The 72,089-nt window shown below is 36.5% G+C and overlaps 5 protein-coding genes across 19 annotated transcripts in view; 1 reads left to right on the top strand and 4 right to left on the bottom strand.

The window, feature by feature from the left end:
• LOC114264883 (uncharacterized) overlaps positions 1-5,837 on the bottom strand; it is a 14,807-nt gene extending 8,970 nt beyond the window's left edge. For 3 of the 11 annotated variants that reach the window (XM_028205610.2, XM_082881618.1, XM_082881621.1), the window contains exons 1-2: positions 5,479-5,704; positions 5,194-5,289 (exon numbers count right to left, since the gene is read on the bottom strand). In XM_028205610.2, the coding sequence (XP_028061411.2) occupies positions 5,194-5,278 (85 nt within the window). In that variant the 5' untranslated portion in view covers positions 5,279-5,289; positions 5,479-5,704. Of the gene's footprint in view, positions 1-5,193 lie in introns of all 11 variants that reach the window. The other 8 variants (XM_028205608.2, XM_082881622.1, XM_082881617.1 and 5 more) reach the window with 6 other exon arrangements.
• A 25,322-nt stretch (positions 5,838-31,159) lies between these two features.
• LOC114264882 (uncharacterized) lies at positions 31,160-41,861 on the bottom strand. Of its 3 annotated transcripts, none has more exons than XM_028205606.2 (3): positions 39,833-41,861; positions 37,741-37,827; positions 31,160-34,816 (listed from the first exon to the last, which is right to left on the bottom strand). In XM_028205606.2, exon 3 carries the CDS (start codon positions 34,673-34,675, stop codon positions 31,718-31,720), a length of 2,958 nt encoding a protein of 985 aa, XP_028061407.2. In that variant the 5' UTR covers positions 34,676-34,816; positions 37,741-37,827; positions 39,833-41,861; the 3' UTR covers positions 31,160-31,717. The 3 variants fall into 3 exon arrangements, with proteins under 3 accessions (XP_028061407.2, XP_028061408.2, XP_028061405.2); XM_028205607.2 differs by having other exon boundaries at positions 37,741-37,915; positions 39,833-39,992; XM_028205604.2 differs by lacking the exon at positions 37,741-37,827 and having other exon boundaries at positions 39,833-40,198.
• Positions 41,861-54,361, bottom strand: LOC114264878 (Tetratricopeptide repeat (TPR)-like superfamily protein). Of its 2 annotated transcripts, XM_028205600.2 has the most exons (6): positions 51,207-54,361; positions 49,016-49,368; positions 42,802-42,866; positions 42,562-42,660; positions 42,359-42,477; positions 41,861-42,071 (listed from the first exon to the last, which is right to left on the bottom strand). In XM_028205600.2, exon 1 carries the CDS (start codon positions 53,165-53,167, stop codon positions 51,299-51,301), a length of 1,869 nt encoding a protein of 622 aa, XP_028061401.1. In that variant the 5' UTR covers positions 53,168-54,361; the 3' UTR covers positions 41,861-42,071; positions 42,359-42,477; positions 42,562-42,660; positions 42,802-42,866; positions 49,016-49,368; positions 51,207-51,298. The 2 variants fall into 2 exon arrangements, with proteins under 2 accessions (XP_028061401.1, XP_082737741.1); XM_082881615.1 differs by lacking the exon at positions 41,861-42,071 and having other exon boundaries at positions 42,260-42,477; positions 51,211-54,361.
• LOC145795600 (uncharacterized) lies at positions 44,229-45,176 on the top strand. Its single transcript, XM_082880432.1, has one exon. It carries the CDS (start codon positions 44,229-44,231, stop codon positions 45,174-45,176), a length of 948 nt encoding a protein of 315 aa, XP_082736558.1.
• An 873-nt stretch (positions 54,362-55,234) lies between the features above and the next one.
• LOC114264879 (bifunctional 3-dehydroquinate dehydratase/shikimate dehydrogenase, chloroplastic) lies at positions 55,235-60,871 on the bottom strand. Of its 2 annotated transcripts, none has more exons than XM_028205601.2 (11): positions 60,556-60,871; positions 60,101-60,348; positions 59,188-59,293; positions 58,094-58,321; positions 57,358-57,704; positions 57,060-57,123; positions 56,814-56,919; positions 56,593-56,736; positions 56,304-56,452; positions 55,597-55,759; positions 55,235-55,479 (listed from the first exon to the last, which is right to left on the bottom strand). In XM_028205601.2, exons 1-11 carry the CDS (start codon positions 60,562-60,564, stop codon positions 55,439-55,441), a joined length of 1,605 nt encoding a protein of 534 aa, XP_028061402.2. In that variant the 5' UTR covers positions 60,565-60,871; the 3' UTR covers positions 55,235-55,438. The 2 variants fall into 2 exon arrangements, with proteins under 2 accessions (XP_028061402.2, XP_028061403.2); XM_028205602.2 differs by having other exon boundaries at positions 58,103-58,321; positions 60,556-60,695.
• Between the last annotated feature and the right edge of the window lie 11,218 nt (positions 60,872-72,089).

Here is a 72,089-nt window from a genome sequence, read left to right as displayed (position 1 = left end):
TCTGTATCCCTTTGTTTTTTCGTCCATCTCTGAAATACAGTTTTCACCACACCAGAGCCTTCGTCTCCTCCGGACGATTCCAACGCCACCAAATTCAGTGCAATCCGACGTTACACGCGCTCTCACGCGCCACTTTTGTGACGGCGCGTCGCCTGCCTCCGCCTTCCGCCTCACACGCGCTCCACGCGTCCTCCACACTGTCCCGTGCTAACGTGCACCGCGCACTACCTTGCTAACGTGCGCCGCGTGTTTCTGACGTCAGCACACGTCAGCCTCTCTGCTACCGTGCACTGCCTGGCCTGTTTTGCTAACGTGCGCCGCGCACTACCTTGCTAACGTGCGCCGCGTGTTTCTGACGTCAGCACACGTCAGCCTCTCTGCTACCGTGCACTGCCTGGCCTGTTTGCTAACGTGCGCCGCGCCCTTTCTTGCTAACGTGCGCCGCGCCATTTGCCTTTCATTTCTGTGCCTCTGTGGTCATATTTTGGGTCATTTTACTCCTTTTCCCACTAATTTCGGCCTTCTGAATTCACTGGTAACCTCGGTTTTTTCAGATTCTATCTCCATTTTGCTATTTTTTCTCATGGATCGCCAGGATTCCTCTAATCACCCTATTTCCGTTATTCTTGACGGGACTAATTATGTCCTTTGGGCACAAGCCATGTCTGGCTTCCTCAAAGGCAAGAAACTTTGGCGTATCATTACTGGGGATGTGTGCAAACCAGTCCCAGCTACCACGGAATCCGCTGCCACAGACTCCGCTGCCAAATATATCGACCGACTAGAAGATTGGGATAGTAAAAACTATCAGATCATCACCTGGCTTCGCAATACTTCTATTACATCCATCAACCTTCAGTTTGGTAGGTTCCAACTTGAGTCTGCTTCCTCTCCAGCGAAGGCCATCTGGGATTTTTTGCAAGAACGCTATCAGACTACCGGTCTTGCTCACCAATATCAACTTCTGAGTCATCTTCACCGTATGCGCCAAGAAAGCACTCAGACCATTAATGATTTCCTCTCCCAACTGTATTATGTTTGGGATCAACTCGCTCTTTCTGAGCCTCCATGGCCTCATACTGAGGATGCTGCCTTGTTTACTACCTACCGTGACCAACAACGCTTGGTTCAGTTTCTCATGGCTCTCACTCCTCGTTTTGAGCCCGTTCGCGCATCTCTCCTACATCGCACTCCTTTACCCACTCTTGAGCAAGCCGTTTCTGAACTCCTGTCTGAGGAAACCAGGTTTGGTACTCTCCATCCACACCCTGTGGACTCTGTTCTTGCTACTCCCCAGATTCGGAGTTCTCCTTCACCACAGCGGTCCACTACCTGCAACTATTGTCACAACCGCAATCTTCCATCGACTCATCTTCTGGTTCATTGTCCCGTTCGTCTTTGTCGATTTTGCAACAAGACTGGCCCCGGTCATCTCCAACAAGATTGCTTCCGCAATCCTACCCGTGCCTCTCGCCATGGTCCTTCCACCGGGAATTTTTCCCGCAGCAACTCTCACCGTTCTGGGACTCCATTTAAAAACATGCCTGCTCCACGCACTGCTGCTGCCGCCTCCGAAGATTCACCTTCTTCTGTTCCTGTAGATCCTTCCACTCCGGTCTTCTCTCATACCGATGTTGAAGCCATGTTTCAACATTTTTGGCAGCATTCCGGTACTCCTCCATCTACTGCTTTGTCTACCACCGCAGGTAACACTTCCTGGTACTTTGACTCCGCTTGTTGTAATCACATGACCTTTGATCCTACTATTTTTACTCCTCTCTCTTCAACTCCTCATGTTCCTTCTATCCATACTGCTGATGGGTCTCTTCTGTCTGTAAGTCATGTTGGGTCTGTTTCCACCTCTTACTTATCTTTATCCCATGTATATCTTATGCCTGCTCTCACTTTAAATCTTATCTCCATTAGTCAATTATGTGAGCATGGTCTAACTGTTACCTTTTCCCATACTGGTGGTTTGGTGCAGGACCCTCGGCCTAGGCAAACTCTTGGGATAGGCCGTAAGCAAGGACGTCTCTACGAAGTTATCCATCTTCATGTTCCGGATTCCTCTCAAATCACTGCTCCTACCACTACTACCACTACTACCACTGCTCCTCCTTTATCTCATTTTCAGCTTTGGCACTATCGTTTAGGCCATCTTTCTGTTGGTCGTTTGAAGTCTTTAATTTCTAGTGGTCATTTGGGTACTGTAAGTTCTGATGCTTTCAATTGTGTGTCCTGTCAACTTGCAAAACAACCTGCTTTGTCGTTTAATAAAAGTAATTCTGTTTCTCTTGCGCCCTTTGATCTCATTCATTCTGATATTTGGGGACCCTCTCCTACTCCTACTATGGGAGGCGCACGTTATTTTGTTGTTTTTATAGATGATTTTTCTCGTTTTACATGGTTGTTTCTTATGAAAAATCGCTCTGAACTCAAACAAATTTATTACAATTTTGCTGCAATGGTTAAAACCCAATTTTCTAAAACTATCAAGATTTTTCGCTCCGACAATGCCATGGAATATAAAGATTTTGACTTTCTTTCCTTCCTTAGGAGTCATGGTACTCAACCTCATCGTTCCTGTCCAGGTACGTCCCAACAAAATGGACGTGCTGAACGAAAACATCGGCATCTACTTGACACTACTCGAGCCCTCCTTCTCTCTTCCTCTTGTCCAGAAAATTTTTGGGGAGAAGCCGCTCTCACTGCTGCTTACACTATCAATTGTATCCCTACACCGGTCATTCATAATCACACTCCATATGAGCGTTTACATGGCACCAGTCCCCCTTACGACACCCTTCGGGTTTTTGGCTCTGCCTGTTTTGTTCTTCTCCAACCTCATGAACGTACCAAACTTGAACCTCGTTCTCGCCTTTGTTGCTTCTTGGGGTATGGTATTGAACATAAAGGGTATCGCTGTTGGGATCCTCTCTCCCAGCGTCTCCGTATCTCTCGTCATGTGGTCTTTTGGGAACATACAATGTTTTCCTCCCTCTCTCAATTCCGTTTATCCGTTCCCTCACCCTCTCTGTGTTTTACTAACCCTTCTGCAGATCTGTTTTCTGATGAGCTTCCTCCACTGCCCATGCCTGACTCTCTTGAGACTGCCTTGCCTACTGGTCTTTCTCAAGCACCTGCCAGCTCTGATGGTCCTGCTCTTGCTCCCTCAGACTCCTCACCCCCTGTTGAGTCTCTTCCTCTGGCTCCTCCTCCTCCTGCTCGACCACACCGGGTAATCCAACCTTCTACTCGTCTTCGTGACTTTATTGTTGGCTCTACTGCTTTTTCTACTTATGAACCCACCTCCTATCGGGAGGCTCGTTCTAATCCTCTTTGGCAGCAAGCTATGACTGATGAATTACAGGCTTTAGACAAAACTCACACTTGGGACATTGTTGATCTTCCTCCTGGCAAGACTGCCATTGGCTGTAAATGGGTATACAAAATTAAAACCTGTTCTGATGGCTCTATTGAGCGCTATAAAGCTCGCCTTGTTGCTAAAGGCTTCAATCAAGAATATGGTATTGACTATGAGGAGACCTTTGCTCCTGTTGCTCGTCTCACCTCTGTTCGCAGCCTTATTGCAGTTGCTACTACCCGACACTGGGATCTTTATCAAATGGATGTGAAAAATGCCTTTCTTAATGGTGTTCTTCTTGAGGAGGTCTACATGCAACCTCCCCCTGGGTCTACTTATCCACCTCATAAAGTCTGCAAACTTCAACGTGCTTTATATGGTCTCAAACAAGCTCCCCGCGCTTGGTTTGCCAAGTTCAGCTCTACTATTCATGACTGTGGTTTCACCTCTAGCTCTTATGATACTGCACTTTTTATCCGCAAAACTGCTCATGGGACCACCTTGCTTCTTCTTTATGTGGATGATATGATTATCACCGGTGATGATGTCAATGGTATTCTTCATCTTAAACAATTTCTTAGCCATCATTTCGAGATGAAAGACCTTGGTCCTCTCAGCTATTTCTTGGGTCTTGAAATCTTCCATGATTCCACGGGTTCTTTTCTCTCTCAGGCTAAGTACACATCTGATCTTCTCACCCGTGCTGGTCTTACCGATTGCAAGACTGCCTCAACTCCCCTGGAACCTCAGAGTCGTCTTACACCTCTTGATGGCACTCTTCTCTCTGATGCTACTCTATATCGTCAGCTGGTTGGCAGTCTTGTCTATCTCACTGTTACTCGTCCTGATATTGCCTATGCCGTCCATATTGTCAGCCAGTTTATGTCAGCTCCTCGTACCACACATTATGCTGCATTACTTCGTATCATTCGCTATCTCAAAGGCACCATGTTTCATGGTCTTCATTATTCCGCCCGCTCCTCTCTTCAGCTTCGTGCTTTCTCTGATGCTGATTGGGCTGGCGATCCTACTGACCGCCGCTCTACTACTGGGTTTTGCTTTTTTCTGGGTGATTCTCTTATTTCTTGGCGCAGTAAGAAACAATCTCTTACTGCTCGTTCTAGTACCGAAGCCGAATACCGTGCCCTTGCTGATACTACTCAGGAGCTTCTCTGGCTTCGTTGGCTTCTTGCTGACATGGGTGTTACTCCCTCTGGCGCTACTGCCCTCTTTTGTGACAATCACAGTGCTCTTCAAATTGCTCACAATGATGTTTTTCATGATCGCACCAAGCACATTGAGATTGACTGCCATTTTATTCGGCAACATGTTACTCATGGTACTGTCCATCTCCATCCGATCTCTTCTGTTGATCAACCTGCTGATATCTTCACCAAAGCTCATTCTCCTGGCCGCTTCGTTGACCTTGTCTCCAAACTCAAGTTGGTTGATGTTTGTCCTCCTTGAGTTTGAGGGGGGCTGTTAATAATGTTAATATGTTATACTATGCCTATAAACTATACCTATAATTTAATACTATTGATCTGTAATTGATAGTTGTTGCTAGTTGTTGCTAGCCTAGCAGATAGTTCTTTACACCTTCACACCTTCTTTACACCTTCTTTTCCTTTTGCTTTCATTTGTATATTTCCTTTGTTCATCATTTTGTCTTGTAAATCATCTCCTATATAATGGAGGTTCCATTTGGTTGCAAATACATCAAACACACAGAGCTAATATTTGCTCTCTCAATCTCTCTCAATTTCTTATAAAACCCATCTTGAACCCATCACAATTTGACTCAGGCACATAAAGTGAACAACACTGACTGTCAAATGGCTGAGTCTCAGTATCGAGAATTGAATTCCTCTTAGTATGTTGAATCTCATCATCGTGATCTCCAAGCGAACACATTTTTGACTCATCTGCGATCAAAATTCAAATTCAAATTCAAACCCTAGCAAAGAAACGATATTTAACACATCACAATTTGATTCATCGCGACCTGAAGCAAGAAATCGTATCGTCAAGACAATACACAGAGAGAGAACTAACAAATTTATTGAAAAATAAATAAATAAATTAGGAGATGAGGCAAACACAAAGAGTCTTACATAGGGAAAAACCGCATCAGGTAAAGAGGGTTTTGGCAGTGAGGAAATTGAATTGAAGAGAGAGAGAGACAGAGACAGAGACAGAGAGAGAGAGAGAGAGAGAGAGGTGGTTAGGGTTTGAGAAGTGGAGGGAAAATTGGGAGAGGTGCGAAATTAAGGTCGTAATTTGGAGGGAAAATTGATCCCAAAAAATTTAGGGAAATTTTACGACGAAAGTGCACAAAGTGTCCTATTAACAAATAATTAGCATATATATATATTTTTTTTATAACAAATACTCATCTGAAATGATATAATAGTAGTGTTTTTAAATTTATCTACAAAAATATAAGCAAAAATTTATTGAAGAACATATAAGTGAAAAAAATTATTGTGCCATGTTTGTGGTAAGAATTTATTGGGAGAAATATGGAATCCTATGTAGGTTTGAGCAAAAGCATAAAAATTGGGTCTAAAAATAGCATATTTTTTATCTTTTTTTAGTCCTATTATTTTTTACTTTTCCATACATATTTTTATATAAATTATAAATGTATATTTATTTAAATTATCCAAAACAATTCAACTTGCTTGATTAGGTTTTTCAAAAAATACTTTTCAGAAAATTCTACTTTCTTATTTTTTGTATTTTTTTGTTTTTACTGATTTTTTTAAATATTTTAAGCAATTTTTTTTTTACTTTTTAGACATGCCCAGCATAAATATACCTAAAAGTTAAAAAAAATTGTGAAAAAAACCTTTTAAAAATTCACTAAATATCAAAAATGCAAAAAAAAAATAATAATTCAGTACATTTTTTGTATTTTTATGTATTTATTAATTTTTTCATAAATTTTTTACTTTTAGATACATCTAAATAAGGTGCATTTAAAAAAGTAAAAAAATGTTTAAAATTTAAAAAATATTTACTAAAAACAAAAAAAACACGAAAATCAAAAACTTAATTTTTAAAAAACTTAATTCAAAAAATTCAAACCAAGCACACTAATTGATATTTACACTATACTAGTCTTGTTTAGTAATCTAACCACTTTTTTTTAAAAAAGTTGAAACAAAACTGTTTTCTAGGTGTATGGTTTTAATATCATTTTATTTCCATTTTAATTAGAATTCAAATCAATAATTTAGTAACGTGCAGTGATAATAAGAAAATTTTAAAATGGAAAGAAAAAAAACACAATAAGATTATTGCAAGACAATTGTGATAGAAATTTTAAAAATAAGTAATGATTTGTGTATCATTGCTCTTATTTTTTTTGCGAGTACAACTCCCAATTTGTATTATAGTCTAGCTCTATCTATTTATTTTTTTTTAGGAATTAAATCTTATTTTTGACATCCGATGAATTTTTCATATTGTTTCTTCTTTTGAGATAAATGAGTTTAATTGTAATTTTCTACTATGAGTTATTTAAGGGAGGAACTTCCATGTGGTTAAAAGTTGGATTTGCATTTTGAAATGTATAATTGTTAGCTACATATTTTGTATAAGCCAGTTACACTTCAACACATGGCAGGATAAGGGCAATATGGGAAGATAATTCAAATCTTCAATCGTAATCACACACGTGGCAGTTAGTATTGGTTATTGTGGATCTACATAAATACTAGATCAGCAAAGAGATGCAAAATGACGTGGCTTCAATGGTTTTTCATATTTAAATTCAAAATCAAGAAGGAAGCCTAACTGCAGATATGGCATAGTGGAGCTAACTATAAGGTAACATGATCAGCGACTGTGAAAGCGTGGTTCGACGGTTAGAAATGCAGTTCGACGGTTGTCATTGAGAAGTATAAATAGCAGAGCAGGTCTCAGAAAGTTGCCCCAGACTCAGATCCAAAAAACCGGTTTTATCTACTTTATTTTCTTTCCAGTTTTTATATTTTCTTGTTCTTTACATTTCTATACTTTAAATTCCTGTACTGCACTTTGTTCACAAGAGTAGTTTCAAGTAGTTTGTTCCTGTAACCATCTACGAGGCTGATTTGGATCTTTGTAAGTCTTTCATTTTACTTAATGAAATGTTACAATTGTTCTTCATTTAATCATTGTTTGCTTAATTCTCCTAATCAAAGTCACCAGTAAAAGTCTTCTTCATTGAGGCTGAAAGAAGTAAAACACAATCGTCTGATAATTGGTTGGCAATTAATATTCTGTAAGGATTGATTGATCATTGCTGGCACACTCACAATTACAATAATAACCTTCGAAAGCCAAAAAAGCCAACATATATTTTTGGCATGCCTAGTGGGACTAATTGAAATGGCTAGATATAGGAGACAAAGAGAAAATGAACGCTTGGAAAAAGGCGTGGAATGAGAGGTAGAAATACCTAATCCAGAGGATAATATGATAACACATGCTGTGGAAGCACCTATTTTATCAAAACCTATAGTCGAACAAACCAGCACTTTGGAACAAGTACCACATGTTCAGAACATTAGACGAGGCCAAGGAATTGGACCATCCACTGTTCCATCTATTTAGCCAATGAATCCATGGGGTGGCCTAGTAGATGCCATGAGACAGCAGTTAATGAACACAATGGAAATGTGGGCAACATCCTTTTTGGATCGAATGAATACTCATCAACCAACTAACGCAAGGCATATCGAAGAAAATTCAAATGTCCCTCAGCAAAGATTGGCTAGAGATAAACAGCCTATACAGAGTAATGGACATACTAACGGTCAAACTAGTAACCAAAACTATGAAAGATTATCACTTCAGTCTTGGTATAAGCCTCTTTCGAGGCCTATGGCAAATCAAAATGCCTCCTTACTTAATAGTGAAGCCATGCAAATTGGTGGATCTGGTCCAACACAAGAAAATGACATAAGGATGCTTCCAAATCCCATGTTCGAAGCCATACCTAGCACGAGGGGTTTCACTAATCCTTTGTTCGAATTTATACCTGGGGGGGTTGGAAGGGTTTCCTGCAACTGGAAGAGACACAACACCTGTTCCAGCACCTTTTGCAGGACAGGCTCAAAGGGGTCACCCATACCCTCAACAGCAGCCAGCGCCACAAGGACAACCAGTCCCAAACATACCATCCGATGGACCAAGAGGACCCCAGGCACAAGGTTGTCCACCAAATCCTGTGTTTGTTCCTCCAGTAGTGGTTCAACAAGTACAAAATATGGTCCCTAGGGACCAAATTGCTGATATTGTTAGAGAGATGTGTGGACCAATGGCCCGGGGGGTTCAAACTCCTGTGTACAAGAAACCATACCCAGAATGGTAGATAGGGTACATGAATACCCAAGAGGCTTCAGGATACCAGACTTTGCCCTTTTCTATGGGAATGGAAACCAGTCAACGGTTGCGCATATTGCTAGGTTAACTGTTCAGTGTGGTGAATTTACCAATAATGACTATATGAAGTTAAGATTGTTCCCAAATTCTCTAACTGGGACAGTCTTTGTATGGTATATTAACCTTACACCTGGCTCTATCCAAACTTGGCAACAAATGGAGGAGGCATTTCATGCCCAATTCTTCCAAACGAAGCCAAAAGTTTCTATGACAGACTTGGCAAGGTTGAGTCAAAGACCTGATGAAAAGGCTGCTCAATTTATTGTCAGGTTCAAAAGAACACGAAACAAATGTAGGATTGTTCTACCAGAGCCTAAGTTCGTGAAATTGGCTCAAAATTGTCTAGAGTTTAAGCTTCGAAAGAAATTTGATTCAACTGAGTTTAGAGACTTAGTAGAACTGACCTATAAGGTATCTAGGTATGAAGCATTACTAGAGGAAGGACAAAATCGAAGTAATGCATCATACAAGACGTATTATAGAGATCCTAATTATGAGATTGATGCAGCAGAGATTGTAGGGAAAGAACTTGTGATCTGTGAAGCATTAATTCATAAAGACACAACAATAAACCAGCAGTTTAAAAAGAAAGACCTTCATACGAAATACTCTTTTGATTTAACAAAGGCAGATGACATTTTTTATCATTTGCTTGCTGCGAACTTCCTGAAGTTACCAAAATGAGTCAAAATTCCGTCTCTAGAAGAACTTAAAGGAAAAGTTTATTGTAAATGGCATAATTCTTGGTCTCACTCAACTAAAAACTGCATTGTTTTTCGAGACAAGATCCAAGGGCAGATTCGAAAGGGAAGTTTGAAATTCCCAGCTAAAGCAAAAAAAGCCATGGGGATTAACACTAATCCATTTCCAGAAATTAGAGAAGTGGTAGCCAATGTTATTGTGCCAGATTTCCAGAACTTGTCCTTGAAAGAATTGGAAGAGGTCAATGTGCAAATGCATGTTGCTAGCCAAACTGCTGTCAAAACAGATGCTAGAAGTTTACCAGCTATTGGGCAAGGCTTTGCAGGTCAGAAGGAAGACTCTGATGAAGAGGCACTAGATGATGATTCTTTAGAGGCGATTGTCATAAAAAGAATGTGTCACAGGTGTAGGTTGAGCTACAAGTGGTTAAAAGGGCTTCCAATTGATGGGAAACAATATTACAAGGATGTGCAAAGTCATCCTAAACCAACCAGTGCCTATAATAAGAGGTCATATCCAACTGGTACTAGGACGCAGCTATTCATGACTGAGCCAGCAACCACCAGAATGCACTCCAAGGGCAAAAGACTTTTACATGAATTCAGACCACCCAACTATTATAGAATGAAGGGCAATCATCTTAAGAGAAGACTTGAAGTGGGTTCAAGTTATGGGATCAAAGCCAGGGATTGGCCTCCTAGACCAGCCTCACATAGGATGGAAAGTGACCATCTTCATGGAAGGCCTGAATTGGGCCCAAAATAGGGAGTCAGGGCTAAGCAGTGGCTTTCACAGCTAGTTCCGAAGATGGCTTCGAAGGAAGAAAGAGACAGTTCAACAACTGGGCTAGTAGGTTCATAGGTGCCTGGAGTCCCAGATTGGTTTGTCATGCAGAACAAACCTAGGGAAATGTCTATCCAAAGAAATGTTGTTGGAAACCAAGGTATGATGGTCAAACTTCCTTTGATAGCTCCAAATAATTGGGTGTTACTAAAGCATCCAAAAACAAAGAAACCAGATATGGTTCCAGTGATCTCTAGATCCCAAAGGAGAAAGATCCAACGAAGGTATACTCAGTACCAGAATGATCAAAAAGAAAATAGAGAAAGCTCTTCATTGGTCCAGCTAAAGGCCCAAGCAGAGGGAGAAAAAAGTTTAAAGTTAGATCATAATCCAAATTCGACTCTTCAAGACAAGAGGAGTTGTAGTAGAGAGCAACTTGCCAAAGTTCATTCCGAATTGAAAGCCAAAGAGATATCCAGTTTGGCAGGACTGGAAAAGGCTTTGATGGAAAGTGATAGTGAGACTAAGGAAGAAGTTGGCCTAGGCCAAAGGAAGGAGATGGTAGAGGAAGAAATGTTTGAAGCCTTCATGGTTGAGCTAAAAATTTTGGTTGAAAAACCAATAGAAACAGATCATTCGAAGAAAGTTACGAGTACCGAAGTGCCAGAATACAGCATGGAAGATGCTTCTAAAATAATTGAACAAGTTGGCTAGGAAGAGAAACAGGTACAGCCAGTCATCCAATTTGGCTTGTTTCCTCCAGTATCAGTAAATATGGTACATGTACTACCACAAGAATTCCAAGCTGAAGATGAGAACCAAGAAGGTCAAGAAATTGACCCAATTCCAGTTTCCAATGAAGACTCACAAGTGAGTATAGTGCAAGATGAATTCGAAGTGGCCATACCAATGGAAACTAGAGATGAGAGTGAGGAAGAGGTGAGTATTAACCTCTCATACCCTTTTGAGTATCCCATGACATCCATGACACAGCACGTCAAACCCTTGTATATCAAGGCCTTCTGCGATAAGATATAGATAAACCGAGTGTTGGTGGATAATGGGGCAGCAGTAAATCTGCTTCCGAAATCTTTTTTGAAAAAACTAGGAAAGAGGAACCCCAGACTAATCCCAACCAGTACAACCATTACTGGTTTCGCTGGAGACAAACAGATGGCTCAAGGCATTTTGCCCATCAACCTAAGTGTGGAAACCAAGGACTATATGATTGTATTCTTCGTTATCGACAGCAATGCTAAATACAATGCTCTACTTGGTAGGGATTGGATTCACACCAATAAGTGTGTGCCTTCCTCTCTACATCAGAAAATAATGATAGCCTTGGGCAATGGAGAGACAGAGGAGATCAATGCAGATCCTCAACCCTTCATAACTTGTGCAGATTTTGCAGAGGCCAAATTGTATACTGAAGGTGTGGCACCACTCAGTGTACTGAGGAAACCTGATGGATCAGCCGAAGTGACGGCTGATGAGGAATTAGCACACCTGAAGCACTTAGTCCAAGAAAGTGCTGATAAGGAGTTTGTCGCCAAGATGACAATGATGCCTGGTTGTAGGCAAAAATATGGAACCTAGGAGGCCAGGTCTTTGGCTTTAATTAAGTTCTCAGTATTGGACATAAAATCAATAGTCCAGAAGATGCAAGAGCAAGAGGATGAAGCCATTTCAATTGGCTATAAGAACGAGCAGCAACAGGTTAGGGTTTTGGCCTTGGGAAAATACTGTGCATTGGACATTGAAACAAATTTTCAGGAAACACAAGAAGAAGAAACCTTGTGGACAGACTTTATCTATGAGGAGGAGGGCAAATATATTAAATTAGAGAAACTGGGAGCAGGATAGAGCAAGGAGGTTGCTTCGAAGATAAAAGAAATAAAAAAGAAGCATCAGTGAGTCCTCAGATGCAAGACCCTTTGGAAGAAGTGAACTTAAGGGAAGGTTCTATACAACAGCCCACCTATATAAGTGCTTGGTTGAATGCTCTTGACAGGGACCAGTTGTTGGTGGTCTTGAAGAGATATAAAGATTGTTTTGCATGGTCTTATAATGAACTGCCAGGATTTGATAGGTCATTAATAGAACATAGGCTCCCTATGAGGCCTAATTTCAAGCCATACAAGCAAAAACCAAGAAGAATGAGTCCTGAGGTGATTCAGAAGGTTAAGGAGGAAATTCTTAGGCTCCTCAAGGCAGGCTTTATTAAGACAGCCAGGTATGTTGAATGGTTATCCAATATTGTGCCTGTAGTTAAGAAGAATAGTAAAATGAGGGCATGCATCGATTTCAGAAATCTGAATTTAGCAACTCCAAAAGATGAATACCCTATGCCCATAGTAGATTTATTGGTGGACAGTTCAGCAGGGCATCAAGTTTTATCAATGATGGATGGGCACTCTGGTTATAACCAAATCTGTATTGCAGAAGAGGATATCCATAAGACAGCATTCCGATGTCCTGGGAACATTGACACATTCAAATGGGTTAAAATGCCATTTGATCTGAAGAATGTTGGGGCTACATATCAAAGGGCTATGAACACTATCTTTCACGATCTCATTGGAGGATACTTAAAGTGCTACATTGATGATATTGTAGTAAAATCTCAATCCATGGAGGAACATTTCTTTCACTTGGAAGCAGCTTTTGAAAGAATGAGAAAGTTCAAGTTGAAACTTAATCCTCTCAAATGTGCTTTTGGTATATCAGCTGGAAACTTCTTGGGCTATGTAGTACACAAGAAGGGAATACAAATTGATCAGAACAAAGCCAAAGCTATCATCGAAGCCAGACCTCCATCAAGTAAGAAAGAAGTTCAAAAATTCCTTGGGCAGGTTAATTTTCTTCGAAGATTTATTTTTAATACTGCAGGGAAAACTAAAATATTTTCTTCCTTATTAAGGTTGAAAGATGAAGAGGAATTTGTGTGGACAGCAGAGCATCAAACTGCTTTCGAAGGAATCAAAGCCTATTTGGCCAACTCTCTAGTGCTGATGCCACCAAAGGGTGATAAGCCCTTGAAATTGTACATAGCTGTAGTAGAGGATTCGTTGGGAGTTTTCTTAGCCCAAGACAATGAAGAAGGCAAGGAGCAAGCTGTTTATTACCTTAGTAGGTTTCTAAATTCTTGTGAATGTAAATATTCAGCTATAGAAAAACTGTGCCTTGCATTGTATTTTGCTGCAATGAAATTAAGATACCATCTTTTGCCTACAACTGTCTTGGTAATTGCAACCACAGATTTGGTTAAATACATGTTATCTAGACTGATGTTGAGGGAAAGAATTGGGAAATGCATACTAGCTTTATCAGAATTTCATCTAGAATATGTTCCCTAAAAGGCAGTAAAAGGACAAGTTTAGCCAATTTTTTGGCAGACCATCCATGTCAAACAGAAAGCCAAGAGATAATGAAACTCGGTATGGTTAGTGTTGAACCATGGCAAATATGGTTCGATAGATCAAAAGGCAATGGCCTAACTGGAATTGGTGTGGTGATTAAGTCACCACAAGGGATAGAAACCACATATGGTTTTAGAGTAGATGAAATTACTTGTTCCAATAATCAAGCTGAATACGAAGCTTTAATATTGGGACTGGAAATACTTATTGGATTACAAGCACATGCAGTTGACATATTTGAAGATTCTCAATTGGTAGTTAACCAGGTGAAAGGGATTTTCAAATGTCAAAGTGTAAGCATGCTGCCATACTATGCTGTTGCATTACATTTGCTGTCTCAATTCCAGATAGTAAATGTAACTTATGTCCCCAGATTCTTAAATAATAAAGCTAATGATGTGGCTCAGAAAGCTTCAAATTTTAAGAGAAGGGACAACACTCAAAAGAGCATAAGCCAAACAACATATCAAAAGGTAATACCACCTTTGAATAGAAGAAATATGGTCTTAGTCGTCAATCATAATGACTTACAAGAGCAAGATTAGAGGCATCCAATAATATAGTATCTAGCTGGCCCATCTTCGAAAGCTAGCAGAAAAATCAAATTGTAGTCTATGCAATACATAATGTATGATAATGCTCTCTACAAAAGGGGGGCAGATGGGTTATTATTAGTATTTTTAGGTCCAAAAGAAATATTAACAGACATGCCTGAGGTTCATGAAGGCATCTGTGGTGCTCATTAGCCTGGTGTGAAGATGAGATGGCTACTTCGAAGGCATTCTTACTATTGGCCAACCATCCTTAACGATTGCATAGAATATGCTAGAGGTTGCTAGGCATGCCAGAAGCATGGCGCAATAAGACATGTACCCATAACTGATCTACATACAGTTGTGAAGCCTTGGTCGTTTATAGGATGGGCTATGGATATGATAGGGAAAATACATCCACCCTCTTCGAAGCATCATTGTTTCATCTTAGTGGCCACAGATTACTTCACTAAGTGGGTCGAAGCTAAGCCATATAAGGCTGTAGATCAGACCAAAGTTATTAGATTCATTAAAGATCTAATCCACAGATTTGGCATCCCACAGACTATAACTGTTAATAATGGAACCGTATTTGAAGGGAAGTTAGTAAAGTCTTTTGTGGCAGAGTTTGGAATTAATCTTGTTAATTCTACACCTTATTATCCACAAGCCAATGGTCAGGCAGAATCATCCAACAAGTCCTTGAAGAAAGGAATAAAAAAAGTTGTGGAAAACAATCCTAGGGATTGACATAACTTACTGTTGGATGTATTATGGGCTTACAAGACTTCTCCAAGATCAAGTACATGGGTTACTCCTTATGCCTTAGTATATGGGCATGATGCAGTATTACCTGTAGAAATTAACATCAAGTCCTTAAGGGTAAAATGCCAGGATTAGTTAGTTCCTGAGCAGTACTATCAAAGTATGTGCTTGAAATTAGAAGATATAGATGAAGCTAGAATTCTGGCATTAAATAGCATTCTTTTCCAAAAGAAGAAAACAGCTAAAAACTATAATAAGAAGGTCAAGTATATTAGCTTTGATGAAGGTGATTGGTATGGAAGACAATACTCCTAATAGGGATTAAAAGCCACAAGTTTGGCAAATGGTCACCTAACTGGGAATGACCATATCAAATTCATAGAGTTTTTCCTTCGGGAGCATATTATTTGAAACATTTGAATGGATATGTACATTCCAAGAAGATTAATGGCAGATATTTGAAGCCTTATTTTCCAATCATATGGGAAATACAGGGAATAGAATGAATGCTAAATAAAAAGAACATGAAAACACTCAAATGATGCATAAGGATTTTATTTCATAATGAGTTAAATACATGCAGCCATAGATTGACCCAAAAGTTAGTACAATGTTTCAGTTGTTCCTTTACAATGGATTTTCTACTCTTAAGAGATGGGAACAACTGAATGGCTGTAGCCATCTCCTGCTTTCAATCAGTCAGTCCTTGATTAGTAATTTGCAGCTTAGTGGTAGTTCGATCTAAATCTTAGTTGACTGCTGATAGCTCTTCCTCAAGCTGAGTTTTCTTTTTCAATAGTTGAGCTCAAAATTGGGAGACAGCGGAATGTTGTTCTTTTAGTTCTGACACTTCAGCATGTATTTTGGAAACAAAACTCTGGTCTATCAGCAATTTTTCCTCTGTTGCCTTGGCAACTTGGCAGATGTTGATGTAAAAATCAATGGTGGCTACCGTCTGAGATAAATGACTTGAAACAGTCATGTTGGATTGCTCAACAATTTTGCAGCACTGAAGGAAGCCGTTCTTGATTATAGGCCTTTGTAAAGTTTCGAAAGGAATCATTGAGAAGGATGTTAGCAGCTCCAAACAACTGTCCAAGTCTATCGAAGGCAAGGAAGTCCTACCACTGGAAGAAGAGCTTCAAAAATTTATAGTAGAGAATCAGCTAGGACTAATGGCTCAGCTTCATTGCTAGCTGTTGGACTGGTGGAAGGTATGTCAAAAAGACTAGCTAGCCTAGCCTCGAAGATGTCATCTTATCTGTTAACATGACGGGTGCAGAAAGAGCTATAGTAGAAGGAAGAAATGGCTGCATAGAAATAGGAGAATAAGGTGAAGTATCCTTAGCAGTCTCCATGGTTTTGGTTACCAGTAGATTAAGAGAAGGGGGACTGGAGCAAAGTAGAGGTAATGAATAAGGAATTGGAAAGCTACCAGTGCCTTCTCTATAGAAATCAGCTATCATCGAAAATGAAATGACAACTGGAATTTCCTTAGGAGGGGAAGAAGCAGCAAATCTTGAAGGGAGAGCAAATTGGGTAGAATTGAAGGATAGAAGAAGAAGGTATGGTCTTAAGCCAAAAGAAAGTGTCGCAAGAATGCTTTGTTTCAAGAAAGATAGGAAAAATGCAAGACTGAGAAGTTGGAGCATTGCTTGAATTGATTTTACATTTTGAAGTCTTTCAACTTCGGATGAAATTGGAGGAATCCTTGTTGAAGGAGGAGACAGAGTAGTTGTTGCTGCAAAAGAAGAAATACAAAGCAATGTCAAGTCTCAGCATCGAGAATTTGAGAAAGATGAATAGAAGTACGAAGAACCTTATTGCACTACTAAAAAAAACACTTTTTGCGACCGCTATAAACCGTCGCAAATAATAAAAAACAGTCACAAAAGACTTTTTGCGACGGCAAATGGGGGTGGCAAATGTGGGGGTGGCAAATACTTTTTGCGATGGCGAAGCAACAGTCGCAAATTATTTGCAACTGCCTAAGCTACTTATGGCGACCGCTATTTTGCCATTTCAAAAAACAAAGAAAAGCACTAACATGATTTTTGGCGACCATCTTGCTACCGCTGCAAAAAAAAAAAAAAAAAGTGTAGCGTTAAGCACTCTAGGAATAGCAATGATAAGAATTTAGACAGTATAACATTGTAGTTTAATTGACCATTCTATTTGAGTCTCAAAATTTGAGCCATATGTGAGTTATTACAACTAAAAACTTGGAAAAAGTTCTTTTATGAAGAAAATACAATCCGGAACTGGCCAATCTTCTCATCAATTTTCTTGCTCGGGTGTTTCTCCACTCTATCGATGAACTGGCCAATCTTCTCATCAATTTTCTTTTCAAGTTCCACATCACCACATTGCACCTATGCAACAAAAATTTCAAGCATTAATGATAAAAATTATATACTGCCAAAATAAAAATTATTAATTTTAATCACTCCTATGGATATAGTGCAATTAGATTGAAAAAAGGTAACATGTCACAATCTAGATTTCAAACATCAGTAGGCTATATATTTCTTATTGCAAATTTAGCAATGAGATATGCAGTGCAAAACCTGCCTCGGTTTTAATATAATTCTACAGGCACATGGCACTATCCCTACAAGATTAAAACTAAGTCAAAACCAAATCAAGTACAAGACAAACCACACTTTGTCCCTAAATTTTAGTCTTTAAAACCTTAATTTTTTGTAATGTCATAAGCATGAAACTAGGAAGCACCAACACTAGAGCTCTCCAGCTCTTATTACATAGTGTCATACTATAACCATTATTCATATATAGCCATTGCATTAAGCTTGGACAAGCTTAGAATCAACATCTTTAACGAGATTAATCAAGCAGTTTAGATATTTCTGTGGATCAAGGACATCCTTATTTCATTTCTCATACTCTATTGTAATTTTCACCACTTTGGTCTCTCCCTTGGGAATGATCTGAAAGATGAGGTTATAACTCTTATAGAACTCCAAGCAATCTGTTCCCTTTTCTAAAAACAATGTAGTTGCTGCTTCATAGATGTTCTCTTTTAAACCAACATGCCTCAATTAAGCACTCTGTTGAGGAAGTCTAACTTGAACTAAGCATAGATGCTACTCCATGTCTCCATCAGCACTAACTCATGACCAATTGAATGACTATAAGGATGCCTAAAAATGATTGTCTTACTTCCTAAAAGTCATTTTCTGGTGCCATCAACATCCAATCTGGGATGCAATAATTCGAAGGGAAAACACTTTAAATTGGAAAAACTCTCACCTTGTCGATAATAGCCTCAACAAGTTTATCAGTTAGCTTCACATCAGATTCCATCATAATTGTAATCACCATTTGCTTCACCTAAAAGAAATTGCTGTTTTACTTGTAATTCATGAATGAAATTTAACGAATGTGCACAGTTCAGCACGATAAAAAAGGTCACAGACCATGAAATTTCACCAAATGAAAATGCAAAAAGAAAAGGGCATCCTTAAACAAGCTGTAGAAATAAAAAGGTCTAAGGAAGGCCAACTTTCAACTAGTTTTTTTGATATCACTTCTCTTTTCTTTCTGTCTCTCAATGAATACTTATACCTCTAGATAAAGGGCCAAATTCTGTTTTGCACTAAATTGAATGAATTCAAGGCCTTTGAAATATATATATATATATATTTGAAAAGTTCCAAGCCTTTCAAATATTGCCCAAATCATAGAAACATGACTAACTAAACTTTGAAGGTTTGATCTTCTGTCCCCAACCCACTAATGACAGGAAAGCAGCAGACAAACAACATGACCAGTTGACTGCCTTAGCAAAAGCATGATAACAAATGCAAATTTATTTCAATAAAAAAGATTATATTCATCTAGTCACTCACACATTTGTCAATAGTAGTAAATTTAAAGCATAAATCAAACCAAACTAAGCCTTATGTCCCAATATATTAAAAATTATGGAGCAAAGAATTGGCCATCAAATCATTCCTGTTCTTAAGGTCCCCAAGATCCTGATAAATTGGGGCAGCCATTGGCTATTATGAGTGTTTTATGTATGAGAGTCAAACATTTATGCTCATATGCATGCCCATAAATATAAGCACAAAAGGGAAGAGTAATGTGACATCTTTTACAATGCATGTGTGTGTGTGTGTGTGTGTGTGTGAGAGAGAGAGAGAGAGAGATCTACAAAATGCAGAAACTTATGTAGCACCAATTTGATTCAAAAGCTTGCAACTTGCAAGCCACCTTAATAATGAGTTCAAAAAGGTTCGAAAACCTCCAAACACAATTAGTGTATCAACTGTCTATGTTTCTCAGTGCATGTATTTGTTTTAACATTAGTTATGGCAACAATTGCTAAGTTTACAGTGCAGAATACCTACTTCTTCTCGCTCAATAAACCCAGTTTGCCTCAAATCGTAAAGCCTAAATGCAACTGCAGGGCATCACGAAGGTAACACCAAGAGGTTAAGTTCATGAGATTTGTTTTGATAATAAGAATAAAATGATTGCATCTGATCCCTATAGTCTATTTTGTCTTCTGTGGGAGCACAGAGATGGAAGACGTTGAGTGCATGGACAAATTCATCAAATTCGATGACACCATTTTTCCTTTCATCAAATACATCAAAAACCTAGGAAATCAAAAGAAACAATAGGTATATTAACTTATCCATACTTTCAAAATAGCAATATGAATAAGTTAAGTCGTACTTCATTCATGAAAGACAAAAGGATAATATATGTACAAGTTGTGTAACCCATTTAATGTAGCATCAGTCTTCTGCCAGACCAGAAGGCTTAACCTAGGTACTTTAGGTTGATCATTTCTTTATTCTTTCACTCACTCATGAACATCCAGATCTGAAATACTATTACAATACTATTACGCCGCAGCATATTCCAAGAAGTTGCTTACCGCTCTCTGAAATAGTAAGGGTTAAACTTATATTCCCTATTAAATTTTGTATATTAGTTACACCTATGGTCAAAATGCCATGTTTTCCATATTTTTTTTATAGTTTTGTTTTTTTTAAAGTAAATCAATCAATCTCTCTCTCTCTCTCTCTCTAAAGCTCTTTTGACTAATTCTATGCATGAATTTTCCCTTGTGGAGGTTGGGAAATGCAAGACACATGATTCTCAACAATCCCTAGCCACTTAAGATTTGATTAAATTACTGTTGTCTTTACTAAGCTCACCACAAAACTTCATTGGTCAAAAACACATTAGCAAAATGTTCACAAGAAATGAATAAAAAGTGAAAATAAATGCAAAATAACAAAAGGTAGGCTAGCTTGAACTAACAAAAGATAACTAATTTAAAACAGATCCGATTCACTCATTCGCCTACAAGTTTTTAAATAATTTCAGCAGCAAATTAACACATACCATTGTATGACATGGAATAAGTAAATGCATAACTCTATTTTTTTTTTAATTTTTTTTTTTACCACAGTTAGTGAAAGCATATTAACATTTCAATATGAAGTTCAAAGGGTAAAAGGATTCACAAAAATGGACAAAAACACCATGACAAGAGCTCTAAATTAATTATGTGGAGAAAATATTCAACATAAAGAGGAGTTCTAAATTATTTTGATTGTTAATTAACCTACCAACCATTTCTCCTTTCATCGGTTGACGATAGTAACTCCATATTCAATTCACCAAGAATATATGAGTTACAACTTCTTGTGCATGTTGTTCTGTCCATCACCAAGAATATATGGTGGGTGGGTGGGTGGGTGGGTAGGACATGCAAAATGCAAAGGCAAAGCTGCAAAAACACCTTTGTATTATATGTAATAAGAAAAGACAACAATGAACAACTTCTTGTGCATGTTGTTCTGTTCACTACCAGCATTACTTTACTTGTTCATCTTCATCATCATCTTCTTCTTCTTCTTTAAAAAGCTTACAAAGAAAAGAGCAATCATAAAGCACACCAGAGAAAAGCAGAACCTGTAAAAAAGTCCCTAGTGTTTCTTCTTCTTCAAAGAGAAAAACTGTGTCTATACAGACATATTGATGAGTGCATAATCATTAATCTCTTCTCTACTTCAATTTCTCCTTTAAATAAAAAAGCAGGACATTGACCTCTCTCAAAGTAATAAAGCCCCCAAAGCTGTTTTTAGTCCCACACATATATAGACAAGTTTTATAAAAAAACAGACCATTAACCTCTCTTAAAGTAATAAAGCCCCCAAGCTATCACAAAGAATTATGGAGATTGTGCTGATGTGTTTTGGGGAAGATTTTGAGAGGAAATTTGAACTGGAGTTCACTGACTGTCATGGTTATTTAAGAATATTCATTCATCAATTTTTGATTAATATTCTATGATTAATATTCATTCTTAGAATCTGGTAAAACACTAGAAATAAGCCAACAAATTAGCAAAAACAAGATGAATCACCTAATAAATCAACAACACATATTAAAGAATGATCGAAATCAACACAGAAATTCAGAATAAATCAACACAGAAATTCAGCAACTAGGCATGAAACAAACATGCTAGATTACCGAGAGAGATAGAGAGTTGGATTCATCCATAGAAAGTAGCTTACCAATTATGAATCTCGATTATGAATCGATTGAAATCTTCATCAACAGCCGATCGAAATCTGGACAGTGAGATTCAAGCGAGATTCAAATCTTCATCACGTGAGAGTGAGATTCAAGTGAGATTCAAATTTAGTCGAGCGAGAGAGATATTTTGAGAGAGGTCACCACCGTTGGAGACAAATTTGGGAAATAAGAGTGAAAGGGGGAGATAGGTTAAGAAGACGTTTGGGTAAAATGATTTGGAATTTTTTTTAATGTAAAAAGTGATTTTTTGCAACGGATAAATAATCAGTTGCAAAAAATTAGACGCAAAAAGTCAAATTTCTAGTAGTGTTGGTTTCAGAAGTAGTAGCTATGATTGGAGAGCTGCGAAGAGTATAGTGTCTAGCAGCTTGTTGTTTTCTTGCAACTTCCTTTTGGAGTGCATCAGCGACAGCGGCTTCATTCCTGAGCATTTGTTGTTGCTTCCTCCTCTTAGCCCTCTGAAATACAATGAGTTCTTTGGAATGCTTTGCTTGCACTACTTTAGCAGATGCTTCGTGGATGGGATCTCTAGTGAAATCAGCAAGAGAGACAGTCATTTTCTTCATTTTTTTTAAGGGTGTCTCTTGCTCTTATTTTGCCTCTTTTTCTTCTGTTTCTTTTTCTGCTACGTGAACCCCAGGTGCCTCATCTTCAGGATCAAGTAAAAGCTTTCTTTTCTTTTGTTGTTGTTGCTTGCTCCTGAGAAGGTTTAAAGCTTGGACTTTTGGGTAGAATCCCCCTGAGAGACACCCGCACCACCTATATCAAAAGAAGAGTTATAAGTAAAGACAAAAGCATCATAAGTGAGAAGAAAAGGAAAAAAACATGAGTATATACCTTTCTTCGAGGCAGTTCGAGTAACTCTAGAAGGAGTTGAAGCAGCATGAATAGGCTTCGTGGTGACAAGTGCAAGAACTGTACTAGCAGGAGCAATGGAAAGAGGTAACAACTCCAACCCCTTTCGATTTGGCTTGAGGTACGTCCAGTACCATTAATAGGTCTTGGGGAGGAATGGCCAAGTGTACCTCCATATTGGCCATCCACCAGTTTTGGCACCTTTTCAATATGTTACTTTGAGAAATGAAAGAGAAGTACTCAAAGTCAATAAAGTCCTGGATGAATTTGGAAGTTGCTTCTTCTAATCTGGATCTTCGAACCTTCAAGTCCCTGCTGGTAAAACTTAAATTGGTCTGGCTGTAGAGAGGTATTGGGACCCCTTGTGAGAAGCCAAATTGCCTAGCAAATTGGGTAGGACAATAGGGTTTAGCAATGCATTTGTAAGTTCTGGGGTTCATAGTCTCAATGAATAACTCTTTAGGGATCAGAATAGAGGTCCATATGTTTTTGTGTTGGGGTAAAGAGCAGGATCTATCCCTCAAAAAAGTCCTCAACCAGGATGGACCAATGTTGGTAGGTTCGAAGGGACGGAAGTCGTGAGAAGAAGGAGAAGCTGAGAGTTGGTGAAAGAAAGAAAAGTAAAAGGCAAAGGTGGAAGGATAGAGTGAAACTTTGGCTAATTTCATGCCATGAGTAGTGGGGTTTGGCTCTAAAAACTTTAGGCATTTAGATTGTAATTCGGTAAAATATGCAAAAAGCCAAAGTTGAAGTATTCAAAATAGACCTCCTTGATTAGCATCCAAGGGTTTTTCACAAAAAAGGGGAATAAACTCTATAAACATGGCCTAGTACGAATGAACCTAAGGCTACCTTTCTTTGTAAGACAAGGACTTTAGCAAGAGGAGCAAATTCATGCATGATCCTTTGAGAAGAGGTGCTTAAGAGAAACTTGTAAAGCCAATATAATATAGAAGAAAAGAATTCCTTATCAGTCACAGGACCCTCTCTTTTATTATCAGCCTTGACAAAGTCACTATAGGATGAGTTAAGGGAAGGAAGGGAAAAAGGGGTTGTGAGGTCAGGATAATCTGGACCAATAGGGGTTCCAGTAGGGGACAATCCTAATAAATGGCAGATATCAAGAACAGTAGGGCACATTATCCCATATCTAAATTGAAAGAAATTAAAAGCAGAATTCCAAAAGCATAGGGCAGCAGGTATTAAGAAAGGGTCTTCCGAAATGGTGAACCTGGATAATTGGAGGGCGTTGAAAAGGTAGAGCTCTTGAAGATCTAGGGTCTTATCAAGGACAACCCGATCATACCATTCTTGCCACTCTGGTCTCACCGTGGGCCAGCAGCGATGGGGGCAGTTCATCCTCCAGCTTCCCCAGTCAAGACCACCTTCGTAAAGGAGACAATGGTCCTCTAGACGTGGATATAGAGCTGGAAGCTCAGTAGGAATCTCCCTGAAGATGGGCCTAAGCACATATTGTTGCTGCTCATGACGACGATGAATGAAGATGCGTCCGTCAATGGCGTTTTTCTCACCAGCCTTGTACTTTTCACACTCTTCGTCGATAATCCTTTTCAACGCTACGGATGGACTTGCACGCTCCATGACCGGTATTTTCGAAGGAGAAGACTCCATTTGGTAATGAGCAGCAAGAAGGAGAGGGTCAGTAGAGATGAGGGGTTTGTGTGTTTGACAAACAAGTGAATTCGGAGCACGAAATAAAAGGGTTTTAAAACCTTTGTGTCTGAAAATATACCCAATTGTTTTATGTAGGCAAAATTCGTAAAAAAACACTAAAAGTACGGATACAAAAAGTTTCTTTCTATATTGATAGTTGTGGAGGGAAAAAACATCTCAAATACTGATGTCAGCTTCGAAATCAAATATTTGGCTTCGAAGCCAAATTTTGGCGCCAAAATCAAATGACAAATGGCTTCGAAAGTAGGAAGCCGACTTCGAAGCACATTCCACGCCTCATACTGAAAGAATGCTTAGGTATTTGTTTACTTCAAAATGATTAAGGACCTGCTTGTAGGTTTCTAAATGAGAGTAAAATCATTCGAAGCAAAACTTGAAATACCTTATGGTTAGAAATTGTTTATTCTAAGTTTTAAACCAGTAGTTGGTTTGATATGATACAGAAGAAATCATTAGTGCATTCCTTAGAAGAGGTTTCCATATTTTGGAAAATGTAGGTTGTTTGTTTGAAACGAAATTAGTTGATTTGAAATTATATTAACCATATGTTGGAGAATTGGATATGATCAAATCAAGTTTCGAAGAGCAAAGTTGATAGATTCAAAACTTTGATTCTGAAAGGAAACCAGCAAAAGTTGTCAATTACATTCCATATGTTGGAAAGGTTAAAGTTGAACTTCCAGCATTTCATTGAATATGATCAAATCAAGTTTCAAAAGACAAAGTTGATTAATTCGAAGCTGATGGATGAGGAATTATGTTGGTCCTGGAATTAGTACGAAAGGCAATAATTATTTTCTTCAAGGGAAAGATTCATACTTTGGAGGAGTTTGAGTTAGAATTTGGGATGAAATTGGGGAGTTAAAGCACATTAACCATATAGATTAAGTTTACAATTGGAATGGTAAATTAGAATCTGACAAATGAAATTCGAAAAGCCCAGTTTTATTGATAAATGCTGTTGATACTAGAATTCATTTGATTACATTCTCGACTTCTTAGAAATATGGAATGGACAGAGTTACATGGTCATGAAATTTAGTCCAACAAAATTCAATAAACGAAAATTATTTTCCTACTCTATCCTCTATCTTGTCCAGGTTTGGCTTGTCTAATTGGTAAGCCCTTAATTGAGAAGTGAGTTGTTGGGCTTTTACTTCGAATTTTATTTGTTTTAAGGCTTTGTATGTGGCATCCATCTCCTCTTCTTCATGCACTCCACTCATTGCAACATCCTCGCCATGTTCAGAATCTTGGTTCCTGAAGGCCTCATAGTCATCAAGGAGGTTCTCTGCCTCATATTGAACCTGAATTTGAGCAGAGAGGGCTTTATCCAGAACTTCACTGGTAATGGAAGCCTGGAAGTACCAGTTAAGCAGGAGAAGAAGTTGGTCTAAAAAAGTATAAAGCTCGATTTGGGCCATAGGGTTGAGAACATGACTTCGAGACATAATGTCACAAGCCCATGGAAAGTTTTTGTGGGGAATGTCATCTCGAAGGACTTCAAAAGATACATGGGAGAAAGCAGCAAATAAGGTCTGAGCCCTAAGCTGCTGATAAGGAGTTGGAGGCACTGAGGCCTGATAGGGGGTGAAGTGTTGGCCCTCAGAGAGAATGAGTTTCAACTCATTAATCCAATTTGGATTGGAAGACAGAGGAGGAGCAGTTGGAGTTTCCCTGATCGAATCTTCGAATTTAGGTATGGCCACACATTTTAGCCAATCAGAGGTACAAAGTTTTGCTTTCTTGGCTAAAAGCGCATGACTGATCCTTAAAGCTTTACCAGGACGTTGGACACTTCGAACCATCCGAGATGGCAAGGTAGAAGTATATCATGATGAAAGAAGATTGTCCTCAAGACTGCGTATACGGTCAATAGGAACATATGGGTATACTACAAAACTGCGTTGAGAGGGAGGGATTTCAAGAGGGTCATCGAATTCTGGGAATCGGTGATGAATGCACTCCCTTGTCTGAGGTTGAGTAGGGGTAAGCCAAGTTCCCCAACCAGAAGTCGTAGAAGAAGAAGAAGAAGCATCAACTTCATCCCATGAGGAAAGCTTTGTTGCAGAAGAAGAGCTTCCGATATCCATGATTGCAAATTTGTGTTTTAAAGAATCGTAAGCAATAGGTTCTTGGTTCGAAGGCCGGTGATTTGCGAAAGCTTCCATAATTTGTATAAATAGAGTTGGATAAAGGTGGCTAATCAATGCATGAAGGTTCTTTCGAGTACGAACAATGTCATCAAATAACTCTTCGTATGCTTGATCAATGTAAGAAAAGATTGGTTTGGCCATAAAAGCTGTATCAGTCTTTTCGAATACTGAGATAGTGGGAGTGTTCAAGGGTTAGAAGAAAGTTTAATGCAAATGATGAATGACGGTTGCATTTCTAGAAAATGCAAAAGCCCATGCACGTTCTAAAACGTGGGTAAAGTACCTTGCTCCACTAATATCACCAAGGATTGGGTATATTAGTGCGAGGGGTAATGTTGGCTACATATTTTGTATAAGTCAGTTACAGTTCGACACGTGACAGGATAAGGGGCAATACGGGAAGACAATTCAAATCTTCAATCGTAATCACACACATGGCAGGTAGTATTGGTTATTGCGGATCTGCATAAACACTAGATCAGCAAAGAGATGCAAAATGACGTGGCTTCAAAGGTTATTCATATTTGAATTTAAAATCAAGAAGGAAGCCTAACTGCAGATATGGCATAGTGGAGCTAATTATAAGGTAACGTGATTAGCGACTGTAGAAGGGTGGTTCGACGGTTAGAAATGCAGTTTGACGGTTGTCATTGAGAAGTATAAATAGCAGAGAAGGTCTCAGAAAGTTGCCCCAGACTCAGATTCAAAAAACCAGTTTTATCTACTTTATTTTCTTTCTAGTTTTTATATTTTCTTGTTTTTTATATTTCTGTACTTCAAATTCCTGCATTGTACTTCGTTCATAGGAGTAGTTTCAAGTAGTTTGTTACTGTAACCATCTACGAGGCTGATTTGGATCTTTGTAAAGTCTTTCATTTTACTTAATGAAATGCTACAATTGTTCTTCATTTAATCATTGTTTGCTTAATTCTCCTAAATAAATCACCAGTAAAAGTTCTCTTCATTGAGGCTGAAAGAACTAAAACACAATTGTCTGATAATTGGTTGGCAATTAATATTCTGTAAGGACTGATTGATCCTTACTGGCATGCTTACAATTACAATAATAACCTTCGAAAGCCAAAAAAACCAACAATAATAGATTTAACCTTATACCTTTTAGAGTTTTGAAATCAAAATCACAAAAAATTTAACAACAAAAAATAAATAAATAAATAAATAAAAACACAACCCGAAAGGAGTGGGGACAATTATGGAAAAATAAAAAGAACATATGAGGATATAACTAGCAATTATTGCGTGTGCAAGAGGCTACTACTACAATATTGTCCCCCTCCACTGTGATTGGTGAAAATAATGGATCCATTATATTTTTATTAGGGTAAATTACCCTAACACCCTTGTGGTTCTCATTAATACAAATCTCTCATTCACGTTTCAAAAATTACACATATCTCCTGTCATATTAAGGGTTGGTTTGAGATGTTCTAAAAAAGTGTACTTTTTGACTTATTGGCTTATATGGGTTGTGTTTGATGTGATGTGTTAGAGAGGTGATGTGATTTAAATAAGATGATGTGACTTAAATAGGATAGTGATTTTTTGACTTTTTGTATTTTTTAGTTTATGCCAAACCAATCCTAAAATGACATATTTATTCCTTAGCTTTATACATATAAAATAATAAAATAATACTGATATTTTGTTTATGTCATTTCAAAAGAAATAACAATCATCTTCTTTAGTTTAACTCACACAAAAAATTAATTTTTATTTTTATTTTTTTGTGTTTTTTAATTTTTACTGATTTTTTTAAAAATATTTTAAACATTTTTTTTAAAATTTTTTTAGATACAACTAATCTATATACTTAAGAAGTATAATATTTAGTGATTTTTGTAAAAAAAATTCACCATATACAAAAAAAATATAAAAATACAAAAATTCGGTAATGCTATAATAAATGTGAATGATGGTGTTTGGTAATACTGTAATAAATGTGGGTGAATAGACGCGAAAAAAAATGATGGTGGAAATAAAAATAAATTTTTTTATTCATATATAAAAATTTATTCAAAAAATATTATAAAAATATTGTGATAATATTGTTGTAAATATAAATTATGTTTATGAATGTTTTGTTTTAAAGTGAAAGGTTACCATTAAGCTATATTATGGTGTTTGAAAATTTTATATAGAATTTTATGTTTGTATAATGGAAAGTTATAAAATGTAATCATAATAATAGAAAAAAGAAATAATATGAAAAATGACAAAATAATTATTTAAAAAATTTTAGGATATAATATCAATAATGTATGGAGTAATGAGATTACAAATCTCGAAAGAGAAAATCTGTGTTAAAGATACCATCTCATATTGCACTTGATACCCAACTGACATCCCATAAATATTTCCATTAGACCTTTCGCACATGTTATTGGATTTACTGGAATAAAAGTAAAACAGAATAAAATGCTCATTCAGTAACCTCTCTACAGAATGATTTGCTACTTTTTGTCATTTTTGTAATAAACTAAACATAAAAATAAATATTCTGATAGAATGATTGTTCCATTCCTTATTAATTCAAATGAATCATACAATCACAACAGCTCTCCAGTTTTCTCAATTGTGTTTGGATCTGGCATTTGTGAAGAAAAAATTGTAGAGAAATACAAAGGGGGGAAGAAAGTGGTGAAAATTTCATTACCCACAATAGGGTTCAGTTTTTTTCCAAGAAGTTGGACAAAGTGATGTTTTGAAAAGTTGGTAAAAAATTAATTTTTTTAACCTTTTTTTCTTCTCAAAAAGTTAGTTTTTTTTGGCTAAAAAAACTGATTTTTTTTTTGGACTTTTTTTGTATAAAAAAGTTAAGAAATCAAAGAACTGACTTTTTACTAACTTTCCAAATTGCCCATAGTCTCTTCAATAATCACCGAGCAAGTTTGCTGAACAGACAAGAACAAAGATAGACAAAAGTTAAAAAGACACTCATAGTGTTCATTTTTGTGTGAAAATAGTTTTTAAAGAGCGTGGAACATAAATAAATTTTAAATAGTAATTTTATAAATTGTTTAGTTTTTTTTTTTTTTTTTTTTTCCTTATAGATCCAAAAGTATTTTTTTAGTGTAAATGACATAAAAGGCCAAGTATAAACGCGCATGTATTATATGTTAAGGGGCAAATATGAATTTTCTCATAATGTTAAAATTACTAAACATAACACTTTAAAAAACAAATCCCAATTTAACACACTCTTAGTTCATTTTTTTCAAAGTATATTTTTTTCAAACGTAACATTCTAATGTAACACACAAAAAAATTCATTAATGTACTCTTTGTAAACGTAATACTCCAATCAATATAACACATTAAAACTCCATAGCGTACTTTTCTCACACGTAATACACCAATCAATATAATACATTAAAAAATTACTTAGTGTAGTTTTCTCAAACGTAACAACATAACATCCTTAAAAAACTTCTTAATATATTTTTTCTAAATGTAACACTCCAAATAATGTAACACACAAAAACTACTTTCCAACACTTTAATCACCAATCACTCTAAAAAAAATCTTTCACACCTCACCTTTTTATTCCCATTCCAAAAACAAAAGAAAATTAGAAAAATAAGTCATAAAAAGACATTCACTTAAATTCAAATGATACTAATACAACTTTTCAAAACAAAAAGTATTAATTAGTTCATAAGAAAACTCTTAAAACTAAACGGATCAACATCTTTCCATATGAGATTTATGGATAAATTGTCCTTAAAAAATTTAAAAAACAACCATTTGGTATTTCCTAGAAATTACTAGTTATATTGAAAGGGAACAAAACATTAAAATAGTTGGACAAACAAACTTTGTTTGGTTTGTGTTTGTAAAGTAATTTTTGAGACAAAAAGTACGAAAACTTGTTTAGTTTGTCTTTTTTAAGAAATGATTTTGAAAAATTATTTTGGAGAGAGAGTTTTAAAAAAAGTGATTGATTTGATGTGTATGAGAGAGAGAGAGTGATTTTGGAAAGTAGGTAACTAAACAAAATTTTGAGATTTTTTTTTGAAAAATTTGTTTGGTTTAATTACTTTTGAAAATTTATTTGTAAAGAACTTTTCCCAAAATTTTTTCTAAAAAATAAACCAAATAAGGCCATGTGTTTTCTTAAAAAAATAAAAACAGAAGGGAAAGCACAACCAAACAGTTCGAGCACCCACCAAAGAACATAGATAGCAAATCCATGGATGAATGTGATTTGAAAATACTTGATATCACAAATGAGCCTATAAGATCATACACTAGCAAGGTTTCTGTATCACTTTCTGGGACTATTGCACATCCCACTCAAATCGAAGCAGGGTCACACACAAATGAGAAAAATTCACACACAGAATTAACGTCATTCAATACAAACCTGTATACATTCACGGGTTAGAGAGAAATCCATTATCAAACAGAGTACAAATATAAGACAAAAAATAAACAAAAGTCCAACACCAATACCCAAGTCCCCAAACAATACCTGTTTTCCTACTCAATGCTAACTGGTAAACACTACTTACGCGCTCACAACGGGTGCCCCTGGTATTTTTCCGTCTCCCCTACATCTCTACAAACCCGCTCAATCTCACACCGCTAGAATTACCGCAAGTGTCCTATTATAGGCACACAAAAGAAATCCTAGTCCCATACAGTTATTAAAACCATACACACAATGGATTCATAGTATATTTCCAACTCCACAACTTCATCCAAATATATGTAAAAACCAACCACTGTATGGGTCCCATAGAATACAAAACACACACCCAAACGTCACTGTACCCCTGGAAGAGTTCAAAGCCAAAGGTAAAGAATTAATGAGGCCATTAGTACTAGCCAAAAGCAAAACAACAATATGAAGCCAAGTAAAGCTAACATTGGATACTAAACATGAAGATAACGGGAAAAAAGGTTATCAAAAGTATCTACAAGATAAAGAAGTCCCAATTTAAGTTGTGACTAGAGTTTAGATGATAATAGTCATTTCACATGTCATCCCACCATTAACTTGTCAGCCTAATTGGCCAAGCTTCATTTCACACTCGAGAAAAAAAAAAAAAAAAAAAAAAAAAAAATTAACATAGATAAAAATAATGTAAACATGAAACCGACAGAACCACCTTTACCTTCTTATGCAGCTAGCCCGAGATCAAAAACCATCAGATGTGGACAACTTCTATCATGGTCAGCCAGCCAACGATTCCTGATGACCAAACTCAGAAAGCACCGGTTGATGAATTAATGCATGCCAAGACTCACTCGGGTATCTGAATATCCAGTGCTGTCTTTTCCCACCAAAATATCACATTTACCGAGCAACCACCACGAGCAGAATGCCTTGACAGCTGTGGTGTTGCATAAATATGTGGTATGTACAACTTACAAGAGGGCATAAGATTCATCGTCCTCCCACATCAACTTGAAGAAAAAAAAGCAACAGGCAATGCTGCAGGATCAAGCTCCCAGTACCCTCTCAGGCTGCCACCTCTCTCTTCTGTCAAACGGAAAAAAGGAATTTGATGGGAAAATCTAAGCAGCTCCTTCTTTGGTAACTTCATTGTGAGAGACGATCCTTCTTTCATCTGATACTTGAAAACTGTTTTAAATCCATTCACCGGCTCTAAAAACAAAACCTTAATATCCACATCATTTTCCTGGAGGATTTCTACAATGTCATATTCACAACTCGACAAGTCAGAATATGTAATTCCAGCATTCCAGTTCTTGTATAGTGCCCAAACCTCACCTTTCTTAGGAAAGATGGCATATACATCTTTCTCATCCGTATGTTCTGCTCTTAACTGATGAGAAAAAGCACCAGTTTCAGTATATTCCTTGGATAAGCCCTTTTTAGGCTTAAACCTCCCACAACAAATGAGCATATCTCTGTCAAGCCACCGAACTATGTTCTTTGGCGGCGGGCATGCAGCAAGCCATGCTATACACAATTTAAACTCTGGTTGCCTATCAATTTTCTTAATCTGAGCATAGTACTTTGGCAAGCCATCCACATCGCTGTATAATGCCCAAACCTGACCAGTCTCAAACTTTTCAGCGGATTTCTCATCATCGAAGTTGTAAAATTCCGGATCAGGAATTTCAAAAGCTTCATGAGGGTCTTCAGTACCATCATCAGAACTGATGTGCTCAGGATCTAATTGGGAATTCTTGTTCATGTGGCACTCAGATGTATTTTCTTTGGACACTGCCACTGGTTCCACCTTCAAATCTTGAGGAGCATCAATCTCTTCGATGTTCATAGGCAGGCAAGCAGGATCTAGTTCAAAAGATCCCCTAGGAACATCTTTTCTTTCCTCACCGCTCATTTGAAAGGAAGGAACCCTGTGGGAGAATCTGAATAGTTGATTAGGAGGTACTTGAAATGAATCTGTCCCATCCTTCACCGTCCGACAGAAAAGACATGAAAAGCCTCTCAGCTTACGCAAGTATGCAACAGAAACACCAATACCCTCAGTATAGTCTGACAAGACTTCCACAAACTCAAATTCATACTTCCTACTTTCTGGATCAGAATTCCATTTTATGTCCCAATTCTTGAAGAGGGCCCAAGTTTCACCCTTTCTTGGATGTATCTTGTAAGTATCCCTTCGGCTGCCCTTTTCCCAGAGAATCAAATGTGAGAACATAGGATGATCTTCAGTGTTTTCGGTATTTCCATGCTTGAAATTACCACATGAAGCTGGCAAACCCTTTTCAACCCATTTAATTTCATCCTCATCATCTGGGTCTGGCTCTAGCCAAGTTATCTTCAATCTGAACCCAGGCGAGAACACTTTCTTGATCCGAGCATAGAATCTAGGCATGGCATCCAGAGTATCATAAACAGCCCAGGTTTGCCCAACTGCAAAACATTCTTGTTTTCTATCCTTATCGAAGTCGCTGAAATCTGGATCAGGATATTCATAAATTTCTGGATCTGTTGCCACATTGGGGATTGAATTCAATGGAGACTCACCATTAGCTGCAGAAGTTCCCTTGTGGCCATCCTCTGTAGCTTTGTTATCCCCATTTACCTTCTTAGTTTCCTCTTTCCCATTTTGCAAGTTCCCTTCATGGAAGGCATTTTCTTTCCGTTTCACCTCTTTCACATCCCCTTCAATATCAACACCATAACCATCTGGTTCATTCATTTTGGGTGCCTCTTCTTTCAATAATGGGTCATCAGCCTCCTGTTCCATGGCACGAAATGATCCACTGCACTTCCCCCTTTTCAAAGGTCTCTCAAGGTCATCATTGTCACTCAAGTTTTCATCGTCACTTAAATTTTCCTTGTAAGAAATATTCTGTTTAGACCGAGTAGATCTCCGGGGGTACTCTCCATAACATCCAAAATTCTGCTTAGCCTGAACATCACCATCCTCTTCAATAACAATATCTTCTTCAGAGTCGCTGCTATTTCCAGTGTCACAACTTTCACTGGATTCTGCTACCTGCTTCCTTTTCTTTCCAACCTTATCTTCTTCTGAGTCACTGCTACTTCCAGTGTCATCACTGGATTCCGATACCTGCTTCCTTCTCTTACTAACCTTCGAAGTGCTTCCTTTTTTCGGGTTGACCTTAGAAGTTCCCATCTTTGGGACCGACCCTCTTGTTTGGTTCTCTTGTTTGGGGAATACAGGCTGAGTCCAGTTGGTTTCTGATGTTGTAGCTTGGGCCTCATAGCCAGTGAAGGACCTTTTACAATTTTGACACCATAGAAGTTTGTTGACCACCTCTCTATAAAACTGATACCTTACGGAACAGAAAGGACAGACAGTCCAGAAAGTCGGTCGGTTGTTGGGGAATGCCGGTTGAGTTTGTGCATGTGGCTGCTGCTGCTGGGGAGTGAAGCTCGTGAACGGCGAAGGAGGCTTGCCCATAAAACGGTTTTGTACCCAAGGCTGTTGTTTCACAACATTTGGGTTACTGCTTGCTTGCTGTCGGCCCCAATTAGGTGCCATAGGTCTTGAAGCTTTACATTTACTGTCATGTAACATTCGCTTCTCACGATCCAAAAGCACCCTCTGAGCTTCCCCAATCAACTTAAAGGCATCTGTTGCACCAGGAAACTTGTTCTTATCAGGATGAAGCAAAAGAGCAAACTTCCGGTATTGCTTCTTGATTGATGCTTCATCTGCTGTTGGCTCGATTTTGAGGATACCATACCAGTCCTTTTCATTTCCAAAAACCTTGTTCTCAGCAGAGCAGTGTACATCACAAACCATAATCATCTGGGAAATGTTCTCCAGATCAGGATAGAGTCGTTGGGCCTTAAGTACAAACTTCCGAGCCTCCACAAAGTCCTTACGTTGCATCATATTCTCCGCAATCTGTTTGGCCCTGACAGCTTCTTCTTTGTTGCAATCCATCATCGATCCAAACTCCAGAAAACCTGGCTCAAATTGCTTCTATAAAACGAATATATGTTTACACCTCATGCTTGAGTGATATAGCAACACAGCCAAGTGAAAATGCTAAAATTACATCAGCCCTTCAGATTTATTCACACAGGCCTGCAAACAGGCATTAATTTACTTTACAGTCAACAAGGGCAAAAAGGGGGAAAGGACAAGGTATTAGGGAAGAGGGCAGGCAGTAATGAAACTTCATAAATAAACTTCCAACCATAAACAAGAAATTTAGCAGCACACAAGGCAACTGCCTTGATTAGCCAAATGGGTGCCAAGATCATGACCAGAAATAGGAAAATAAACCAGGATTTTAGCACCATCAAATGATTGGCGCGCACACACACATAGATGCCTATAAACATGTGCATTCCTAAGTATGCATGTTTGTGCTTATTGGTGTGAAAGGTTCTCATGACATTCATACTAACACAAACAAAAAAAGTCCTGGCTCCGCTCCTGATTATGAACTCCAACCATATGCACTCATGTTAAAACAGAGAATCTGCACATAAGCACTAAATTACAGTCCTTTATCAACACTCTAATATGAAAAGAATAATAAGTTTCCCTTTATGCAAGCTTCATGGATCAAGAAAAAGGGACAGGTGTCCTTTGCCTGGTTGTTGGGTGATTGAATGGACTCAACCACAAGGTTAAGAGTTCAATGAGCAGTGCCCTCTACAAGCGCTCATCACACCATTTTTTATGAGTGTCAGTATATGTATAATTTTCAGATTTTATATAAAAGATTTTGGATTTTGATTCCTAATGTTTAAATGTTACGAGAAGGAAAGAAGTCGGTAATTAGGGTCAATTAATCATCAAGCTGAAAAGCTACCACACACACACACGCACACACACACGCACACACACACCATGGTCAAGGTGCAGTGGCATAAAAGATGTTGAAATGTATTTTCCAGTGTATCAAAGAAGAGGGGCCTAGAGTGTAGAAAAAACACAAAAGTAAAGAAAGCTGCAGAAACAATTATCATAGGAAACTAGATTAACATCCTAAAATTTGAGATTACTTCTATTCTATTTAAAAAGTGGGAGGTTAGTGTTATGCTCTATGAAGCACGGACACCTCTGGAGGTCACGTATGAGTGTCTGACACACGCCAGACACACACCAGACACGTTCTGGACAAGTGTCAGACACGCTAGAAAGAGTCAGACATGCTGGGCCACTTGGGACACACTGCAGACACGTAGGGACACACTGAGGACACGCTGGGACTATTTTTTTCAAAAGAATTAATTGTTTTACTAAAACAACATACCTAAAGTTAATAAATTTGATAAAATTAAATATTTGAAATAAAATACATATTAAATATTTAAAAATATGACAAATAATAAATATATAAAATTATATTTTTTACATATGTCCCCCACGTGTCATGTCCTGCATTTTTTTAAAATTTACGTGTTTGCGTGTCCGCATCGTGTCACGTGTTCGTGTCCGTGTCCGTGTCCGTGTCCGTGTCCGTGCTTGTTAGGGTATGCTTCCTGTGAAGGTGGATAGGCTAGTTGTTTGTGAGATTGGACGTGGGAAGTTTTAAGGGTTATTATTTATACCAAGTCTTGTCTTTGATGCACACTTAAAAAGCCACAAGTTACATAAAATAATACAGCACTCCTCTCCCTTGGTTTCAAACAAGTATTCATTTATGTTTCATAGAATTTTAAACATTTAAAGCATTTATATTTTTCTCTCTTATTATTCTAAGTATATTCTAATGCTTATTAAACGCTTTCAGGAAAAAGTATTGTAAGAAATGTAGTCTAAAACAAAATTTTGAACCACAGGGTTCATAAGCAGGGGGAGTGTTGTAAAGACAAATTTCGTCTTTGGAATAGCTCCTATGCTTATCTTGTAAATGAAGAGACTGAAAACCCATATCTAACAACTATACAAGTTGCCTAGGAGATGTATTTCTTCCAGAAAATATAGTGAAAAAACACATGCCATGAAATTCATCCATCTAAAGTCAAGAACTTGTAAATCATCAAACAACTCCAGTCCAAACTTTCAAAATAATCCTTGATACTAAAGTTAAGTAAAAAATTTGTTAAATGCCTTGAACATGATATACTTGGTTATCACAACAACACTTATCGTGTCCCAAACTTTTAAGAAACCTTAGTGTCAAATCCCACACTAAAATTATGTAATCCCTCAACTTGTTGATGTAAACGATTCCAAACGGACATGAAAGAACTTCATAAAAATTGGAACATCTTCTTGAAATCAATATACTCCATGAATATGATTGAAACTAATAAAAAGTAGGCTATAACAATAATACAGCTTTTACACATCTAGGACCAAACACAGATCAACTACAAGTGTAAAACATTCAACCTTCATCCCAAAAAACTTGATGCCATTGAGTTAACCTTTCATTTACAACTTTGTCAAACCACAACAAAATGGAACAGCATAACCTATTCACCAATCTTAGAACAATCCACATGAAGACAAGTATATATTGGCCCATTGACAGTGCACCAAAACCCACCCTCATTACTAGGACCGAAAACAAACTCTTCTGCCAAGGAATTTGAGAAAAAAACAGATAAGCTAGTAATGTAATAACACAAGGTGAAACCATGCCAAACCCCCCACCATCCCTCAACAAAACACACACACACACAACAACAACAACAACAACAACAACAAAAAACTACCCCGTTGATAATGTCTCTTTCTTCACTCCTTCCCTTAGTTGTAGGAAGCGAAGGGGAGTGGGAGTAAGGGGACATATATGAGTCTAAGGTTGGGAGAATAAGAATAGAAGGCAAGAGGTTTGGGTATTTTATACTATTTCAATCTGTTCTTTATTTTTTGCCCTTATTTCATTTTAATGTAGATTGATATGTTATTTTCTACTACATATACCATATATCTGTTTTTCACAGATTGTCTTTTGCCTTGATAGTTTTTTTTGTTTCTATGGGATTCATATGTTCGAGTAGTCTTGTCCCAATTAAAACTGTGATTCTCGACAGGAAAACAATTACCTCAATTCTTTATCTGAACCATGTAATCACAGTTCTAGAGCTGAAACGTAACTCTCAGAAGGCGAGTCCTGCAACTAAGCTCCTTCCCTTTTCCAAAAATAAATTAAATCAGCATTTCTTATTTCACCAAAGCCATTGTATCAATGACATAGCCTGCGATGGTTACTCTACAAAACTGGGAAACAAAACCTATAATTTACAACTACTCCAATACAGAAAAACAAACCAAATAGTAATACAAACAAAAAGATGTGTTACACACATTGCATGCAAAAATCACAACAAAAATGTAAGGTTTCACAATTCACTCATCAATTAAAGAAATCAAATTTCAACAAGCAAAAAGTGATAAACCAGTGCAAACAGAAAATGTTAATACCCTAGCGATTAATGTTTTGGAACACACGGTTCAAAACATAATACTCTCGCGTTCCTAAATGATAAATATAGCGATCCAAAGCAAATTATAAAAAATAACAAATGTATTTCTTTATAGGTTTCTTAGGAGGAATAAAAATCATAAACATCGAACCAAAATCAAAGAAGAGTGGCTCATAGAAATGTGTTACATAATTTATTTGAGGAAAAAAAAAATTAACTATACTTTATGGATACCTAACTATTAAAATAAAGTTGTTCTAGGAATCCCTTAAATTTTAATATTAAAATCTAAACAAGTATACCCTATCATACCACATTTCAAAACATGTAGCGTATTAAAGGTTCTGAAAAGTGGTTGCGGTCGCCGTAATGGTGGCGGTGGCGCGGTTGCGGTTGCAAGGTATAAAGGCCGTAGCGTAACGGTTGCGGTAACCGGAACCGTGAAATTTTTTTTTCCCGCACAATTTAAAAAAAACTTACCGATATGCATATTTTTTTTTCCATAATCATATTTATTATATTTTAAAATAAATATTGATCAATTTTTATAAATTTTTAAGTTTGATCCAATATATATCATATTTTTAAATCACTATAAACTGAATTTTTTACATTTTATTTTAATAATTAATGACTTTATATTATACAAAAAATTAATCACTAACTATTATATATAAGATAAACAATGACAAAAGTAAGAGAATAAATAAAAGGCTATATATATATATATATAAATCAAGCCAAATAGATAATGACCACACTTATTATTATTATTATTATTATTATTATTATTATTATTGTCAAACAATATATAGATAGACACATACAAATAAAATGGTTGAGTGATAGCAGCTGAATAGAATAGCATAGGTCTTACAGCTTCAGCAAATCAATAACATGTTCTTCATCTTCCCTCTTCTCTCTCTCTCTCTCTATCTCTTGTTCCTCCATCTTCCCTCTTCTCTCTCTCTCTCTCTTCCCCCATTTTCAACACTTATTTTATTTATTATTTTTTGTGTTTTTTTAAAAGAAACAATTCGGAACCGTTACGTAACTGTGCGTAACAGGCCGTTACGGCACCGTTACAACCGCTATAGCAGCCACTGCGGTCGATGCACCTGTGAATCTCAATCACACTGCAAAAGCAGCCGTAACGGGTGGCAGTAGCTACCACAACCGTTACGTAATAACGGCCTTACGTAATGGTTGCGGCCGCTTTTTGTTCCCATTCCACATATGAATGATCCACATTCCAAGTAACATGGTGATAAACCAACCATACAACCAAAAATAAAATACAATAAAATAAACCCTTGTAAAAAATGACAAAAATTGAACAATAAACCCTAAAATGACACAAATGGGGCAAAAACAAGCTCAAATTTCAAGTTTGTGCAGTATTTACTTCAAAAAAAGCAACTCAGTTAAAGTAACATAAACATCAATCAAATGAAAAACCCAGAAAATGCCATTCAAGGGAATTCAACTAAGAAATTACCCACAAAACAAACTGAGAATAGTGTATGGTAAGTTGATTAATCAAGTGAAAATCTTCCCCCAAAAAGAAAATCAAAAAAATTTCAACAACCCAAAACCCTAAAATTGATTTGATTCCGAACAAAGTTAACATAAGTACATAAAAAATAGAAATTTAATTTAATAACATGAAAAGCAAAGTTATGTAATTGAAGATCAGATAAAAAGAGCTTACTTGGTTGTTCAAACGACGAGTTGACTTTGTTGAGAGAATGAGGAAGAGAAGAGGAGGCGAATTATGGTACCCAAGCGAAGTGCGACCAGCGAGAACGGAACAGAACATAAGAGAGAGAGAGAAGAGAGAGAGAGAGGAGGGAGAAGTAGTCCTCGAGTTTGGCTTAATTACGAAGGTAGCCCCATTTTGAATAGTTGGTTAAGACGTTTGTAATTAAATTGAACTTGAGGGCTTTTCTTTTCAGGGAGAATTATATACAGGTAAGAGAAGGGAAAAAAATTATCAATATACGGAGGGGTGCAATTGACATTTGCATCCTATAGCCTTTCATTTGTACCCACTATAGGTAAACTTATACCCTCATGTATTTGTAATTTTTTTCTCATTCTTCCATTTATATGTAGTTCTGTCCTTTTTTTTATTCATCTTTTCCATTTTTACCCTTGCAACAAAGTTGCAAATATTTTTTTGGACAAATTATACTTGTAGTTCTTGTAATTTGACTATTTTGTCAATTTTATCTTTGTAAGCTTAAATTATATCAATTTTATCCTTAATCTTTTATATTGTGTCACTTTAATCTAATTTCCAGATCCACTATAGTACTTTCTCTATACCGTCATCATTCAATAGTTAATCCAAGGACCAGCTCATCATTATGAATCAATTGTTAAATGAAAAAAATGCCATAGATGGTCCTCTTTCATTCAATTGATAACTCTCATTTAGAAATTAAGTTAAAATTAAGGAACAAGATAATTAATTCACGATTCTTAAGGTAGTTGACGAGTTGGCATTCAATTTTAAATAATGCATTTTCTTATGAATGGATCATTGTTCCTTTGATTCTTACTTAAATTCTTAACCAATGTTTCAGTAAGATTAAATTGACAAGATACCAAAAATTAACAGACAAAATTTATACAATTCAAATTACAATGACCAAATTGTTATAAGAAATAAATTATAGGAACTAAGTTCATAATTTGTCCTTATTTAAAGAGTGATGATTCTCTCTAATTTATTATTGGATAGTCTAATTCAGGCATGTGGAATTCACCATAGATCCTAAGTTGATAATTTAATTCGTTCATGTTATAGGCACTTACCTGTAGATCATTCATGAAAAAAGTCATATTTATCCAATTATCGTAACAACATGATTTCATCATATTCATCTTTTAAAAATGAATGTTCTATTTTGAAATTCATATTTATTGTCTATTGTTTTGAAATGAATAAAAATAAAATTTATTTATTTTTATATAGATGATCTATATATAAAGACTTACAAAAATAAATAGATTGAATAATCAAAGTGGGTCATGGTAGGTCCGAACTGAACGATCTAAATGGATTGGAGACAAGATTTTTACTCTTTTATTATTATTATTATTATTTTTTATTATAGATAGAGAGATTGCAACAACAAAAAATGAGAATGACAATTCTAAGAACAATATATGCTCATTTGGGAAGATGCTTGGCTTTTAACCTATTTCAGATTATATACCTATCTATTCGTTTACACGTTTTTTCAAAAAAAATCAAAAAGTTTTAATTAACTTTCCAAAATAACCCATAATCACAATCCAGATCGGAGAAAATCCTATTGTACTAGAGATACATGTTTATCAATCAAAATTGTAAGAATATTATATGCTTATTAATCAAAATCTCCAATCTAGAGAATCCCATCCCATTAATAAAAAATGATGTAATCTACTAAAATAAATCTTACATCCAATAGATATTTAGCCTTAAAACTCATTCCGCGCATTATAAAAAGGAATGATTCATGTTTTGCTATTGAAAGTAAAGTTTTATTTTACCCCTGAGGGGTGGTTAAGTGGTTAGGGATCGATCCAAAAACGCATTTACCTAAATTCGATCCTCTATCGTCCCTTGGCGTGACATCCTTATAAGTTGCCTTAAGCAATGTCTTAGCCTGGGGCTGGGGACTCGTGGAGCTTACATGACCATTTTTTTTTTAATACCAAGAAGAAAAAAAAAGAAAAAAAAAAAAAGAAAGTAAAGTAAAGTAAAGTAAAGTTTCGAATTATATAAACATAATACACGTTCTTCATTCTCTTACAATCGTGCAGACGAACATTTTCACTGTTTCCACTGAACATATGATATGGATCTCTCTGTTAATGAATGAGTAACCCAACATTGAAATGCCAGTCTCATTAACAAAAGCATTGGCATGCATTTGCAGCTGACCAAGGTTCAAAACCTGTAAAATAAATCATTTACATCAAATTTACATCTAGCAAGTCCATGAAGATAATTGCTTGTGAATGCATAAAGATTGTGCATTTTGCAACTCTCATTTGAGCAAAGATAGACTATTCGCTATACGTTGAAAGATAACCTAAAAGCAAATATTTAATGGAAATAATCATATAATGGAAAGACTTGATAGAACTAGTAAGCCATGTAACATTTCATTCTTAATGAAATATACTACAGCAAAATACAATTCGAAGCTCGAAACTAACTACAGGTGCGATTTGCAATTACAACTTTTGCTCCCTTTGCTTTCGTGCCATAAGCAAGTGCCTTGCCAGCACCATCGGCACCAATGACTAACAGTTTACCAGCCAAGGACGACACAACTGTGCCACTTACATGCTGCGAAGCTGTAAAACAAAATAGTGGAGTTTAGAATGGGCTAAAAAACTCTATGAAAGAAATTTGCCTAACTAGTACAGTACAAAAGAAACCTCCTAGTGCATCCTCGATAGCAGTAATAGCACCAACATAGTCTGTACTGCAGCCAAAGAATTTCCCACCACTTTTCCTGACAATGCAATTAACAGCTCCTATTGACCGTTTGATGTCATCAAGAAGAAAATCAATTGCACACGATATTAGAAAAGGTAGAACACCTAAAAAACATTGAACATTTTAACTGGATCAAATTCATCAAATGAACGCTGCAAAACTATGAGATCATCAATTACCTTTGCAACAGGATCAACCTCATCGCAGCACTTAAGTGCAGCCTTCTTGTGAGGAATGGTTACAACTGCACAAGATCAATTGCATCACTTCATCTATTGACTAATTTTAAGGACACATAATGATAAGAATCACCGTAAACAAAAGAGTCCCTAATGAAAATTCTAGCTACCAGATAGAAAAGAAACTCAAGGAATTGAAATATGAGCCAAACCCAAGCGCAAACTATTGACCGCTTCTCACAGAAACCGTTCATAAGAACGGGTGTCAAGCTTCTCTTAATTTCAGGAAATTTGTTTTTATAATGGTCCTCAACTTCTATGCATCTTCATCATGTTCATAGAGCAGTTGGAACGTGCCCATGATAATCTGAAACAGTGACAACATGGAGCCACCGAAAAGTTTGATGGGAGCTTGGCTATAAATACTTGGTTTTGGTCCCCAAGCTCACTGACTCAATTCTCTTCAGTCTTACACCATCAAATTAGAGTGAGCAGAGTTTGGAAGACTGTTAAACCAGCGTCTCCTAACGTGAGCAGCACCAATGGCTGGAGGTACTGTTCTTGAGCAATTTAGTTTCTTCATTTATTGCGATTCATATCAAGTATTTATTCTGCATTAAAGAATCGTATAATGGACTCACATTTGGTATCAGAGCATGCTTTATTCTCTGCCTTGGTGTTTTGGTGATGCTCTGCTTATCTCTCTCAATGATATATATATATATATATATATATATATAAATTTGGGTCTACCACCCAGTTTTGTTCCTTTTATTTCTGTTCTTTTTCTGTTATTTAGCCCTTGCTTGTTTAATTCGATAATGTCTAGTGATCCATATAATTAATTAATTAGAGAGTGGCCACAGCATCTTTAATTAAATAAAATTATATATATTGATTGATAAGGATAACATAAAGAATATTAGACATTAATTGTAATTGATATAATAAATTTTATCCCACAGGAATTTTTATTATTATTAATTAGGATAAAATATCAAGTTATTCATAAATTACCCACAGGAATTATGAATTCAGTAAATAATTTGATAGTTTTATCATAAAGTTCAATTTGTGATACTATATATCATAAAGACTAATTGAATCTACTTGAATTAAAATTTTAGTCCACAGGCAATTTTATATGTCATTAGATTCAATTTTTTATTATTTTTTATTTCTATAGCATGATTCACATTGGCAGATCATGAACTTCATTTATGCCTTATTTTAACGTAAGCATGTATATTTAAATTTATGTAGCTAGCCAACCTGTTAAAATTTTGTAGATCATGAACTTCATTTATGCTTTATTTTAATGTAAGCATGTATATTTAAATTTATGCAGCTAGCCAACTTGTTAAAATTTCTGATGTCGGTTGTGAAATTCCCGATAAGGCGCTTAAGTGCGCTTAGGACTCAGTGTTATGTTCATAAAAACCAAAATCTCTACTAGTATTCGTGGTTCAGTCGATCAGCATACCAAAGTCCGTGATTTACTAAAGGCCATTGATGAGCAATTCGTCACTTCAGATAAGGCGCTTGCAAGCACCCTAATTATGAAGTTTTGTTCCACAAGGCTTGTCAATGTGAGGGGTGTGCGTGAGCACATCATGCAGATGAGGGACACTGCAGCCCAACTTAAGAAACTGGAGGTTGATATTTCGGATTCTTTTCTCGTGCACTATATTTTGAATACTCTCCCACCTCAATACAGTCCTTTCAAAATCTCCTACAACACACATAAGGATAAATGGTCTATTAATGAACTAATGACCATGTGTGTTCAAGAGGAAGGGAGATTGATTATGGAGACGGGAGAGAGTGCAATGCTGGCTACGCAGGGAAAGAATAAAGCTAAGGCCAATAAGAAAGGGAAAGAGAGGTTGGCTCCACAAGCTGACATAAAGAAAGATCCAGTGTGTTTCTTCTGTAAGAAGAAGGGACATGTTAAGAAGGATTGTCCTAAATTCCAGAAATGGCTTGAGAAGAAAGGTAATCAACTCTCTTTAGTTTGTTATGAATCCAATATGGTTGATAATGTTTACAATACTTGGTGGATTGATTCTGGTTCTACAATCCATATTTCGAATTCCTTGCAGGGTATGCGAAACCTAAGGAAGCCGGTGGGAAGTGAACAAAGCATCTATTCGGGAAACAAGATGCGTTCACATGTGGATGCTAGAGGAACATGCAATTTGGTTTTAAGTAGTGGTTTTGAATTAATTTTGGAAAAGACTTTCTATATTCCTAGTTTTTCTAGGAATTTAATTTCAGTTTCTAAACTTGTACCATTGGGATACTCTTTTAAGTTTTCAGATACATCTTTCAGTTTAGATTATAAATCTGAAATTGTTGGAGTTGGTACATTGTGATGGTCTTTTCTGTATTGATTTGCAAAATGATGCCACTCATAATGCTATGCATGTTCACACCGGTATAAAAAGATGTGTTGTAAATGAGAATGCCATTACATTATGGCACCAGAGATTAGGTCATATCTCCATTGAGTGTATTAAAAGATTAGTAAGTGATGGGGTACTTAGTTCACTTGACTTTACTAGTTTTGAAACTTGTGTGGACTGCATAAAGAGAAAGCTGACCAACAAGTCTACGAAAGGTGCCACAAGGAGTTCTCACATATTGGAAATCATACATACAGACATTTGTAGTCCAGACATGGACTCACATGGTCAGAAATACTTCATTTCATTCATTGATGACTTTTCACGATACATGTATCTCTACTTGCTTCATAATAAGAATGAAGCATTAGATGCCTTTAAAGTTTTCAAGGCTGAAGTGGAGAAACAATGCGGTAAGTAAATTAAGATCGTGAGGTCAGACCGAGGTAGAGAATACTATGGTAGATATACAGAAGATGGACAAGCACTTGGTCCTTTTGCGAGGTTTCTTCAAGAAAATGAGATTGTTCCCCAACATACCATGCCTGGTTCACCGGACCAAAATAGTGTAGCTGAAAGAAGAAACCGAACATTATTGGACATGGTGCGGAGCATGCAGAGTAGCTCCAATCTTCCTAAAAACTTGTGGACTGAGGCATTTAAGACGGCTGTATACATCTTAAACCGGGTTCCAACCAAAGCTGTTCCTAAAACACCGTTTGAGTTATTTAAATGTTGGAAATCGAGTTTAAGGCATGTACGTGTTTGGGGATGCCCGTCTGAAGTGAGGATTTATAATCCACAAGAAAAGAAATTGGATCCGAGGACCATTAGTGGTTATTTCCTTGGATATGCTGAAAGGTCCAAGGGTTACAGATTTTATTGTCCAACTCTTACCACCAGGACTGTGGAATCAAGGAATGCCAAATTTCTTGAGAATGACTTAATTAGTGGGAGGGATCATTTAAGGAACACAATTTTTGAAAATGATCATTCAGGTAATTAACCTTCCACTTCAAGTAATAGGATGATTGTTATTCAAAACACCCCTTCAGTACAAATTGGTGTTGAACAACCAATCATTGAAGTTCCACAAGCGGCTGACATCATTCAAGTAGATCAGGAAGTTCAAGAATTACCAATTTTTGAACAACTAGTTGAACCACATCCTCCCCAAGAAGATGTTGGTGCAACATTAAGAAGATCTACTAGAACAAGGAAATCGGCTATTCCTAGTGACTATGTAGTGTATCTACAAGAAACTGACTATGATATATAAACTGAAGATTGTCCTAAATCTTTTTCACAAGCCATTAATTGCAAAGAGTCTGAATATTGGTACAATGCTATGATAGAGGAAATGAATTCTATGAGGGACAACAATGTTTGGAGCCTTGTAGAGTTGCCTAATGAAGCTAAAGCTATTGGAAATAAATGGGTCTTTAAGACCAAAAGGGACTCGTTGGGCAACATTGAGAGATATAAAGCTAGACTACTTGTTGCTAAGGGATTCACTCAAAAGGAAGGAATCAACTACAAGGAGACATTCTCTCCTGTATCTAAGAAAGATTCCTTAAGGATTGTTTTGGCATTGGTAGCACATTTTGACATGGAGTTGCACCAAATGGATGTGAAAACGGCTTTTCTCAATGGTGATTTAGAGGAGGAGGTTTACATGAAACAACCGGAAGGATTCCCCTCTAGTAATGGTGAGCACTTGGTTTGCAAACTCAATAAATCCATTTATGGTTTAAAACAAGCGTCCCGCCAGTGGTATTACAAGTTTCATGGTGTTATTTCTTCATTTGGATTTGTTGAAAACGTCTTTGGATCAGTGTATATACCAGAAGGTCAGTGGGAGTAAGATATGTTTTCTTGTTTTATATGTGGATGATATTCTACTTGCAACTAATGATATGGGGTTATTACATGAGGTGAAACAATTCATTTCTAAGAATTTTGATATGAAAGATATGGGTGAGGCATCTTATGTCATTGGCATTAAGATCCATAGAGACAGATGTAAAGGCATCTTAGGTCTGTCTCAGGAAACCTATATTAACAAAGTCTTAGAGAGATATCGAATGAAGGATTGTGCACCTAGTGTAGCTCCCATTGTGAAGGGTGATAGGTTCAATTTGAACCAATGCCCAAAGAATGACTTGGAAAGGGAACAAATGAAAAACATCCCATATGCCTCAGCTATTGGAAGTCTAATGTATGCTCAGGTTTGCACCAGACCTGACATAGCTTTTGCTGTGGGTATGATGGGACGATATTAGAGTAATCCAGGTTTAGACCACTGGAGAGCTGCAAAGAAAGTGATGCGGTACCTTCAAGGCACCAAGGACTACATGCTTACCTACAAACGGACTGACAGTTTGGAAGTAGTTGGTTATTCTGATTCAGACTTTGCCAGTTGTATGGATTCACGTAAATCAACATCAGGTTACATCTTTATGATGGCTGGTGGAGCTATTTCATGGAGGAGTGCCAAACAGTCCTTGATTGCTACTTCCACTATGGAAGCTGAGTTCGTGGCTTGTTTTGAGGCTACATCGAATGGTGTATGGATTAGGAGTTTCATTTCGGGGCTTAGAATCTTAGATTCTATTCACAGGCCATTGAGGATATTTTGTGACAATTCAGTTGCTGTTTTTATGACTAAGAATACCAAAAGTGGTAGTCGAAGTAAGCATATCGACATTAAGTACTTAGCCATAAGGGAACGTGTTAAGGAAGGAAAAGTGGTCATTGAACACATCAGTACTGAATTGATGATTGCTGATCCTTTGACTAAGGGCATGCCACCATCTAAATTCAAGGATCATGTAATGTCAATGGGACTTAATTCCATTATGTAGTTCATTCATTGTACGAACTATGTTTTCTCATTAAACTCTTACTTAATGTGATGTTTTTTCTCTATTTTATGTGCACCTTAAGTTTGAGAAAAAAAAAAATTCATCTATGTTGGATCAAGAATGAACGTAGGGGTCATTCATTAAGAAATTGTTGTCACATAAATTATAACATTTAAGAAATAAATGCATTGTAATACATGGAAGGTAGTACTCGTCATAAGAGGACCTATTGCCATGATTCATGTGTTTATTACTTAAATATTGATTATCAATGAAGTTTAAGATGAGACAATAGTTTAGAAATGTGGACCAAGTGGGAGAATGTTGACCGCTTCTCACGGAAACCGTTCATAAGAACGGGTGTCAAGCTTCCCTTAATTTCAGGAAATTTGTTTTTATAATGGTTCTCAACTTCTATGCATCTTCATCACGTTCATAGAGCAGTTGGAACGTGCCCATGATAATATGAAGCAGTGGCAACATGGAGCCACCGAAAAGCTTGATGGGAGCTTGGCTATAAATACTTGGTTTTGGTCCCCAAGCTTACTGACTCAATTCTCTTCAGTCTTACACCATCAAATTAGAGTGAGCAGAGTTTGGAAGACTGTTAAACCAGCGTCTCCTAACGTGAGCGGCACCAATGGCTGGAGGTACTGTTCTTGAGCAATTTAGTTTCTTCATTTATTGCGATTCATATCAAGTATTTATTCCGCATTAAAGAATCGTATAATGGACTCACACAAACATGTAACAATTTGGTAAGGTTTCTGTCAGTGTGTTCCTATAAAAGTGACTTTAGGAAAAATATATATAGAAGATCAGAACGCACAAAAGAGTCCCCCGTGATAATTGTAGTTACCAGATAGAAATAAACTTTGAAATATGGGCCAAACCAAAGCACAACAATTATATAAATACTACTATTGTCAAATCTTATTACTCAACCTGAACCCAGCAAAATCTGTAGATGATTAAGTCTTAAGAAAGTTTGCAACGTCATCCACCAACAAATGCAGATAAACTCCATTAAAACCAACTTTCTTGAATGCTTCATTGTATAAAATAGGTGACTTGCTGTGGCCAACAGGCTTCCCAATAATGCCAAATGCTTTTGTATTTCTATCAGGTCCTATCTGTCTGAAATTGTACAAGTTCACCAAATCATCAATTGTTGGTTGCCCAGGTGCTGATACTATTCCTGACTCCAGGGTACCAAAAGTAAGATATCCCCCAAATTCGGGACAAATTATCCTTGCCATCAAACCCCTTTCACCCATAACCATTGCTATTATTGGGACCTGAAATTTTTTGTAAATGTTGCATGTAAATTATAACAAATGGAATGAACCCAAAAATTACTTGTGAATGCATAAAGATTGTGCATTTTGCAACTCTCATACGAGCAAAGAAAGATATACTATTTGCTATATGTTGAAAAACAAACTAAAAGAAAATGATTAATGGAAATCTATATTATATATTAAGCAAAAAAGAATTTTTAACCTCAAGTCGTGTGGGAGCTCCAATCTCCCAATTTAAATTTTTTGATTTTTTTTATTAAAAAAAAAAAACCTTAGCATTTATTAATTTCTCCCAACCCCCAAGTCTTACTCTCATAATAACACTTTAATGCATTATGAACAAGTATAAAAAAAATTATTTGAAATCCAACACATATGAATTTCTTGAAAAGTCTCAATACATAGGATTATTATCCCTCATAATAAAACTTTAATGCATTAAGAACAAGTATAAAAAATAATTTCTTGAAAAGTCCAACACATATGATTATTATCAAATATTAAACTTTAATATAATATAATAATAAAAAAAGAAGACATTTAATTCCTTGAAAAGTCCAACACATATGATTATTATCAAAATATTAAACTTTAATATAATATAAAAAATGAAAAAAAGAAGACATTTAAAAAAAATAAAAAAAAAGACATTTAAAAATCGCAATTCACATATATAAATAATTATCTATACTATTTATCTATGCTACATATTAAGCAAAAATGGGTTTTTAACCCCAAGCCTTGTGGAAGCTCCAATCTCCCAATCTAAATTTTCTGATTTAAAAAAAAAAAAAACTTAGCATTTATTAACTTTTCTCAGCCTCCAAGTCTTACCCTCATAATAACACTTTAATGCATTAAGAACAAGTATAAAAAAAATTATTTGAAATCCAACAAATATGAATACCTTGAAAAGTCCCAACACATCTGATTATTATCTCTCGTAATAACACTTTAATGTAATAAGAACAAACATAAAAAAAATTTCTTGAAAAGTCCAACACATATGATTATTATCAAAATATTAAACTTTAATATAATATAATAAAAAAAAGAAGACATTTAATTCCTTGAAAAGTCCAACACATATGATTATTATCAAAATATTAAACTTTAATATAATATAAAAAAAGAAAAAAAGAAGACATTTAAAAATAAAAATAAAAAGACATTTAAAAATAAAAATTCACATATATAGATAATTATAAATATATTAAGAAAAATGGGGTTTTTAAACCCCAAGCTTTGTAGGAGCTCAAATCTCTCAATCGTAATTTTCTAAATTTTTGATTTAAAAAAAAACCCTCAGCATTTATTAATTTGGTCAAAATCTCCTGATCAACATTTATTAACTTTTTTCAATCCACATGCCTGCATTTATTGATTTGGTCAAAATCCCTGATTAGCATTTAAAATCCTCTCATATAAATAATTATAAATACAACTCGTGTATAGTTACTGCAGTAGCCTTTTTAATTTTTTCTGTACACTATAGTTAGTGATAAAATTATTAAATTAGTTTTATAAAAAATATTAAAAAACATAATTTATATATTAAAAAAAATTTAAAATAAATATAAATATCAATAATTATCCCGTGCATAGTACGGGTGATAGGCTAGTAATCATATAATGGAAAGACTTGGCAATTAGAACAATGACTGTCGAAGGGTTGAGTCTATGAAAGAGAGTTGAATTCCTCGTAGTATATCGAATCTCATCATCGTGATCTCCAAGCGAACCCAATTTAACTATTTGCGATCAAAATACAAATTCAAATTCAAAATCAAACCCTAACAAATAAGCAATCTTTATATTATCACAATTTGACTCACTCACTGAAGGTGGAGAACACTGACTGTCAAATGGCTGAGTCTCAATATTGCTACAATCGAGAGTTGAATTCCTCAGAGTATCTTGGATCGCATCATTGTGATCCAGCATAACACGGATTTCTCATTTCTTGTTCAAAAAAGTACAGCATCTCATGTAACTCTTTCATGTGTGGATTTGAATGCCTCCCTGCCACAAAAGCTATCACCTTGTTTTTCACTTCGATCCAGCTACAACCAGGCATTTTCTTCACACCTTGATCTATCATTGCCTTCCTCACCACCTCTGCTTCTTTCCACTGCCCACTCGCACAATACAAGTTTGACAACAATACATAACTCATCTCATTTCGAGGCTCTAAAAGTTTTAAATCTCCACCCAGTTGGGTTCCCATTTCTGTGTCCGCATGAGCAAAACATGCTCCAAAAAGAGCTTCACGAGATCTAATACTTGCTCTATCTGTTCCTAGATACTTATTTGCCAGCTCTCTTGCTTCTTCCAAGTACCCACCTCGACCAAGCATATCCACCACGCATGCCACATGATCCATTTCAGGGAAAAGCCCATAAACTGAGCTCATTGATTCAAAAAGAGCCCGACCTTTCTCCACAAGTCCCGAATGGCTACAAGTCATCAACAGGCCAATGAAGGTCACTTTATCTGGTCTCAACCCACATTCACCCATTTCTTCATAAAGCTGTAGAGCTTGGCTAGCTTGTCCATGCAACCCAAATGCAATCAACAATGCATTCCAAGAGACGAGATCTTTGTCAATAATACCATTAAATGCTTGGTTTGAGCCGCCTATGTCCCCACACTTGGCATACATGTTAATTAGGCCATTGCCAACATAAGTATAAGCATGGAAACCATAATGAATTACACAACCGTGGACCATTTTACCGTGCTTCAGCGTCGCCAAGTTTGAACACGCATGCAAAAAAGCTCCAAATGTAAAACCATCTGGTTTGAGACCATCTCTCATCATATCAACAAAAAAGCTTAGAGCTTGTTCTTCGAGCCCATTTCTTGCATACCCCGTGATCATTGATGTCCACGAAACAATGTTCTTCTCAGGTGCCTGCTGAAACACAATAAACGCTTTGTGGGTGTCTCCTATTTTCATGTGAGCATCAATTATTGCATTCCAAGAAACCTGGGACAGAGTTCCAATGGATTCGTACACCTTCACTACATCTTCCTGACAGCCTACCTTGGCATAAAAGCTTAAAATCGAGTTATTTGCTTCCACCGCAGAGCTCCAACCACTTTTAACAACAAATGCATGCATCATGAAACCATGAAAACACTCTTCTGATTTGGCACAAGCATTCATGAGGGCACTAAGTGTCCACTGATCTGGTCCACAACAACTCTCTAGCATCCTCCTAAACAAATCAAAACACGATTCAATTTTGCCACATTGCGCATAACCAGCAATCATAGTATTCCAAGCAATGTCCACCCTCTTTGGCATAGTATCAAATACACCACAAGCAATATCAAACTGACCGGCATTTGTATATGCAAACAATATTGAACACCACGACACGTCATTTTGCGTGCCCATCTCCTCAAACACTCTATTAGCACTAGAAGGGCTCAAACACTTCCCATACATATCAATAAGCGAATTGTTCACCGGCAACGAAGAATTGTATCCCAAAACAATGACTTGTGCATGGATTTTTTCCCCGTAGAGAAGTTCAAATGTGCCTGCGCACGCACTCAAAGTTGCAGTGAATGAGAAGCTGTCGGGTTTGGTCCCGGAATCTCTCATGTGGTGGAACAACAAGACAGCCTCTCGGTAAAGACCCAGTTGAGAATAACTACTAAGCATTGCATTCCACGCAACTGAGTCTCTGCAGGGCATTTCATCAAACAGTTTGCGTGCACAGGCAATGCGACCCAATCTACCAAGCGCTTTGATCTTGGATGTGATGCTGAACAAATGTGAAGGCATGTAATCATAATACACGATTTAAACTAACCCATCAATGTATATTCATCACCCAAATCCACAAAAAGCAATAACATGTCTTATGCATCACCAATCTAAACACAATCCACATAAGGACAAATATATTTTGGCCATTGACAGTGCACCAAAATTCACCATCATTGCCAGAACAGAATGCAAAATTTTCTGCACAGAATTTGGGGAAAAAAAAAAAAAAAAAACAAGTAGAGCAGTAAGACAAGGTAAAATAAGTCAATAACCCCCACTGACTTGCTGATAAATGGCTCTTTCTTCACTTTTGATGAGAAATTTGGGACGATGACGAATGAATGCGTGTGAATTTCCATTCAATGTAAATCTTTTGATTTTACTTTCTTTCTTTTTTTTTCTTATTTCTTCTTATTTTGGGTTTTTTTTTTTTTGATCAATAATTTCTTCTTCTTTTGTTATTTTTGGTTAAATTTTGGGCAAGAAATTCTGGATTTATAAGTGATATTTGTATTGATGGTAAGAGTGATTAAAACTTACTTTAATTTGAAAATTTATATTAGATTCTTTGTTTCAAGTTTTGCTAAAAATAATTTAAATAAGTTGAAAAAAATAATTATTTTTATTTGAAAATGCATATTAGATTCGTTGATTCAATTTTTGTTTATAACTTATTAAATAAAAATAATTTAAATAAGTTGAAAAAAATAATTATTTAAAAAACTGAAGAATAGAAATTTTTAATTTTTACTTTTTGATTATCAAATTTTAATTAAAAAAACTCTACAAAACACGCCATAGTCTTGTTAAAAAAATCAGGGCCATAGTCTTGTTGAATAATTTATTATTAAACTATGAAGAAATTTTGTTATTAAAAATAATAAAATACGAAAATTTAAAAATTATTTTAAAAAAATCAAAACTAAATACAATGATTTTTTTTTTTTTTTTTATAGTAACAAGATATATGTCTTTTATCTGCCTTTTTCTTGCCAAATTTGTTATCATGTTTTTTAAAGCACACCCAACTTATTTATGAACCATTTTGATTGATTTATTTATTTTCAAAAAACTCACTTTAAAAATAAACAAATAAAAGATTGAATTTTTACAAATTATTTTTGCACAAAAAAATAATAATAATAAGGCAATATTTGTTTACAATTTTTTTTTTTTTTTTTTTTTTTGCAGACAAAAAAAAAAAAAAAAAACGAATGGTGTTGATGGATTGAAGCCCACTGGTCTCAAACAAAAATATAAGAAAGAGCACAGGCGACCAGATACAGGAGGCTAGAGACTCCGTTTGGTTTTTGCTTTTTTAGCCAATTTTTTAATATAAAATAAAATAAAACTAGAAAAAATAAAAACAAAACTGTTTATTTTAAGTTTAAAAAGTCAATTATGAAACAAAAAAATAAAAAAGGAAGGTTGAAGGAAACTATTGCTAGTGCAGTTTTTCACTTCTAGCCGAAGCAAATTTCACATGAATCCCACATAAATAATTTTCATCAAGGCTGTGTATATTATAGATTTAGATATTTCATATTGAAATTTTTAAATCCATGATGAAAACACAAGGCAAGTGAACTTAACAAAGGGCCATAACTAGAATTGCCTGATAATGGGATCACCCAAACAGAAAAGGCAAAAATAAAATAAAAGGTCATGACCGCCATGCCTCCAGTTCTTTAACACAGGCCAAACAGAACCTAAACCACCATGGATTTTCCTGCATAGAAACCATTGGATTTCTGAAGTAGCAAACATGACAATAAGAATTTCCACATGTATATTCTTCCCAAACCAAAGCATGGTATGTGGTTGCCAAACTAGAACATTCTAAAATTAATATATATTTATTAATGCTATGTTCGGATCTAGAATTTACTACGAAAAAAGAAAGAAAAAGGAAATGAAGGTATTTGTGCTTGTTCATTTTCTTATGAACCAACCAACCAACCAAACAAACAAAAGCAAAAAAATTCAGCTTCTCCCACTGTTTTTTCCTTTTTCTTTCTTTTCCTTTCCGTCGACAAATCTTAAAACTGAACACAATGTAACCAACGTGAATATCCAGGGGGGTAAAAAACCTAATTCCATTAATAAAAAATGAAAGATCCCAAATTAATTGGGACAAAGGCTTATTAAGTAGAGTTGTTATATCAATAAAAATAGAACACATAAAAAACCAAGTGCCATTACATAAATGAATGAGTTTCGATATTAAGCTGAAGCGGAAAACATAATCAGCTATGCCTAGGAAATTTGCCAAGCAAACCTTCTTTATCAATATTTTGCCATGATTTTCCCAAACAGCTCCTTTGGTGCTGCAATTAGACAATGAAGTAAACCCAAAAGGCAAACGAGAAAATAGTCAGAGCCACTTGTCAACTACAATTCTGTAAGTCAACATGAATTGCGGAAGGTTGTTAAATTTGTCATACCGGGTAATCCAGTGAACCTCTCGAATTGTTCGTATGCCTGCCCAATGAACATCTCCACCCCTGTAACGATTTTGGCACCGGATTCTTCAGCTTCCCGCAGAAGTCTTGTGATTTTGGGGGTATAAACAGCATCGAAAACTAGGGCGTATGATTTTAGAGCTTGCTGTGAAAACAGAGAAATACTTATTTTCTCACACAGAATGTGAATGAAAGAGGGTAATTTGACAGTTAAATGCATTTGTGTGGACATTGAATCATTAGAAAGCATGGAACACGAACTTCTCAGAATCATGATATTATTCTGCCCAAGAAAATTTACTATTTTACCAGTGAAAGCATTACACAAGGCACAATGACTAAGGTAGGCACCCTGTTTTTCTCTGTTTAGTTGTATTTTGTTTTTTTGTTTTTGGTTTTCATTTCCTGGAAAATTTCAAAAAAAATGTTTGGCAAATTGTTTTCAAAAACTCTTTTCGGAAAATTTTTCTAAAAACAACCCACTTTTGTTTCCAAAAACAAGAAACAAAAAACTAAAACACGGCTTTGATAATATGGGGGCAACAAGACTTGACATTGGGGCTTCCTGAAACAAAGCTCTAATACCATGTTAAGTCACCAATTGTCCCAAATTGTAGGTTGTTAGGAAATAGACCCAACAATGTCTATCAAGCTAATAGTTTCAATATAAGATAAGTACATAGGCATACCTTGGGAACTGGTGTCTCATCAACTTTTGGTTGCATTCCTATAGAGGTGGTGTTTGCAAGGATCATACCATCCTCTGGATGGAAATTACTCAAATCAGCAAGAGATAAAGCATCTCCTCCAATTGTATCTGCAATTTCTTTAGCTCGTTCTTGCATAGAAAAGAAGGGGTAAATCAGAACTCATCATGCTACAAACAACATATATAATTACAGAACTAGTAAGCCATGTAACATTTCATTCTTAATAAAATACACTACAGCAAAATACAATTCGAAGCTCAAAACTAACCATAAGTGCGATTTGCAATCACAACTTTTGCTCCCTTCGCTTTCGCGCCATAAGCAAGTGCCTTGCCAGCGCCACCGGCACCAATGACCACAAACAGTTTACCAGCCAAGGGCGACACAACCATGCCATTTACATGCTGCAAACCTGTAAAAGAAAATAGTGGAGTTTAGAAAGGAACTGTGTGAAAGAAATTTGCCTAACTAGTACAGTACAGAAGAAACCTCCTAGTGCATCCTCAATAGCAGTAATAGCACCAACGTAGTCTGTATTGCAGCCAAAGAACTTCCCATCACTTTTCCTGACAATGCAATTAACAGCTCCTATTGACTGTGCGATGTCATCAAGAAGAAAATCAATTGCACACGATATTAGAAAAGGTGAACACCTCAAGAACATTGAACATTGAACATTTTAACTGGATCAAATTCATCAAATGAATGCTGCAAAACTATGAGATCATCAATTACCTTTGCAACAGGATCAACCTCATCACAGCACTTAAGTGCAGCCTCCTTGTGAGGAATGGTACAACTGCACAAGAGTCAATCGAATTACTTCCATCTATAGACTAATTTGTGCATAGTGTTTCAGTTGGTAGCATATAATCATGAAAATCACCACAAGCAAATGAAGCCCCTTGTGAAAATTTTAGCAACCAGATAAAAAGGAAACTAAAGGAATTGAAATATGGGCCACACCAAACCATGAACAAGTAACAATTCAAATATTATATTATACTACTATTATCAAATCTTAATACTGAACCTGAACCCAGCAAAATCTGTAGATGAATAAGTCTGGAGAAAGTTTGCAACGTCATCCACTAACAAATGCAGATAAACTCCATTAAAGCCAACCTTTTTGAATGCTTCATTGTATAAAATAGGTGACTTGCTGTGGCCAACAGGCTTCCCGATAATGCCAAATACTTTTGTATCAGGTCCTATCTGTCTGATATTGTACAAGTTCACCAAATCATCCATTGTTGGTTGCCCAGGTGCTGATACTATTCCTGACTCAAGGGTACCAAAAGTAAGATATCCCCCAAATTTGGGACAAAGTATCCTTGCCATCAAACCCCTTTCACCCATAACCATTGCTATTATTGGGACCTGAAAATTTTATAAATGTTGCAAGTAAATCATAACAAATGGAATGAACCCAAAAAATATTCATATCAAATAAAGACCCTTGAAAGAATTTCTCATACATGACATTTTAAAAAGAGCGCATCGCATACTTGCAACTCTTAGAAAAATAAGAAAATAACAGGAAGAATACTAATGCTTTCAGAAAAAGAACTAATTGTTCATAACTAACATTAAAAAAATAATAATAATTGCCTCAAAAAACTAATAGCACGATCTATCAGTCTCAATCACTGCCCATAGGATCTTTTGAATCAGTATCATTAAAAATAATTAGTTTCAGCCTGAGATAGAGAGAATTTCATGATGGGGGAAAAACTTAAAGGGTTCAAAGAATTGGACACACTACTTACGCCTCTTACTTGGGAATGAACAGTTATTTGAAAAACACGTGCTGCATCGGTGATGTCCAAGGCGGTTGTTGCAATCTTCACAATGTCAGCTCCAGTTGCTTGTATTTTTACCACAAGGTTGCCAAGATCCTCAACAGATGGAGTATTTTCATAGTTATGCGAAGAAACGATTAGTTTACATTTTGCAGGCTTCTTTCCATGCATGGAACTGTTGAACTCGTGAATAACCTTCAGATGAATGGATAGGAGTACAGGGATTTAGTCTTTACAAGTTCAGTTGCATACCAAAAATGAGGACAAGAAAAAGAAATCTGGCATCTTGAAAAAAAATCACTTGGCAAAGGTAGATCTGAGTTCATGCCCATTCATTAATGAATTATCACTTTGTTAATGGAAAAAGTTCTTTAGAAGTAGTTTCATGCAAGAAGTATTTGGTGTGTATATCCAGTTTCGACATACCAGTGATTTAGCTAGTTACGGGGAACAAGAATAAAAACATAAGAAAAGAAAAGCAAAGAAAAAATGCAAACTTCTCTATGTTACTCAAGTTTAAACACACATCCGCACATAGAAAAGGAAGATCCTATCAAAGGCTTTTCTGAGCTTGCTTTCAGAAGGGGAAAATAGTCATAAAAATAACTTGCAGATGCCTTCCAAAAGGACTACAAATGGCACCAAAATCTGAATAAATGAACCAAAATGTAATAATAGTAACAGAACACTATAGAAAGTGTATTCAAGTTCCTGATATACACTATATTGAGGTTTACAAACAGGAAACAGCATAACCATGTACCAAATAGCAAAGATTTTTCAAACTGACACCCCTACTTCCTACTAAGAGCAATGTATAAATTTCAACCATTTTGTCAAGAATTTTTGTATCTCATTTGCATTTTAATCCATTTCGAAATCTCAAAACCGCTTATGATTTTTACATACAAATTAATAATATAATAAGCCTAATGTTTTGAGATTTTCTGAGTAATTGGCCTCAAACAAGATGATTTCAAATCATGACCTTCTGCAACCTAGTTTATAATATAATCAATACCAGGTTTTGAATTGTTTAATTTATGGTACAAGACAGTAACCTGAAGCTCAACATCAATGTAATCAGCTCCCAATTCCATGGCCAATTGAAGCGCCTCCAGTCGACTGCTTTCATCACCATCATACATACCACCTTCCCATTTTGGTCTAGAAAAATATATGAAATCAGAAAATTATGTGCTGGATATCTTTTAAAACATATACAATGAGATAAAATTATATGAAAATGTTCAACAGAAGCAGAAGATGTACTTTGCTGGGATAAGCCAAAAAATGGAAGGTTTCAAATGCTTAAAAAGTAAAACCAGTCAGAGTCCAGGTTCTAGGTTAATTTATTGAGGTTTCTGTATAACAAGAGGTTTCCATCCATATGCCAATTTATATTTCATACACAAGTATTCTATAGCATCATAGGGAAGTAAAATAATAAGTTAATACAGCAATACAATTGCTGTGATGTTATTGTTAACCCGGTACTAGTGACCAAGTATTAATAGTTTTATTGAACACACGGCACAACAAACATAATTCTCCCAAACAAAGAGAAAGAAGTGACTTGATCACCTAGCCCCATTTATGTCTCTCAATATTAAAAATTTGCCAATTTCGTCAGATTGAATATCCACCGTACATGTATTCCAGTTAATAAAATTTGAAATCAAACATGGGATTGTGAATACATTGACCAACAATCCCAATACTATGCTATAATCCTACTAATCAAACATGTCCTTAATAATGGTGCTTGTTTGTCTCGATCATTTTGTCGTGTATCAACAAGTAGCAGGAAATTGTGCCTCCTAATCTTGTCAAACTAAACAAGACAATTTAGCAACAGCAACCATTTTTATTCATTCCATTTCAAAAAAAAAAAAAAAAATCCTGATAATTCAATGCAGATCGGATTGAACATAAATTTTATACTACGGAGATAGTTTAATTGCAGTTGCGAACCTGTAAGTGAAAAGAGTGGGCAAAGGACACCGTTTGATTAGGGTTTCGATGTCCAAAGGAGGATTAAAGCTCTTCAAACTATCCAATCGAACCTCCACCAGATCAGCACCGTTCAATTTCGCCTTATTCATATAAATCAACATCTGATCGACCGAGTCGGCCATCAGTGGAACACAAATTAGGGTTGAGTTCTTCCTCATTCCCTCGCTCTCCATTTTCACACCACCACCAGCAACAACAGGTGCAACCTGTGATACAACTCAGAAAAACAAGCAAATGGTATTAAATCAAGTTTTTTAACAGACATGTTTGGTTGGTGAGAAAGCGTAAGGAAATGGAAAACGTTGACTGCTTCGAATAATAAAAGCAAACTTATGTTGACAATTCACTTTTCTTTTTCTTTTTTTTTTTCTTGAGATTTTCTCGAGACAACCAAACACCTCCTTTAGACTTACCAACTCCATTGGTGTTGACGGCTAAGGAGGCAAGAGAGAGAGATACTACAATGGAGGCTTTTGTGCTCTGCAGAGCAATTTGGATGTGCGTACTTAGGCCAAGTTTGACATGAAAAAAAAGATAAAAAGTCAAAAAGTCACTATGTTATTTAAGTCATATCATCTTATTTAAATCACATCACCTCTCTAACACATCACTTCAAACCCAACCCAAACCCAACCCATATTTCATAAAAAAGTTAAAAAGTACACTTATTTAGTCTTACCAAACTAGACCTAAATATATAGAGAGAGAGAGAGTTGGGTTGGGGTAGATGAAGAGAGTTCGGTAGATGGAGGTCATGTGAGGACTTTTTGAAGAGAGTAATCGTGTGGGTTCCACAGATATTTAGTAAGAGGGTATGGCTTTTGTTCAATTGGAGATCGGATTAGATTGTATTATTAGATTTGTAAGGTTCGTTACGAGTTTCGTTTTGATAATTTGAACCGTTCAATATTTAGAACTCGTCGAGTACTATATGCCTATAAAAAATCACGTTGATTGAATATCGATAGCTATATGATTAAATCAGTTTCGTATTAAAAAAATTAGACGGGGAACAAATTAACGGTTGACAAAAAACTCTTTTGATCAGATAGCTATCGAAATCCGATCAACATGATTTTTTACAAACATAAAGTACTTGACGAGTTCTACATATTAAACGGTTCAAATTATCAAAACGGGACTCGTGGTAAACCTCCACGAGCCCAACAACATGGTCTAATCCGATCTCAGACTGGACAGAAGCCATACCTTAGTAAGAAATTTGATAAAATATTTAGATTTTTTTAAATTAATATTTTTAAATTTATTTTAAATAATATTAAGAATTTTAAGTATTTTAATAAATATCCGTGTAAAATGTAAAGGAAAATGAGTGAGAGCAGTAATTAGTGCTATCATTAATAATGTGACTATAAGTCTCATCATGAATGATTTGATATTTTAACTTGATATTATATTTTTTTTATTTTTTATTAAATGTCATGTTATTAGTGATTTTTTTAAAATTTTAAAATTAATAGTCTCTACCAAACGTAAAACTGACACTTATACGAGATATGTAATAAAATCTTCGCTAAAACAACTCTCCTTTAAGATTTTTCTTTTGAAGTTGTCATCCTAGCCCTTCAATGTGCCTTTTGCGCTTTGCGTGTGGAATTTGGCGACCTTTGTCCTAAACCCGTTAACCCGAATGAATTAAAACGGGTTTGTGCCGTACGATGAAAGTTACGGACACATTTGGAATTTGCTGATTTGCTTTTCAACTCTAAACGCATCTCAAATTTTGTTGTTAAAATTTCGTTTGAATTGATTTTTTTATTTTTTAATTATTTTAGTTTAAGGTTAAAATATTTCGTTTGAGATAAATTTTTTAATTTTTATAAAAAAAATAAAATAATTATAATTTAGATATAATATTTTATTTTATTAACTTTTTAAATTATTTTGTATTTTTTATAACTATTTTAATCCAAATAGCCTATGCCAAACATAGCCTCTCATCGTTTTGAGCACTTTATCTCAAATTCAAAATTTTATTCTTACTCTTTAAGCACTTCAATTGATATCAACATTAATCTATATTTATACCAACTCTTTTTATATCTGGCATCATTATATTTGGCAATACTTAACCCCTTCTCGTTCCCTTCTAGAAATGCAGCTCCACCTTCCTTACCCTTCTTACCACTTGGTGTCACCTTTCTTTCTCTCCCAACAGCATGACGTTACCTTATATTCCTTTCATGTCAAACCCTAACTTTAAATGCTATATCCCTAGTCACAGCCTCTTACTTCTCCATTTTCTCATATCAAACGATCTCTTACTTTCCTACCTTTCCTCTTGATTTCCCTCCCACTGGCAAATTATGATTGCCACAATCCCTTGTAGTCTCTCCATATTTAGTTTGATAGTATGCATCCGAACCACCATTTATTCGGTGATCTACATCCAAACAATTGCTATTTATTTGGTGGTCTACATCATAACCACCGACAATAGTTTGACATTACTCATTTGAACTACTATTTGCTTGATTGTCTATATCTAAAACACCAACGATTGTTCGACATGACTTATCCAAACTAGGGGCTACAGCATGGGTAGAGATGTGGTGGTAGAATTTAAGTACTATTTAGAAACTATTATTGCCAACCAAAAAAATAAAATAAAATAAAATAAAATTATATTGATAAATGTGATTAATATATGTAGTTATTGATATCTAATAAATTTGATTTTTATTTGGGTGATCTACTCTATAGGCGCTAAAAATTAAGTTGTTCGAATGACCGAGATAAACTCTGTAGGGGGTTCAAGGTTAGGAAGGTGATTAGAGAGGCAAAACTATGCTAATGGTCCAACAATGGTGGAATGGCTAGAGGATGAGCAGTAGCAACTGCCTGGGAAGTTAGAGAGTGAGCAGCTGGGTGAGGGTGAAGCAGGTAGCTCAAGAAGAAATGTATGGCAGTGCACAAATGGACAGTATCTCCCTCAAATCTCTAAAATTTCCCTTCTTAAACCTTGGGAAATGGGTCATATTTAAAGTTTTTTTCTTGGTACCAAGAGGACACCAAGTGGCCAAATAGAGAGAGGACATGTGTCCCAGAGGATCACATGGAATATTCTGCCTTGAGCCACCAGACTGAAGGTGTCACCTGTCCCTCTGCATGTGCTGTGTACTATCTGTTTACCTCCGCAACTACCTTTCTTGAGCCTTAACAAGTGTAGTTGCGACGGGGGTGTTTGGCGCTACAACTCCCTTTTGAGCCACAGCAAGTGCAGTTGCAGCAGGAGTGTTTGCCGCTGCACTTGCCTTCTCAGACTGAACCTCAACAAGTGCACTTGCAGTTGTAAACCTTGCTGCTGCACTTGTCTTCGTAGTTCAAACCTCAGCAAGTGCACTTGCAGTGGTAAACCTTGCTACTGCACTCGTCTTCTCAGTTCTACTTGGTCAGTACATGCATTTTCAGGACTCCATTAGTCTTCTATCGACTATGTTTGTGCTCACCTCAGCAAAGCCTTCATTTTTAACTACCTAACCACAAATTCTCCAGCTTCCCAGGGCGAAGGCCACAACCAAGCCTGCAATCAACCATGCTGTACCAAGCCCAAGGGGGCTTCTTTAGTCTTGCCTGTCTGACTAAAGTAGGTTCGTGACTAGAGTAAATGGAAAAGGAGTCCCTTGCGCTCGGGCTGCCCTGCTCCCATCTTCACGGGGTTGCCGTGGTAAACTGGTATCTCTAGGCCTGCTATCAACTCCAATCAGTAAGTCTTGGGGCCTGCTATCAATGCCAAGGTAATGAACTTTGGGGCATGCTATCAACCATAGGCTAGTAATGCCTTGGGGCCTGCTATCAGCGCCAAGCATTAGCTTCTACTTGCAGAGGGGAAGTGTCACGACCCAAACCCGCCCCTATGGGTTAAGGCCATAACCGGCCAGTAATCACGAGATTACCTACGACCTCAAACCAAATAAGACAAAACTCATCAGAGTAAAGGGGCCAAACAGAAGCAAATTTAAAACTTTATCCATAAAGCCGTGCTTATATGCACATCATAACATTTCACATTTACATATGTTAATAACTCACAACAGAAAGTATAGTAACATAAGGTTCTATACAGACAGGATCATTCAAATCTAAGTCAGCCAAAACAAAGCTATATACAGACGTACACCAAAGTCCTCGCCAACATGACAAAATAACATAGAATGGTAGAAGAGCGAAGACGTGTCTCGTGCGTGAGACGCAAGGGCTGACTCTTCAAAACCTTAGTTGTTCCATACAGACTTCACTGGGGCTGGGTTTGGACTTCTCTTGGCTCACCTACAAACACATGAATGAGCGTGAGCGATAGCCCAGTGAATAATATCAAATAAAAGAGTTATACAAACGGTACGTAGAACAATATGCTTCAAATGGCCTTGGGCCCAATTCATATTTCTATTTAACATATATATATATATATATACAATTTAAGTTAAGTGACTGTGGTTCCAAACATACTGGCTTTTGGCCCATTTATCTTCCATTTGTCAAACTGGCCTTTGGCCCATTCAACTTCTATTTGTCAAACTGGCCTCTGGCCCATTCAACTTTCATTCATGTCAAACTGGCCTCTGGCCCATTCATTCATGTCAAACTGGCCGCTGGCCTATTCATGCGTGTCAAACTAGCCTCTGGCCCATTCATGCGTATCAAACTGGCCTCTGGCCCATTCATGCGTGTCAAACTGGCCTCTGGCCAATTCATGCGTGTCAAACTGGCTTCTGGCCCATTAATGCATGTCAAACTGGCCTCTGGCCCATTCATGCATGTCAAACTGGCCTCTGGCCCATTCATTCATGTCAAACTGGCCTGTAATGACCCCAAAACATGTGTCATATTTATCAGTAATTAAATATGTGTTTATGCGAATTAATTGAAGAATATCTGTTTGAATTAGAAGAATATCTGTTGAAATGAGAACTTTGGGACTGAAATTGATGACCGTAATGGGTTCAGAAAACAAAATTGAGCGCGTCTATGAGATACCGGGAATTATTAGAACCATTTGGGAAAATAAATTGAGGACTAAATTTCGTCTAATTCGTTAAGCCCCGTTTGGCTTGAGTTTATGGCACAATTTTATAAATATGACTTAAGATAAGGATGTTGACCATGTATTGACTCAACAAAAGAGGAAAGAAAATATCTAAGAGAGAGAGAGAGAGAGAGAGAGAATTCGTGGAAGAGAGAAACCAAGGAGAAGAAGATAGAGGAAAAGGGGGAAATCAAGCTTAAATCTTCCTCAATTAAAGAATCAAGGTAAGGATCTTCTCTAAATTCTTGAAGTAAGGTTGATGCATCAATGATCTCATGGTAAATAAGAGGATTGAAAGGGGAAATATGTTTAATTTGAGCATGCATGGCATGAATAGATGATTTATGGTTGTATTTGTCATATTTTGAGGAAGAACCTCCATGGATTTAAGAATGAAGCTTTTATGAACATGTTTTATGATTTTTCATTTTCAATCAAGGTTGGATTTTGTATATGATGCATTTGGGTTTGTTTAGAAGCTATAATGTTTAATTCAAGTTTTGTTTCAAGTGTTTTGAGACTTGGATTTCATAAATGTTGAAGTGGTTTTGCAAAAGGAGAGATCCAAGCTTTGGAAGAGTCCAGAATTTCAGATTTTCGCGTGGTCCGCTCGAGCGGAGGGATTCCCGCTCGAGCGTGAAAATCAGCCTCCCAGCAGTTTTGGGACTTTTTACAGTACGCTCGAGCGGCCAAAGTGGCGCTCGAGCGGGAAGGCCTTTTTCAGGAAAATTTTGGGGAAGTTGCAGACTTGATTTTAACATGTTAATTGCATCATTTATCATCTTATAAACATGAAATTTCATAAGGAAAGGATAGAATGACATGAATTAAGTGATTTAATGATAATGTGTACTGAAGAAATGTGTTATAATGTTGATAATTGCAGGTCAAGAGGCGAAGACCGTGCAACCGGTTTTGGAAACCCACTGTGAGTAACATTTCTGTAAAGATATGTTAGTATGATCTATGTTTAAAAGTGCTACGTTATGCTATGGTTTTGAAATGATAAATGTTTTCTGTGAACGAATGTCCAGTTTGCGAATCTAGTATGGCATCCATAGATAGTCCTAAGTGGACCAGTTTACGAGATCTCGGTATGTGTTTAATCGGTGTCCGGGACCGGTTACTCTAGTCGTTGGACGACAAATGTTATGTTCTATGGAGTATGCCATTATGTATGTTCTGATATGAGATGATTATGTTTATGAATGGTTTATTTTATGGATATATGAAATGTGGGATTCGTTCACTACCCCTTTACTTTAATGTTACTTGCTGAGCTTTAGCTCATTGTTTGTATATACGTAATTATAGGTGAGCACTCTGGGAGTCAAGCCTAGGCGGAGTCCGAGCTGAGCCGCCGTTTTGAAGCCTACCCGGTGTTTTGGTGCCTCCGAGTTGGGGCTAGGCCCAGAAGGCCGTTAGGAAGCTCGGTTTTGGTTGTGCATGTGGTGTGAGCCTATGTTTTGTACTTGAATTTTGTTATATGTGATGTAATGTAGTGGGTAAATTAACATTTTTGGCATGTAATGTATGTTCATATAAATGCACAGCTCTTTGGACTATCAGTGTTTTGTTTTCGCTTCCGCAAGCCCCGGTTATGTATGTTTGTACAGAAAGGCCTGTGGTAATCTAGGATTACTGGCCGGTCTCGATGCCAACCTTTTCGGGGCGGGTTTGGGTCGTGACAGGCCTCTGGCCCATTCATGCATGTCAAACTTTCATTTGTGTCAAAACGGCCTTAAGCCCAATCATTTATGTCGATCGGCCTTTGGCCCAATCATTTATGTCGATCGGCCTTCGACCCAATCATTTATGTCAATCGAATCAACGAATCTTATAAAACTTACATGGACGTAAGCAATTGGACAATAACACATTTCAGATATCTTTGTTAGATATTACTAACAGTGATCGGCTGATTGATTTGCCCTGGAGCTTGACCCTACACATCACATAACACATATAGGTCACAACCGATCCAATCCGTTCTTAATTCACATATTTCTATTTAGGCTTAATTCTTATTCTTCTAACTCATTTACAATGCTCAATGTATGCCTAAGAGTGCTTAGCAGTGAAAAGGAACGGAAAACGGAACACAGAATGCATAAACAAAATTTCAAAAAGCAGGTTCCCCGCTCGAGCGTGGACTTCCCCATTCGAGCGGACCCAAGAGGCTTGCAAAAGTATTGGCTATGTCGAATTTACGCTCGAGCGTGCATTCTGGCGCTCGAGTGGAAGGCCTCTCTACGTGGCTCCCCGCTCAAGTGTGAACTTCCCCGCTCGAGCGGACATCATGTCTGCAAAAAGTGTTGGGAGCACGAACTTCACGCTTGAGCGGCGGTTTTCCCGCTCGAGCGGACATCAATTTTCTGGGTTTTCTAGCTGAGTTCTTGAGCTCAAATCCAGCATTCAAACCAATCCAACTTATATTTTTTTGGCTCAAACTTCAAATATGTTTATGCTATCATGATACAAACACCCATTTACATCAATATGGAGCTCAATTTCATAAATCAAACACATGCATGTCCTAATTGACATCAAACTCATTTCCAACATGCAAATTCATGCATTCATAGCTCTTATTCTTATAATTTGTACATGCATGTGATGTATTACCCTTATTCTCAACCTAGATGATGCAAATGGTGTTCATTCTCATGAAACTCAACAAAAACATGCTTGCGTGTATGATTTAACACTCATACTTCCACATTCAACTTAATACATGTTTGATTATGCAAAATCATGGAAATCCTATACATGCATGTGCATTTTTAACTTCAAATTCATCAATTAAAGCACAACTCTTGTTCTTGATCACCAATCAATCTCTAATTCACAAATTACAAGTTAATATTCATGAATCCATTTACCTAGAGGCTCAAACCTTTTAATCCAAAACAATTTCTTGAGTAATCTTCCAAAATCTCCAAGCCTCAAGACCAAAACCTCAATCTTCTACACCTTCCCTCTCTAATTCGGCTCTCAATCTCCTCTCTTGGAGTTGATTTTGACCAAATGAAGAAAAAGAGAGGGGTTGGTGTAAAATGCTCCACTAAATACCATTTCACTTAATTACAATCATCAACATTACATATTTGAGCACTAAGTCATTATTTAATCCAATTAATTTGATCCGAATCAATTTTCAATTAAATTTCACCGTAGGCTCTAAAAATTATGCCAATCACAATGGCGTAATCAATTTCGGGTTCTGTGGCCGATAAGGCCTTCAATTTAATTTCCAGAGCACACAATTAAATAGATATTCCTACGGTGAACAGATAGAAATTCAAAACCACATATTTTCACCTAATGGCACACAAAATCATATCAAAACACCTAATCACATTTGTATTAAGGACCAATTAGCATAATAAAGGATAGGGTTATCACAATCTTCCCCCTTTTAGGAAGTTTGGTCCTCCAAACTTATTTTTCCTTTAGCTGAAAACAATTCGGAATACTTTCTTATTCAACGGTTCCAATCCTTCTAATAATTATCTACTTAGTTTCAAAATCAAGCAACATTCTGTTCTCAATCAGTCAGAGACTAACCTTTCCCGCCATACAAGGCTTGTATAGTGCCATACCGAAAACTAGAGTGTGAGCTGTCGTTGTAAGCAAAGCCTGCCAATGATGGATAGATTTTTCCAATTCCCCGAAATCTAAAGCATACATTTGGAACATTTCTCCCAGAGTCTAAAAAGTGCTATCTAATCATACATTAATCTGCGGATGGAAAGCAGCGCTGAATCCCAATTTAGTTCCCATTGCCTCTTGAAGGCTCGTCAGAATTCAAACATATTTTAGGATTCCTGTCTAAAACAATAGATATTGGGACCTCATGCAAACAAGCAATCTTATCGATGTAAGCAGTGGCTAGTCTACAAGCATCATACGAAAATTTTACAGGGAGGAAACGGGCAAACTTAGTAATTCCATATACAATAACCCAAACGGGACTCATACCTTGGGCGTTCGAGGTAGTCTCACAATGAAATTCGTAGTCACATATTTCCATTTCCATTCCGAAATAGAGAGAGGTTTGCAGTAGTTTCGCCAATATTTGTTATTCAACTTTGCCTTGTTGGCACCGAAAACATCCAGACACAAATTCAACAATTTCCTTATTCACAATAGGTCGCCAACATATTTGTTTCAAATGCCAACTAACCTTACCATAGAAGTTTGATCCATTTCCTTGTCACAGAAGTTCAATTCATTCCTCAATAATTTTGCAATTCACAATCCAATTCAGTACTTAGTTTAGTGACTCATCACAATTATCCAAAGTTAACCAAAAGTCTTCAGGAATATGAAATTGATCTAGATACTGAATCCCGAATCAACAAAGGTAGCATCGAAGCAATCAATTTCTAACACAATACACGTGTCCTCAATTCATTCAACAGTTTACGGTTTACAATTCAGTGCACATTCAATCCCTTGTTCTATCGAGTCTTTCCATATTATCTGATAATCGTCAAAAGCATAAGGCAATGCATATACAAATCCCCATGATGTCAAGGACAATATCAAAGGAGTCAATCACATATTAAGCACAATTTACACATCCCCAGAGCCCCAATTACAGAATATAATGGCACTGAGCAGTTATTTACACAAAGCGTACTGAATTCACACACTTTCGGATAATCAGGGTTTTTCAAAGCTCCTTTGATGCTAATAACATCCACATAATACCAAAGGATGACATTCCGGACAAAACAAAGGAATAATCGTCTCGGAATCAAAGCACACTCGTTCACGACCGTCGATGGCCGACTCGAGATCGATTAAACAAATCCACCCGTACAAAATCGTCGGTGGCAAAAGAAGTATCTCAACAAAGGTGCTACATAGGCTTAACGTCCCCTAGCACGAAAGGACGCCCCAAGAATGTCATCAAAACAAACATAATACCACTCACCATAACCTAATTTTCCAAAATCCAATAACGCTGAAGCAACTACTCTCCCATACAAAACATATTCTGATCAGTCAAGGATAAATGTTCAGTACTACTTATAGTCAAATCAATTTGCCGCCATCGGTTCCCATAGCGTCAAACAAACAAGAATGTGACAATACACAAGCATTGTTCCATAAAACTCCCAGTCACTGGATTTGCTCAATCCCATTCACTTGTAACACGTATGTCTCTAACAACTATAGGTCGGTTCTTCATGGTGTTCATGGTCAAATCGGTCTGTTGATAGCCCACAAAAGGTCTGTCAAATAAGTCAAGTACTCCAAACGGATTCAAGTTTTGGGTCTATCAATTTTTCTGCCAAGAATAATCTGGCCATTTATTTATATACGATTCTTAATCCCCTTTTTACAAAATCAGATTAGATAGAGGGTCTTATCGATCAATCCAAGCAAAGGTCTTGCCAAATTAAGTCAAACAAAGGTCCCATCAAATTATATCCAATGAGGGTTCTACCAGGCCAAATCAGACAAAGGTTATATTGGATCAAATCAGATAAAAATTTTCTCAAATAGAGTACATTTGGTTCTGTAAGGCATACTTCGTTTGCTTAGGTACATGGTTGATAGTTTCATAACTGTTCTAAGTTCATCAGTCCTCAAAGTCATATCGGAGTCATTCATCACATCCGTTCATATCAAAGTATTTCAAGTCATGTACAATATAGCATTGCCCACATAAGTTCAGGTGTAGTTGCATATGCATACAACTGTTCATATCAGGAGGTATGTATCATAATCAATATAGCAGTTCTCAAATAAGTCTTAGATGCAAGCACATGGTACACAGTAACACATTAAACAAAGTTCTTCGATTACGCATAATATAGGATTTGTTACGCAGAGGTTCCAAATCAGTCACAAAACATAGATTGACGAGTCAAGCTTAATATAGTCACATAGTCCAGTCAATTTTCTACCAATCAGAATACATGATCTCGCAATTTATAAAGTTCATTATTTGGGGTGCTCAACCCGGTCACATAATGACAGAGTCATAATTCCAGTGGTTTAGTCTTTAAAGATAGTAATATAATAAATTACCCCGAGCATAGGTCCAGATGTACATGTACATGTACAAAGTTAATCGATATCCCCATACATTTAATCGATACGGTCTCGATCTTGTGGGTCTAACCAATCTAGATACACATGCAGCAGATACGAAAAAAGATGCCGATCCAAATCAATTAATATCCCAAGAAAAGATATGCACATGTACTAATTCAGAATCAATCATCACATAAGCATTCGTTTATAAATAGTACAAATACCTGGGATAACGGTCGTAGTATTCTGAGTGCTTTCTGGGATGAATGTAATTATTCTATCCTGATTGGCAATTCCTACCATTGGTACGAATCTAACTGAGGCAGAAGATTTATTCACATTTTGTCTAGTCCGGGGACAGTTCCTCACCATACGGTCCATTTCACCACACTTATAACAAACCCCAGAAATCTGATAACAAACTCCTCAATGTTTCTTACACTAGTAGTGACAAAGGTTCTTGCGGTAGCGGCAACTGGCATTGTTGTCTTAAGATCTCGGCCATTTCTTGTACTATTCTTTCCAGTCTATCAAGTCGGGCTGTGGAAGAGCCTTCCAGCTCGTATGCCCTTAATTTACCCACACTCTACACAAACTCTTATTAAACCTTGCCAATTACTGGGACGCCCAATACAAAAATAAACACAGATACACATGGGTACATTTGCACGTTGTTATATTCTCATTTCTTGTATCGTCAAGACACAATTAATCACATACGTAACAGATGATTGCACATTATCAGATATCGCATGTTGAACATTTACTAAGTAATTATATACTCAAATCATGTTCATATTTCACATAGACATCCATTGGCAGAATCGAATGCACATAGGCAGCTTTTCA

Source organism: Camellia sinensis, chromosome 7, assembly GCF_055761805.1.
Source record: "Camellia sinensis isolate YWXY chromosome 7, ASM5576180v1, whole genome shotgun sequence".
In the NCBI taxonomy this organism is placed as follows: Eukaryota; Viridiplantae; Streptophyta; class Magnoliopsida; order Ericales; family Theaceae; genus Camellia; species Camellia sinensis.
The sequence above is the reverse complement of the archived record's forward strand: the minus strand, read 5'-3'. Positions and strand labels throughout refer to the sequence as shown.

What these genes read in the sequence shown, in the direction of transcription:
- LOC145795600 (XM_082880432.1), top strand. Translation starts at nt 44,229, where the DNA reads ATGTTCATAAAAACCAAAATCTCTACTAGTATTCGTGGTTCAGTCGAT.
- LOC114264878 (XM_028205600.2), bottom strand. Translation starts at nt 53,167, where the DNA reads ATGCCTTCACATTTGTTCAGCATCACATCCAAGATCAAAGCGCTTGGT.
- LOC114264882 (XM_028205606.2), bottom strand. Translation starts at nt 34,675, where the DNA reads ATGATGGATTGCAACAAAGAAGAAGCTGTCAGGGCCAAACAGATTGCG.
- LOC114264879 (XM_028205601.2), bottom strand. An exon ending in ACATTGATGTTGAGCTTCAG is followed by an intron (nt 58,322 to 59,187) that starts GTTACTGTCTTG and finishes ATTCATCTGAAG; the next exon opens with GTTATTCACGAGTTCAACAG. An exon ending in GATTGCAAATCGCACTTATG is followed by an intron (nt 56,453 to 56,592) that starts GTTAGTTTTGAG and finishes TTTCTATGCAAG; the next exon opens with AACGAGCTAAAGAAATTGCA.